Genomic DNA, 68,170 nt, shown 5'->3' with positions numbered 1-68,170 from the left:
ACAAATCCCAAAAACCTTACATATTTAATTTTACATATAAAAAACAAATTACTTTATCTATTTTCTACATACAAATCACTCAAAAATATTTAATCAACCTATTTACATTACATTCAATATTTTTTAACATCATACTTTAATATCACACTATAATTCCACACTTTAATATTTATTCTATATTATTTTTATTATTATTACTATAATAATCTACTAAATGTTTTTAACCATCACGATCACTGGTTGGATGGGACCTTTTTTGAAACTCCAATTTGATGTATTAAGATAAGTGAGTGGAGAGGGATGGCACAGGTTTGGCTACATAAAGGAAGATTGATCAAATAAGTAAATGTATTATGGATAATGAAAGCCAGCTGTGGCCAGCATGTCTCAGTGGTTGAGTGTTGACCTATGAACCAGGAGGTTCATGGTTCCATTGCCAGTCAGGGCACATGCCCAGGTTGTGGGCTTGATCCGTGGTGTGGAGCGTGCAGGAGGCAGCCAATCAATGATTCTCTCTCATCACTGATGTTTCTATTTCTCTCTCCCTCTCCCTTCCTCTCTGAAATCAATAAAAATATGTTAAAAAAAAAAAAAAGGAAATCAGGTTTCTCACTATCGAAGAAGGATTGTCACTGATTTTGAAAGAGAAAACCAGAACGAGCCCAGTGGACATAGAGATTGGAATGGAATGTACTGGGCAAATTCATGCTTTTCTATATAGATAGATGATGGCTAGGTAGGTAGATGTTTGTGTATGTACGTGACTGTATACACACACGTGTAAAGGGGTAGGGTCCCAGCAGCTATCCTGATGGGAGGGTGAAGATGACCACTGCCAGTAGTATGTGATGGTGGAGATGGGAGGCTCTTTCTGAATTCATTAACCTGATCTGCCACTTATAAGTGGGGTGACCCAGTTATTTAATCTTGACGAACCTCAGAATCCTCATCTGTGAAGCAGGGATGATAATAGCACCTACCTCAGGGATGGGGCACGTCTGGCCCACAGGCACTATGAGGCCTGCAAAATCATTTGGTCTGGGCCTGCCAAGGCATTAGGGGAGAGTTACTTAAATATTTGACCAAATATAGCAGGCTATTTTTTATTTATTTATGGGTTCTCTATTCTGTTCATTTTGATTTTTTAAATTTTTTTTATTGTTGAAAGTTTTACATATGTCTCCTTTCCCCCCTCCCCCGCCCCTGCATTGACCTCTCCCTGCCCGCCCCTGCCCGCCAGCACATGCCCCTACCCCACTATTGTCTGTGTCCATTGGTCCTGTTCATATGCATGAATTCAAGTCCTTTGGTTGATCTCTTACCCACCCTCCCCTCCCCCGCCTTCCCTCTGAGGTTTGACAGTCTATTCAATGCTTCTATGTCTCTGGATCTATTTGTGTTCATCAGTTTACATTGTTCATTATATTTCACAAATGAGTGAGATCATGTGATATTTATCTTTCTCCATATGACTTATTTCTCTTAGCATAATGCTCTCCAGTTCCATCCATGGTGTTGCAAATGGTAAGATTTCTTCTTTTTTACGGCAGCATAGTATTCCATTGTATAGATGTACCACAGTTTTTTAATCCATTCATCTGCTGATGGACACTTAGGCTGTTTCCAAATCTTAGCTATTGTAAATTGTGCTGCTGTGAACATAGGGTTGCATATATTCTGATTTCTTGGGATATATTCCTAGAAGTGGAATTACTGGGTCAGATGGGAGTTCCATTTTTAATTTTTTGAGGAAACTCCACACTGTTTTTCCACAGTGGCTGCACCAGTCTGCATTCTCACCAGCAGTGCATGAGGGTTCCTTTTCCTCCACATCCTGCCAGCACTTGTTGTTCGCTGATTTGTTGATAATAGCCATTATGACAATAGCAGGCTAATTTTTAAGTTGATACTTTTGTATGGCCCATGAATGATGTTATAAATATCCAAATGGCCCTTGGCAGGAAAAAGGCTCCCCACCCCTGACCTACTTCATGGGGTAATTGCGAGGATTACAGAAATAAATACAGATGAGACTCTGAGAATGATTCCAAGCACATGATGAACCAACAACTGTGCTGGCCAATGTTGTTAAGAGTCATACTTTTAGAACAGCTCTCTCTGAGCTGCAGAGGTCATGGAAGCAGCCTGATTTGCCACAGATCAATTGCAGAAGAGCTAATTTGTTGAATGACTCAGTCATTGGATTCCAAGAGATACTTTCTGAAGTTTCGTTTCTTCCCCACCTTGGTCATGGATGCTGCACTATGATGTGAAGAGGTGGGTTTTCTGTAAGCACACTTTACTATTTTTTTTCCTGGACTTACGACCTTTCTGATATCTGTCCTGTTACCTGCATTGTCCCTTTCTCTGGCCCACCCTGCTGTCCCCATTCTATGGACACATTGGTGTATTGGTGGACTATCCCTTAAACATATTTTACTGTTTTCTCTATTTTCGTGGACTTATGGCAGTAACAGAACATTCTAGGTCTTAATGTATTCTGGTTTTGTTGAATTGACTTTAGGTAAAGTGCCAAAAGCAGGCACTGGGCTTACAGCCAGCTGTGCGAGGTTTCAGTGGTCCCATGGTCCTGGCCACATTTGCTGAAAGCTTGACCTTCCCTATTTCAGTGACTTGCAAATAGTTCACATTGTGCACATGACCTTCCTGTTATGCCATAAGAAACTGGTACTGATTAATTAATTGGACTATTTACAGAATGTTATTACCTCTGCACTCTCCATCTTATTAAATTTGAGGGTGGTTGTACAAAGCGGAGATGATTTATTTGTTCAGATACTCATTCAAAACCTCCATGCCAGGTATAGAACTCTTAGGCCCCAGGAGTATAGAAGTGAATAAATCATGGTTTCTACCCAAGATGATTTCATAATTTAATTGTAGAGACCGAAACATAATTATTATACTATCATTACAGAAATAAATGTACAAACACCCTTTTTCTGGCCTACGGGGGAAGGAGACTAGATCTGTATTAGTCTGCGAGGGCTGCTGTAGCAAAGTACAATAGACTGGTGGCTTAAACAGCAGAAATTAATTTTCTCACAGATATGGAGGCTGGAAGTCCAGGATCAAAGTGTCAGCAGGGTTGGTTCCTACTGAGGCCTCTCTCCTTGGCTGCCAGATGGCCATGTTCTCCCTGTGTCTTCACATGGTCTTCCCCCTGTACCTGTCTGTCTGAATCTCCTTTTCTCATAAGGAAACTAGTCATATTAAATTGGGACTCACCCATATGCTCTCATTTAAAGTTAATTAGCACTTTAGAAGCCTGGTCTCCAATTACAGGCATGTTTCGAAGTGCTGGAGGTTAGAATTTCCACATATAAATTTTGGGGGTTGGGGGACACAATGCAGCCTATAACAGGATCTGAGGGGAGCCTCTGAGTCTGCACATGGATGGCACAGGAGGGCTAAGGGAAACACGCACTCTCATCAAGGTTGGGTGGAGGGTGGGCCAGAACCCACGATGCCAGTTAGAAAGCCCCAGGTTAGCAAGGGAAACTCTCAGGCCTGATAGAACCATGAATGCAACAGCAGACCCTTGAAGACCCTCTGCAGAGCCAGGCAAGGAAAATACATTGCCTGCAAGACCCAGTGGGGGAGGGTCTCGGGGAATCACCAGGTGGAGCCAGTAGGGTTCATCAGGTTAAAGCAGATTAAGATTGGACTGTGTGTAAAGAAGGCTCTGCGCAAGAACGCTGGCTCCTGTTGGGTGCATGGGGTGATGGTCTGAGGCCCACTTTCCCATTCCCACAGTTCATATCCCCAAATATCCCAATTTCATTCTGAGAGGAGCAGGGAAAGAGGGAGTTTGCAAGGCCAAACTTAGATAAGTTTATTACCCAAATGAAACCAGTAAGTTGTTTTATGGAAACAAAAAAAATTCTTCCACCCCAATTTTACCCCAGGTAGGGACTCATGGGGATGACAATCACATTTATGAAAAGTTCAAAAGCTACATTTTCTTTGAGCATCTGTGTGCATTCAAAAGTGCTATGTCTCTTATTTTTAACAGTTGGTACCGTAACAACTGATGAACAAAGATGAAATAAGGGTAGAAGATTCAAGATGGCAGCTGAGGTGAAAGTTACATTAACCTCTTCCCATGACCACATCAAAATTACAACCAACTTATAGAACAATAAACTGGATAACCATCTGGGGACTAGCTGAAAGATACAAAGAATCCATGCCTAGACCCATTGGAAGGCAGAGATGCCAGAAATGGGCTGGCCTCACACCCACATGCAGCAGTTGAGAATCTGGAGGGATATCTCAGCTGCAGAGGTCCCTCATGAGGAGCAAGAGGTCCCAGCTAGGTGCCAGACTCCCCAACCCCCAGTACCAGTGCTAGAAAAGGGAGCCCACCAAACATCTAACTGTGAAAACCAGCGGGGATTCGGTCCAACCGGGTGAGATGGTAGGTCGCAGAAAACTTAGGCACCTTCTTAAAGGGTTACACACAAAATCTCGCTCGAAGGCGCTCACCTTGGGCTCCGGCAGAGCGATGGCAGCTACGGAGAGTGCTGGGGTCAGACAGGAACAGACTGAGTTGTGTGGCTTTAGGGTGAGGGACGGTCTCTCATGCACCCAACAGGAGCCAGCGTTCTTGCGCAGAGCCTTCTTTACACACAGTCCAATCTTAATCTGCTTTAGCCTGATGAACTCTACTGGCTCCACCTGGTGACTCCCTGAGACCCTGCCCCACTGCAGAAGTCCACAGGTCCCATGAAGGTGGTGACTCTCCTTGGGGTACCCTGAGACTTTTGCTAAGTAGCCCCAAACCCAGGACTGGTGCTGAGTTCAATCCATATTACCCTGTTGAACACCACTCACCCCTATCTGGTGACTCACCGAGACCCTGCCTCCTACAACTCGCATACCACCCGAGGCGCTTTCAGTGGCTGAGCCTAATGGGCAGCCAGCAGGTTGTGGTGGGTCTCAGGTAGACTTGGGCCTTTTACTGACTTGTCCCCGGCCTGGCGTTCATGGCAGCCAGCTTTGGAGTGTAGCATGGCCCCTCCCACGTTCACCTAGGTGGGTGCAGCATAGGCAGCTACCAACCACGGATTGCTTTGTAGCTCCTAACAGGAAGCCAGGGCTGATCACAGGCAGTCCGACATTAACAAGCACCAGAGTCCATTTAAAAAAATTTCAGAAACAATACACTTGGTGGCTGATTTCAGACCACAACAGAGCATGGCCTGATTAGCTCCAAAAGTAGTAAACCCAAAGGGAGGTCTCATCGAGGATCAGACCCAGCTGGGGCAAATTCTGCCTCCTGGAATCAGCCTCCACACAGCAGCTTGTGATCAGGGCCAATCCTCACAGTCAGCCAGTCTGAGGGTCAATTCCACCCACAGATGTGCCAACAGCAATCAAGACTTAACTATAACAAAAGGGCTTACATAACCCACACAAGGAATAATCCTGGAGCACCCAGCTCAGGGAATCATGGAGACTGTGCCACTGAGCACCATTGCACATCTACAGCATAAGGCCACTCTGCCAAGACTGGGAACAAGCAGCTCTACCTAACACAGAGAAACAAACACAGAGAAGCAGCCAAAATGGGGAGAAAAAGACACATGACCCAAATGAAAGAACAAGAGAAATCTCCAGGAAAAATAACAAAATAAAACTGGGGCAAGCAATCCACCAAATACAGAGTCCAAAGCAATGGTTATAAGAATGTTGAAGGAACTTAGGGGAAGAGTAGGTAAACTCACTGAGAACTTAAAAATAAGAGAGTAAGCATAAAATCTCACAAAGAAACTATAAAAAAGAAGCAGTCAGAAATGAAGAATATAATATTTGAAATGATGAGTACACTAGAAGGAATCAAAAGCAGGTTAGATAAAGCAGAGGACCGAATCAGCAATTTGGAAGACAAGGTAGCACAAAACATTCATTCAGAACAGCAAATAGAAAAAAAATTAGAAATAGTTTAAGGCATCTGTGGGACAACATTAACCATAACAATATCCACCTCATAGGGGTATTGAAGGGAAAGAGAAAGAGCAAAGGACTGAGAAACTATTTGAAGAAATAATGACTGAAAACTTTTTAACTTGGAATTCCATCCCATCCCTACTTTAAAATAAAATAGTGGTCTCTCTGTTCCAGTCTCAGATCCCATTCCCTTGTCTCCCTTAGATCAGGCAGGAGGAGATTTCCATATCCTACATAGGCAGGGCTATGTCAGCAGGAAACAGTTTCTGAAAATAGATCATCCTCCCTCATCAACCCTAAAAGATTTTAGGGATAGAAGTCTTTGAGGAGGGAATATGGCAGGATAGAAAAAAACTAGGAAAATTACTGGGCAAGTAGAATGGGGAAATTGAGACAAGAAAATTAGGCAAAGCCCAACAGTTTGGGCAATTTACAGCCAACTTGTCAACCTCAAGATCTTATCTTCCCTAACCAAGGATACTGGAGAGCAAATGATTCACACCCTCCTCCCTAACCAGAAAATGCATAGCTTAAGTCACCCTGGCCTGGGAAAATAGAGAACAAAGACTAAATTAATGCCATGTGTGCCAGCTAAACAGATGAAGTTGGGGAACAAATAACAAAAACCTCATTAAAGCCAGCCAGACCTGAGATAAAAGCAGGACAGTAAACAGACCAAAGAATTATGAAGAAACTCCCCTATACACTCATCTTAATGCATCAGCGTATTAAAAATGCACAGATTCTCACCTGCAAAACACACACACACACACACACACACACACACACACACACACACACACAGTCTCAATGTGGCTTGCTCTGGAGCACACCCATGCCCCTTCTGGGCATGAACTTTTTATTTCTAAGGGTCCCCATGAGACTTACAACCAGGGGAGCAATGGGCAGCACCAACCGGACTCACCCCCTGATCCTGTCTCTAAAGCCTCCTTTTTCTCTGACTCCCCAGTGAGCCAGCAGACCCACCTTCGCTCACTTCTATCACTGTGACCTTCCCTCCCAGTGAGCTACCAGCAGCCCCGCCCTGGTTCACTTCTTTCCTATAACATTTCTAGACAGCCAAGTAGATCACCGCCGAGGCTCTCCCCTGTTGTTTCTTCTACTCTGATTTCTTCCTTTGTTTCGCTGTCCCCGGCATTAATAAACACACTCTCAAACCCACCGGGACTTGTGAAATCTTTCCAACACAAAATCAAGAACCCACACACTACAGGCTGAGGCAAGCCCACTCAGGGCCAGTCCTTGCACAAGTGATTTAAACTTTCTGTGCCTTTGTTTGCTCATTTGTAAGGTGAGTTGATTTAAATAAGAGTAGCTTCTGCATACAGCTATTTTGAGGAGTAAGGGGAGTGCTCAGAATGGTGTCTGGCATGAGGAGCGTGTGATGGCTCTTTCCTCCTCTACTTCTAGGTTCAAACATTTACTTCTGCTTTCCTTTGTCCCCATGGATTTATGGCTTTTAAGAAAACCCGTTCTTGCCTATTATGGGGCTTCTGGAGGCTTCAGAAGTCAATGCATGTGTTCAAGTTTCTGAGAGGAATCCTAAAGATGAGGCAATTGGGAGAGAATAAGACAGGAAAAGCAGCAAGTGCAAAAAAAAAAAAAAAAAAAAAAAGCCCGTGGGAAGGTGTTAGGTAGTAGGGGTTGCACATGGACCTGCAAAGACTCCAGGCAGTGTGAGTCTGAGGAGGGGCACTGGGAACACAACTGGCCTCTCACCTGGATGAGGCACTGCCAGTGCCCGATTTGACTGGGCACAGCCTGATTAGATGGGCAAAGGTTGCCCTCTGAAAGAACATCAGCCAGGAGCCTCTGGTTTAAATCTGGATCAGAGATGATGAGAATCTGATTAGAGTAAGGGTGTCAGACGTGAGACAGGGGAAGTTTGAAAGATGTTTAAACTCTGTTTAAAAATATTTTTTTATTGATTTCAGAGCGGAAGGAAGAGGAAGAGAGAGAGAGAAACATCAATAATGAGAAAGAATCATTGATTGGCTGCCTCCCGCACACCCCCTGCCAGAATCAAGCCTGTCCCTGGCCTGGCAGCCAGCTTTGGAATGTAGCATGGCCCCTCCCCTGCAGAAGGCTGTCTGCAGGCCAACACTCTATCCACTGAGCCACACTGGTTAGGGCAAGATTTTTAAATTCTTAAAAAATACTGATAATAGCCGAAACTGGTTTGGCTCAGTGGATAGAGCGTCAGCCTGCGGACTCAAGGGTCCCGGGTTCGATTCCGGTCAAGGGCATGTACCTTGGTTGCGGGCACATCCCCAATAGGGGGTGTGCAGGAGGCAGCTGATCGAAGTTTCTCTCTCATCAATATTTCTAACTCTCTATCCCTCTCTCTTCCTCTCTGTAAAAAATCAATAAAATATATTAAAAAATACTGATAATAATATCTTCCCCAATTTTATAATAATTTTCAAATAACAGTATGGAAATTTTGAACAAAATGATGAAATATTTAAAAACATATATAATTAATCTTTTTTATTGATTTCAGAGAGGGAGAGAGAAATAGAAACATTAATGATGAGAGAGAATCATTGGTTGGCTGCCTCCTACAAGCCCCCGACGAGGGATTGAGCCTGCAACCCATTTATGTGCCCTGACCAGGAATCAAACCATAATCTCCTGGTTCATAGGTTGTTGCTCTACCACTGAGCAACACTGGCCAGGCATATGATTAGAATTTCTGTCCTTGGTTTACCACCTATTTATCCATCCCTCTAGTCACCCATTAACTCATTTCATTTTTGGGTGCTTTTCAGGGTAAGTTGCGGAATGAGAACACGTCTCCCTGCAGCAGGTGTGTGATGACCTAAATGAATCTTGGTGTGTAAACAAAATTAACCTACTGAGTCAGCCTTTATTTTAAAATTTGATAGTTTGTTTCTCATTTTTTTGGGCATTACTATTCATTTTTTACATATTGCACTAGAATGTATAAGTGTTACTGTGATATTTGACAAATTTGTGCTGAAGTAGAATCTCCCTCTCCTCGCTCTCATTCTGAGCCTGCCTGGAAGTCCCACTGAACTTTATAAATTCCTAGTGTTGGTGAGAAGAGAAGGAGCTCTCCCTACTCCTTCTTATGGTTCCCATGGGTTTTGGGAACGGTTTAGAAACAAATTCTGCCCCACCTGAGGAGCAGGGTGAAAGGGATTTCAACCGAGGGGCTTCAAGATCCGACCTGGTTGGGAAAGGTGGGGTGTGGTGGGTCCCAGCTGGGCAGACTCCACCAGCCCTAATAAGAAACCCAGGAAGTTAGGGCTCTCGACATTTATGAGTTCAGTGGCTCCTCACACAGCAATTATTTAAAAAGGGCCACTTGCTTTATTTATTTTCTAAATTAAATTTATTGGGGTAAAATTGGTTATTAACATGGCATAATATTCAGGTGCACAAGATTATAATTGAACATCTGTGCACTCTGCTGCATGCTCTGCACCTGAAGTCTAGTTTCATTCCACTGCCAAATATTTGAACTCCTCTACCCTCACTCTTTCCCCTCTTTTAACCACCATACTATGAGTCTGGTTTGGACTGTTTTGATATCTTGTCACTTTTTGTTTTATATCTCACATGTGAGTAAAACTTTATGGTTTTTGTCCTTTTCCACGTAACTTGTTTCACTTAGCATAAGCCCTTCCAGGTCCATTCACATTGTCACAAATGACAATACTTTATCTTCTTTCTGGCTGAGTAGTAATCCATTGTATATATGTACCACTACTTACTTTTTTGATTTTCCGATAATGGATAGTTAGGTTGTTTCCATGTCTTGGCTTGGGAAGTAATACTGCAGTTACTAGGGGGCACATACATCTCTACAAGTAAGTGATTTTACATTTTGTGGGTAAATACCCAGAAAAGGAATTATTGGATCATATGCTTAATTTTTTGAGAAACCTCTATAAATCTTTTCATATATCTGTAGGATCATGTTTTTCTTGAAAAAGTATCTAGTCAGGTCCTCTGCCCATTATTTAAATCGAGTTGGCTTCTTCTTTATATTCTTAGCTGTAGGACTTCCGTTCAGCTAATATGTGTTAAGTAGCCTTCAAGGGTGATTATTCTATCATTTGTAATTTTGATATGGTTGTGGGTGGAGGAGCAGAGCATTTACCTAATTATTGACAGGAAGTCTGATTTATAGGCTTTATTTTGTTAATATGGCAAATCACATGTATTGATTTATGGATGTTGAACCATCCCTGTATCCCTGGAATGAATCCTACTTTATTTTGATGGTTGATATTTTAAATCTATTATTATATTTGATTTGCTAATTGTATTTTCTTTAGGATTTTTGCATCTCTGTTAATCAAAGATAAAGGCCTATAATTTCCTTTTTTAAAAAAAAAATATATTTGTATTGCCCTAGCTGGTTTGGCTCAGTGAATAGAGCATTGGCCTGCGGACCAAAGGGTCCCAGGTTAGATTCCGGTCAAGGACACCAACATGCCTGGTTGAGCATGTGCAGAGGCAACCAATCGATGTGTTTCTCTCACATCAATGTTTCTCTCTGTCTTTCCCTCTCTTTTCCACTCTCCATAAAAATCAATGGAAAAATATCCTCGGGTGAGCATTAACAACAACAAATATATATTATTGATTTCAGAGAGGATAGGAGAGGGAGAGAAAAATACAAATATAATGATAAGAATCATTGATCAGCTGCCTCCTGCACACCCCCCCTACTGGGGATCGAGCCCACAATCCAGGCATGTACATGTACCCTGACCAGAAATCAAACCATGACCTTCTGGTTCATAGGTCGACACTCAACCACTGAGCCACACCAGCCAGGTTGTAATTTCCTTTTTTTAAAATGTCCTTGCCTAGTTTTGGTATCAGGATAATGTTGCCCTTGTAAAATGAGTTAGGAAGTATTCCCTATTCAATTTTTTTGGAAGAGGTTGAGAAATATTGATATTAAATCTTCATTGAATGATTGGTAGAATCTACCAGTACTGTTTCAACTTCCTTACTAGTGATGGGCCTATTTAGGTTTTTCAATTCCTTATGATTAGTCTAGGAAGGTTGTAGTCTTCTAAGAATTTGTTCATTTCTTCTAAGTTATCCAATTTGGTGGTGGATAGCCTTTCATAGTATTCTTGCATAATCTTCATATTTCTGTGGTGTCCATTGTAACTTCTCCTTTTTCAATTCTGATTTTATTTGAGTCTTTTACCTTTTTTCCCCTTAGTCTAGCTGGAGGTTTGCCAATTTTGTTTACCTTTTCAAAGAACCAGCTCTTTGTTTCATTCATTTTTTTCTATTCTCTTTTTTATCTCTATTCCATTTATTTCCATTCTGATTTTTATTATTTTCTTCTTTCTACTGACTTTGGATTTCATTTATTCTTTTTTAAAATAGATGTTTAAGGTGTAATTTTAAATTGTTTATTTGAGGTTTTTTTTGTTTCTATAAGTAGGCCAGTAATGCTATAAAATTCCCTCTTAGTAATTTTTGCTGCATCCCCAAAATTTGATACATCACAATTTTATTTTCATTTGTCTCCTTGTATCTTTTGATGTTTATTTTATTTCTTCTTTGATCCAGTAGTTGTTCAACAGCAGATTGTTTAGTCTCTATATAATTGTCATTTTTCTAGCTTTCTTATTGTAGTTAATTGCTAATTTCATATCATTGTGCTTAGAAAATATGATTGGTATAATTTTGTTTTTCTTAAATTTATTGAGACTAGTGCTGGGTCCCAGCACATGGTCTACCCTTGAGAATGTTCCCTATGCACCTGAAAATAATTTGTATTCTGTCATTACTGGATAGGAAGTTTTATAAATATCTATTAAATCTATTTGATAGAATGTGTCACGTAAGGCCAATATTTATTGACTGGATGATGTACCATTGTTAAAAGAGGGGTATTCAAGTCCCCTATTATAACTGTGTGTTTTTTTTTTTTCAGCTTATCTCTTTAGGTCTGTATTAAATACCTTATATATTTTGGTGCTCCCTGATTGGGTGCATATCCTCCTACATAATAAAAGGGTAATATGCAAATTAATCATCACTCCGCTACGCCCATGATTGGGCCAGCAGGAGGCGCAGGGGTGGGACTCGGGGTGGCCCATCGCGCCGGCAGGAGGAGCGGGAAGCAGGGACTCGCGAGTGATCCCTAGCATGCCAGGCCGGTTTGGGCTGGGGGTCTCAGGCCACCAGGACCTCACCCCCAAGCCGAGCCTCTTGGGCTGGGGTCTCAGACCACCAGGGCCACGCCCCCAAGCCACAGGATCCCCTGGCCGTGAGGACAGCTTGGGCTGGGGTCTCAGACCTGCAGGGCCTGGCACCCAAGCCGCATGATCCCCTGGCCGAGGCGGCTGCCTGGGCTGGGGTCTCAGACCTGCAGGGCTGGGCACCCCCACTGCATGATCACCCAGCCAGCAGCAGCAGCCTGAAGCGGCAGGGCGGTGCACCCCCACCAAGCTGTCTTCAGGCCAGTGAAGGCAGCCTGGGCTGGAGCCACACACCCCCACCGGGCTATCCACAGCCAGGCTGAGATGGCAGCCTGGGCAGGGGTCTCAGCTTGGCTGGGCTGAGGCGGCAGCCTAGGCTGGGGTCTCAGCCTGGCCAGGGCCCCATCCCCTGCCAGCGGTGGCAGCCTGGGGTCTCAACCATTGAGTCACACCAGCCAGGCAGATATGGAGGAATCTTAAATGTTTCTTTTTTTTATAATATATATTTTATTGATTTTTTTACAGAGAGGAAGGGAAAGGGATAGAGAGCTAGAAACATCTATGAGAGAGAAACATCGATCAGCTGTCTCATGCACACTCCCTACTGGGTATGTGTCCCCAACCAAGGTACATGCCCTTGACCAGAATCGAACCTGGGACCGTTGATTCTATAGGCCAATGCTCCATCCATCCACTAAGCCAAACCAGTTAGGACTGTCCAATATGCTCAAGAAAAAACCCTATTTAATAAAGCGGGAATATGCAAGGGAGGGCATTTTGGGGTGACCAGGGTATCAGGGGCTGGCAGGGGAGTGGTTAGGGGGTGATCAGGCTGGCAGGCAGAGCGGTTAGGGGCAATCAGGAAGGCAGGCAGGCGAGTAGTTGGGAGCCAGCAGTCCTAGATTTTGAAAGGGATGTCCGACTGCCTGTTTAGTCGGACATCCCCCAAGGGGTCCCAGATTGGAGAGGGTGCAGGTTGGGCTGAGACACCCCCACCCCCACCGTGCACGAATTTCATGCACCAGGCCTCTAGTCTATATAATAAAAGCCTAAGTGACTGTTACAGCAGAATGACTGGTTGCTATGATGTGCACTGACCACCAGGGGGCAGATGCTCAACTCAGGAGTTACCCCTGGTGGTCAGTGCTCTCCCACAGGGGTAGTGCTGCTCAGTCAGAAGCTGGGCTCACGGCTGGTGAGCGCAGAGGCAGTGGTGGGAGCCTCTCTCGCCTCCATGGCAGCAGTAAGGAGCAGCGAGCAGGTGGGCAATAAGGGGTGAAGGATCCTGGACTGTGAGAGCCCGCTGGCCAGGCTGAAGGGAAAACTCCCCTCCCCCTGCACAAATTTCGTGCACTGGGCCTCTAGTATATTGATAAATGTTATGTCTTTTTGAGGAATTGTCCCCTTAATCACTATAAAATGTCCATCTTTGTCTCATTACCATTTTGTCTTAAAATATATTTTGTCTGATAAAAGTACTGATACACCTACTTTTCTCTGGATTCCATTATCTTGGAGTATTATCTTTCACTCCTTCTTTTTAAGCCTGTTTTTGTCTTTGTATCTCAGTTGAGTCTCCTGAAGGCAATATACTGTTGGGTCTTGTTTTTTAAAACCCATTACTCTATGCCAATAAGAGCCATTTTAATACAATTAATGAAATGGAAAAAGGTAAACAGCTCACACTCAGCAAACTCCCAACATTTTAATTATTTTTTCAACTAAAGCTTGAACTTTTATCTCCTCTTCTTGCTAGAAGAAAATACATTACTCAATTTAGGGTTACTCTATAACTCTTGTCCTCTCTCAGACACTAGTTGAACTGTTTATGAGTTCACATGGGTGAACATTTCTGGATGAACCTGCAGAGGGTCAGATATCCGGCTGAACACTGTCATATATTCTGTATAGTCATAGCTACCATGAGTTAGACGTACAGATCTAGGCCTCAAGCTGCTGCAGTTTACAAGTCTTTTCTGGTCAGGGCTCCTTTGGGAGGAAAAGACATAATTATTCATGCTCATTTTATAAATTGAGCAACTGAGGCTAAAGTGTTTAAATAACTTCTAGAGTGCATGCGTATCAGTCACATTCTGTGGATCCCTATTAGCTGACTATCTACACTACGGAGAAGATACATGTCCCTGGAGTTCATGGATCAGGGGCCAACCAAGCAGATTCCCACCACACCCTTTTCTTCTCCTCTATCTAGTATGTTCTCACAGGTTCTTACCCAATGTGTTGCACAAAGTTAAAATCCCAGAAAAATTATGACTTCAAAACCATTAGGGTGGCTATAAAGAAAAAAACAACTGTTGGTGAGAATGTGAAATGTTGAAACCCTTGTACATGGCTGGTGGGAGTGTAAATTGGTGAACAACAATTCAGTAGTTCCTCAAAAAGTTAAGTAGAGCCCTAGCCAGTTTGGCTCAGTGGATAGAGCATCAGCCTGTGGACTGAAGGGTCTTGTATTTGATTCCAGTCAGGGGCACATGCCCGGGTTGCAAGCTGGATCCCCAGTAGGAGGCATGTGGGAGGCAGCCGATCAATGATTCTCTCTCATCATTGATGTTTCTATCTCTCCCTTTCCCTCCCTCTCTGAAATAAATAAAAATATATTTTTTAAAAAGTTAAGTAGAAAATTACCATACAATTCAGTAATTCCACCCCTGGGTATATAGCTAAGAGAACTGAAAACAGTTTCTCAAAGAAATGCATGTACCTAGAGGGAGGAACCAAGATGGCGGCATAGTTAAACAACTAATCTGCTGCCTCACACAACAATTTCAAAAATACAACTAAAAGACAAAAACGTCTACCACCCAGAACCACAGGAAAGCTGGCTGAGTGGAAGATTTACAACTAAGAAGAGAAAGAAGCACAATCGCTGAAAAGCTGAGGTACGGAGGCACGCGAATCGGGCCGGCGGCGGGCGGCTGGGTGCGCGGCTTTTCTTCAACCCGCAGGGAGACAAGCTCCCGATCACTCTGAAATCCAGTTTCTGGGGACACTCGGGGGACCCAGGCACCTACGGGGAGAAGCTGGACTCTCGGCCATCGGGTCGGAAAGTGAGAGTGACTTTTTTGCAGAGGTGCGCCCAGCAATCATTGTTTACTGCGCTGGAACGCGGGGCGCAGGGACTTGGAAACATGGAAAGGCAGAGACGGCTGACAGCAGCCATCGCCGTTGGCCACGCCCCAGCCTAGTGACTCCCTGAGACCCCACCTAGCCCTGAGGCCCCGCCCCGTACATTCTACAAACCCGCCCCGGCTCCACACAGCGGCTTTTGCATATAAATGGCCTGTTCTGGAGCAGCTTAACCAACTGCAGCTCCAGTCAGACTGCTCCAAAACCGCCCAAGCAAAGGAGGAGAAAACTAGCCCTTGCTGTGGCTCCTGCTGGGGGACACACAGTACACAAGGGTACACCAAGAGTGTCCACCTCAAGTAACTGGGAGGCTGACCCGTTGAACCAATAGGACACCTAGTACACAAAACTACCCTACCAACTTAGGGAAGCAGAGAATATGAGAAGGCAAGGAAACAGATCACAAACCAAAGAAATGGAGGAGTACAAGCGACTGGACATAGAGTTCAAAACCACGGTTATAAGGTTTTTCAAGAATTTCATGGAAAAGGCCGATAAATTTAATGAGGACCAACTAGAAATTAAACATACACTGACTGAGATAAAAAATATTATACAGAGACCCAAAAGCAGACTAGAGGATTGCAAGAATCAACTCAAAGATTTGGAATACAAAGAGGCCAAGGACACTCCTCCAGAGAAGCATGAAGAGAAGAGAATTCAGAAAGTTGAAGATAGTGTAAGAAGCCTCTGGGACAACTTCAAGCGAACCAACATCAGAATTATGGGGGTACCAGAAGAAGAGAGAGAGCAAGATGCTGAAAACCTATTTGAAGAAATAATGAACGAAAACTTCCCCCACCTGATGAAAGAAATAGACTTACAAGTCCAGGAAGCACACAGAACCCCAAACAAAAGGAATCCAAAGAGGACCACACTAAGACACATCATAATTAAAATGCCAAGAGCAAAAGACAAAGAGAGAATCTTACAAGCAGCAAGAGAAAAACAGTTAGTTACCTACAAGGGAGCTCCCATACGATTATCAGCTAATTTCTCAACAGAAACCATGCAGGCCAGACGGGAGTGGCAAGAAATATTCAAAGTGATGAATAGCAGGAACCTACAACCAAGACTACTCTACCCAGCAAAATTATTATTCAGAATTGAAGGGCAGATAAAGAGCTTCACAGATAAGAAAAAGCTAAAGGAGTTCATCACCACCAAACCAGCATTATATGAAATGCTGAAAGGTATTCTTTAAAAAGAGGAAAAAGAAGAAGAAAGATAAAAAATTATGAACAACAAATACATATCTATCAACAAGTGAATCTAAAAGTCAAGTGAATTAAAAATCTGAGGAACAGAATAAACTGGTGAACTTAATAGAATCAGGCATAGAATGGGAGTGGATTGATAATTCTCAGGGGGAAAGGGATGTATGTGTGGGGAGTATGGGAAGAGACTGGACAAAAATCATACACCTATAGATAAGGACAGCGGGGGGGGGGGGAGGTAAGGGAAGAGGGGAGGGTAGGAACTGGGTGGTGGGGAGATATGTGGGGAAAAAGGAGAAACAATTGTAATCTGAACAATAAAGATTCATTAAATAAATAAATAAATAAATAAATAAATAAATAAATAAATAAATAAATAAAAGAAATGCATGTACCTACTTGGCACAAGAACAGACATATAGGCCAGTGGAATAGAATAGAGAATCCAGATATTGACCCAAACCACTATGCTCACTTAATATTTGACAAAGGAGGCATGAACATACAATGGAGTCAAGACAGTCTCTTCAATAAATGGTGTTGGGAAAATTGGACAGATACATGCAAAAAAATGAAACTAGATCACCAACTTACACCACACACAAAAATAAACTCAAAATGGATACAGGACTTAAACATAAGACAAGAAACCATAATAATACTAGAGGAATCCACAGGCAGCAAAATCTCAGACATATGCCAAAAGAACTTTTTCACTGACACTGCCCCTAGGACAATGGAAGCTAAAGAGAAAATAAACAAATGGGACTACATCAAAATAAAAAGCTTTTTCACAGCAAAAGAAACCATAAACAAAACAACAAGAAAGCCCACTGTATGGGAAAACATATTTGCAAATGTTATCACTGATAAAGGTTTAATCTCCATCACCTATAGGCAACTTATACAAGTTAATAAAAGGAAGATAAATGATCCAATATAAAAATGGGCAATGGACCTAAATCTTTTCGAAAGAAGACAGAAGGAAGGCCAAGAGACGCATGAAAACATGCTCAAAGTCACTAATTATCCAAGAGATGCAAATCAAAACGACAATGCGGTACCATCTCACACCTGTCAGAATGCCTATCATCAACAAATCAACAAATGACAAGTGTTGGCGAGGATGCGGAGAAAAAGGAACCCTCGTGCACTGCTGGTGGGAATGCAGACTGGTGCAGCCACTATGGAGAACAGTATGGAGTTTCCTCAAAAAACTAAAAATGGAACTCCCATTTGACCCAGTAATCCCACTCCTGGGAATATATCCTAAGAAACTAGAAACACCAATCAGAAAGGATATATGCACCCCTATGTTCATAGCAGCACAATTTAAAATAGCTACGATTTGGAAACAGCCTAGGTGCCCGTCAGCAGATGAGTGGATCAGAAAACTATGGTTCATCTACACAATGGAATACTATGCTGCCATAAAAAGAAGGAATTCTTAGCATTTGCAGCAACCTGGATGGAACTGGAGAACATTATGCTAAGCGAAATAAGCCAGTCAATGAAAGAAAAATACCACATGATCTCACTCACTTGTGGATAATAAAGAACATTATAAACTGATGAACAAAAAGATAGATACAGAGACAGTAAAGCATCGAACAGACTGTCAAATTACAGCGGGAAGGTTAGGGAGAGGTGGGGGAGATAAGAGATCAATCGAAGGACTTGTATGCATGCATATAAGCATAACCAATGGACGCAAAACACTGGGGGGAGAGGGCATGTATGGGAGTGGGGCGGGGGGAGGCAATGGTAAGATATGTACACACATAATAGCTTAATAAAATAATGGGGAAAAATAAAACATAAAATATATTAAAAAGTTTTAAAAATTAGGAAAATGCATTTTAGATTCTTAAAGAAATAAAATCCTATTGTGTTTGAGACATTAAAAAAAGAAAAGAAAAAGAAATGCATGTACCGACTAGTACATGTTCAAAGAAGCATTTTTCACAGTAGCTAAACGGTGAAAACAACATAACACAGGGGATTAATGGATAAGCAAACTGTGGTATATACATACAACACAATAGTATTTAGTCATAAAGGAAATGAAGTATTGATACATGCCACAACAAGAATGAGCCTTGAAAATTTTACCCTAAATGAAAGAAACCATATATAAAAGGCCACATATACATGATAACATTTATATAAAATATCTCGAAGGGGTAAATCCATAAAGCCAGTATGTATACTGGTAGTAGCCAGAGGTTTGGGAGAGCTGAAAGCAGGAAGACATTGCTCAGTGGACACAGGGTTTTATTTTTGGTGCAATGGAAATGTTTTGAAATTAGACAGAGGCAGTGGTTGTGCAACATTGTGAATGTACTAAAAGACCCTAAATTGTTTATTCTAAAATGACTAATTGTATGTTATATGGATTTTGCCTCACTCAATTTTTTTTAAAAAACCACCCAAATATGTACCCTACTAAGTACACTACAGATCACCATGGGGCCTGCCAAGCCCAGTGGCTATTCCCAGAGGACCTGCCCAGCCTTAAGCACCCTGCTGATTGGCTCATGGCTGAGCCTTGACCATGGAAGCAAAAGATTCCCAGTTTTGCCTGCAAACTAATTTCTTCCTTATTAACAGTAATAAAAGTTGGCATGATTCAGACACTGTTTATTTTGCAACCAAGAAATGGTAAACACTTGCCCAACAGGCATGGTTCAGTGGCTGAGTGCTGACCTATGAATCAGGAGGTCATGGTTCAATTCCCGATCAGGGTACATGCCCAGGTTGCAAGTTCGATCTCCAGCTGGGAGTGTGCAGGAGGCAGCCAATTAATGATTCTCTGTCATCATTGATGTTTCCATCTCTCTCTCCCTCTCCCTTCCTCTCTGAAATCAATAAAAATATAAAAAAAGAAATAATAAACACACTCAACAATGATAATAATGGTAGGCTAAGCCATTCTCACAGCCTTAGATGCCCTCTCTCTTCTTATGTTCAAACACTCCTCTGTCCATGGTAGTGCAAGCGGAGTGTCACCTCCTCTGGGAAACCCCCCACCCAGGTAGGTCCATATCCCACTTATCACTGCCTTTCCGAAGCTCCCCATGCCTTTATAGGTGTCTGCCTGCAATGGGGCACCCCTGGAAGCAGGGGTGATGTTCTTGTTCACACTATGTCCCCATGTACATCTTAGCACCTGACACACAAAGACCTAATTCAGACTGATAGGCAGGGCCCCATGGCCCTGTGGATAACCCTGTGACTGATTGGAATAGGGCATCTTGTGCTGGAGTTCAGGAGAGGGCTGAACTTGGCTGGGCAGGGCTCCTGGAAAAAGTCACATGGCTTGGCGGGCACCATGGTGACATGTCTCCTTGGGAACCGCTTGGAACTGCATGGAAAATGATGAGTGTTTGTTTATTTTCTGGGGAGACTGGTCAATACTTTAATCTGATTATCAAAGGAGCCCATGTTCTGACTAAAGGTCAAAACTCCAACTTGTGAACTTGGGCGATCTCCACTGAATGAATTGCTGGCCTTCCCCCTCCCTGCTTCTTTCCCTGGCTGCCCCTAAATCTGGTCAGTTCACACAGCTTCATAAGGAGAAAATGATTTATTTAATTTTTTGAGTAATTTTCATACTGTTCACCCTAGATTCCACAAGCAGGATTTCTGACAAAACAAAACAAAACAAAAAAACAAGTAAAGTTCTTCTCACTAAAAGCAAAAATATTTTAATTGATGGGATTTTATTTAAGAAATTACTATTTTTGAGGGAAAAGATGGCAGCAGGCCCAAACTAGAATTGAAACTAAATTATAGAGCAATCAACCTAAACAACCAACTAAAGACTAGATGAACAGAAGCCTGATAGCCAAGAATTTTCAAAAGCAATCCCATCCAGACTGGTTGGAAGAGCCAAGATGTGAACAGAGCTGGCCCTGTACCCATGTGCCGTGGGTGAGAATACTGAGGGATATGGGATCTCAACTCCTTGCCAGGGCCCCAGCCCAAAACAACAGAGCCAGGAAAAGAAGCCTACGTAACATCTGGCTGTGAAAATCAGCAGAGATTTTGTGTGCCAGGGAGAGATAGGGGTCTGCTGGAAACCCAGGTGCCCTATTAAAGGGCCAGTGCACAAAATCTCATTTGTAGACACCCACCCTACGCTCCAGCAAAAGAAGGTTGGGTAGGAGTGGACTAGAGTCCTATGAAGACAGACTGGGTTGCAAGGCTCTGAGGAGAGAGCTGAAGAGACAGCCACCAGGGTCCCTATGCTGAGTCTTTCTCTTGTGATGCCCACAAATGCCATCTTTTGTGAGTCAAGTACTCCCCTCCAAACTGCACTTGCCAGGAGGGATTGTACGAGCCCTACCCTCCCACCCCCCATTTCCTTGCCCAGCTGAGCTCTTGCCCTTCAGATGAGTCTGCTGCCGGAGGCTATGGTAGAGACTTTCCTGAAGGGACCTTGAGGATGATCTCAGGGAGAATCAAGGACCGAGTTGTGTGGCTCTGGGGTGGAGGACAATTCTTTCCTTCTTCCCCATGCCACGCTAGAACAGTGACACCAACTTTAGCACACCCTTCCTGGGCCAGAGTAGCTGCACCACAAGCACCCAGAGTGCCAGAGAAGCTGCACCCCACACACCACAGCCCAGACCTGCTGCACATGCACAGAAGTAGCGGCACCTCTGCACCCTCCCGGAGATCCACTAGCCCCCCCAGGGGAGGACCTTCAGCTTCTCCCGAACCCTGATGGCTTCATTTTGCTGAGATTGCACATTGTTGTCAGTGGGCTGTGGCTAGTCTGGTCCCTGGTGCAGAAGACTCTCCAGGAGGTCAGGGCAGACTCTAGGAAAAACTGAGTTGTGGGGCTCTTGGGTGGGGCCGTTTTCTCTTACATGCCAGACTGGTGCTATCATTTCTGTCCAGGGCTCTCCTTTCACACGGCCAAATATGTGTGTGGCCTGATGAGCACTCCTAGCTTCACGCTGATAAAAACCCGAGACCCCGCTCCACTGCAAAGGTTCACAGGCACCTGATGGGTAGCAGCTGACCTTGCGATACCCTAAGACTATTGCTGATTGGCCTCAAATCCAGCATTGAAACCAAGTTTGAATCTGTGTTAATCTGGGGAACACCACTCACACCTACCTGGTGACTCACCAAGATGCTCCCGCATGCAACTTGACTACCACTAGAGGCTCTTTCAGTGAATGAGCCTAACAGGCAGCTAACAGGTGAGGGTGGATCTTGGGGATCCTTGAGTCTTTTACTGACCTGCCCCAGGCTCAGAGCTGGTAGAAACCAGCCTTGGTATGCAACTGTACTCCTCCCCCACACACCCGGGCCCAGGAGAGGCAACCACAAGCTGTGGATCACTTTGTAGCTCCAAATAGGTAGCCCAAGGCGGTGACAGGAAGACCTGCCATTGACAAGCACTGGATCTCCTCCAATGTAGCCCCAGAATGAACACACCCAGTAGTTCAGACCACATTAAAGTACAACCCAATTAGCTCCGCAAGAAGCACACAAAAAGGGAGATCTTGGCATACAAAAGACCTTGTTGGGGCAAATTAAGCTTTGTGGAGTCAGTCCTTGTATAGCCGATCATATATTGATTGCACTTGGGGTCAATCCTTATAGCCAGTCAGAGGGGCAACCCCACCCATTGATGGGCCAACAGCAATAAAGACTCAACTATGACAGGAAGGCGCATATAACCCACACAAGGGAAATTTCTGGAGCACCTAGGTCAAGCAATCAGGGAGACTGCACCACTGAGCCCAACAAGACACCTACTACATAAGGCCACTATGTCAAGTCATAGTAGGGCTGCCTAATACAAAGAAACAAACAGAGAGAGGCAGCTAAACTGAAGAGAAAAAGAAAGATGCCCCAAATGAAAGATGGAGGTTCTCCCAGGGGTCATGGTTCTTGTACTGGGACCTCCCCTATTGCAGGAATGACTGGCAGACAGATCTGAGTTCCCATCATGGCAGCCCACACTGTTTGCTCCACCCTGCGGATTCCCTGAGACCCTACCCCAAGCAATTTACAACCCCACCCAAGCTGTGCATAGTGACTTTTGCATATGAATGGTCTGTCCGTTCTCAGGCTAAAAATCTGTCAAACTGCAGCTGGGTCAGGGAGCCCAAACCTATCAATAAAAGACCCAAGACCCAGCACCAGCATGGAACAGAGATAAATCTCAAAGGGAAAGGGGGTGGGTGGGAAGAGATTAAGCAAAGATCTCACCTATGACCCGGTTCCCGCCCCATCCCAGGCGTTCATCACCCTATGAGTCATAGGGTGATGAACGCCTGGGATGGGGCGGGAACCGGGTGGAGGGCAAAAGGGGTCATCTGTAATACTCTCAACAATAAAGATGAAAAAATTAAATTAAAAAAAAATTTTAATGGGCAGAAGACCTGAATAGACATTTCTTCAAAGAGGACATACAAATGGCCAAGACACATATGAAAAAAAATGCTCAGTCACTAATCATCAGAGAAATGCAAATTAAAACCACAATGGGATATCACCTCATGCCTGTCAGAATGGCTATCACAAAAAAATCAACAAACAAGTGCTGGTGAGGATGTGGAGAAAAGGGAACCCTAGTTCACTGCTGGTGGGAATGCAGATTGGTGCAGCTACTATGGAAAACAGTATGGAGTTTCCTCAAACAATTAAAAATGGAATTTCTATTTGACTCAGTGATCCCACTTCTGGGAATATATCCTAAAACAAAACAAAACAAAACAACCCCACACACAAAAAACACCAATCAGAAAGACTATATGCACCCCTATGTTCATAGCAGCATTATTTACAACACCAAGATTTGGAATGAGCTAGACATGAAGCATTCTTTTATAATTCTCGGATTGGTTTTATGTGACACTATATTCTCTTGGTTTCACATCTGTGGGAGTATCCTCTAAGATGGCCGCCAATGGCCACTGCCTCCTCTTAGTCACACACCTGTGTTATCCCATCTCCTTGGTATGGGCTGGATCACACGACTTGGTTCTAAAAGACAGTATATGGCAAAAGTTATGGTATGCCTCTTCTGAGATTAGGTTACAAAAAGTCTAATCTTTGTCTTTGACTTAAAAAGTTGGTCATTAATGCATCCTTTGGTTTGATTTATGACCAGAAGGGGGAATTGTGAATTAAAAAAGAGGTTTTATGGGAAGTAACCTCACAGGATGATCTGACCAAAAATTCCTAACCGGGCAGGTCATGCTCAGTACTCATGCCATAGAACTTTTTAGTAAGAGGTTTATCTTTTTCCTAAGCAAGCCATGTCCATTGTTTAAAATGCCTATATTTAGATCCCTCCTTCTAATGGATGAACTATCCTTTCAGATCCCCCCTTCTAAGATTTACCCACCTTCAAGAGAGCAAATAATTTTAACTATCCTATAATCCAATCCCTGCCTTGCTTTCTCTCACCTTCATGTAATCTTCCTTACATTCCCCCCTTAATTTCAAATGCACAACAAAGAAACTGCAAAACCGTTATTCATTGAAGCACTTGAGATCTTGCTCCCCAGCATATGCTGTCAGTTTGGCTCAAATAAACACATAAAAACTTTTTTTTTTTTTTTTTTTTTTTTTTTTTTTTACCATCTATGGCTTCCATCTTGGGCATCTGCTCTCACTCACTCATTTTGAAAGAAGCCAGTTACCTGCCCTATGAAGAAACCCAGATATGAAAGAACTGAGGGAGGCCTATGGTCAAGAGCCAATGATGACCTCAGGCCAGGAGCTTGTGAGGAACTAAAACCTGTGAATAACCACCTAGATGGATCTGAAAGTAAATCCTCCCCCACTCAAATCTTAGGATGGGATTGCAGCCGTGCCTGACAGGAGGACTGTCTCCTCATGAGAGAGCTTGAGCCAGAAGTTTCTAGCTAAGTCATACCTGGATTCCTAACCAAGAAACTGACAGAATTAATGTCGGTTGTTTTTGTTTTTGTTTTTTTAAATATGTTTTTATTGATTTCAGACAGAGGAAGGGTAAGGGAAAGAGAGTTAGAATCATCAATGCTCATGCATGCTCCCTGCTGGGGATGGAGCCTGCAACCTAGGCATGTACTCTGACTGGGAATCAAATCTTGACTTCCTGGTTCAGGGGCCGACGTTCAACAACTGAGCCATACCCGTCTGGCTATTTGCTGTTTTAAGCTGTTGCATGTTGGGATAATATGTTAGAGCGCATTAATAACTAATGTACCTATCCTGGCCTTTGGCTACTTGTTTGGTTTCAGCCACTACTGCAGGAAACACCCAAACAAGGAAAAGGTAGGGTTCAGCTGATAATTACTGACTACTTAATTCACTCCCCCAAACAAAAAGCCTTTATTATTCTTTTTGGAAACAAAACTTCTGTGGAAACTAATATGCGCTATTCTTTCTCTAAAATCAAACTTAACTGCCTTGATTTCATAACTAAGCCTAATATGACCACTCCCTGGCCCTATTCACCGTAGGGACTGGTCCAGCAGGTTGGAATATATCCCAAGACTCGTAGGCTAGTCATTCCTTAGGACTAAAATGTAGCCAGCACCGTGTCCTAAACAATGCGAATGGTCTTGCTCCTCAAGGGGAAACATCCCACAGAAGGAAACTTCTAACAAGAAGAGACTTACGTACTAAGAGATGTGCTCAAGTGTAAAAAACCGCATTATTGTGTTGGAAGCACACCCCACACAACCCATGCCTCGCATCTCCTCATTCGTGCACTTATGAGCTCATTACCTTCTTTCAGAACTCTGCTCTACATGCTTACAGTACACATATGACTAAGACCCAGATGTTATTTAAGTTAATACAGAGACAAATTAACAGATAATTTTAGTACAACAAAGTTAAAGCAATTGTGCAAGTCTGAGAAACATAATGTCCTCATCAACAGAGAATGGCTTATCTGCTTTCTTGATTTCCTTAGCAAATGGTCAAAGTTGAATCTCAAATAACATTCAAGGAAGCATTAGGCTCAGATATCAGTATAATAGGACAGGTTGTCAGGGACTGGGGGACGTGAGGAGCACCATTAGCCTGAGACTCCAGTCCTTTTATAATGTTAAAGCTCAAGTGGCACCTTTTCTGGGAAGCCCATCCTGACATCCACTGGCCGGGAGAATTGCCCAGAGGAGGCAGAGTTATTCTGAAATGATTTGTGCATTAGAGTCAAATTTCACAGGATACAATCTTGAGCGTGCAAAAAATGAAAGCAAGATTATGTGTCTATAACTCAATTCGCAGTAAGGTAAAACCTGATCTTGCCAATTTCCAGCAACAAGTTGGTATCTAAGTTTTGGTGGCTGGGCCTGTGGTTGGTGGAGATGTGGCAAAAACAAAAATGTGGAGGAGGTGGGCATGTTGATTGGGTTCAGTCGATTATGATTAGGTTCTATGCCTGCTGTGTTCAGTCCATGTTTCAAAACTGAATATAAGACTCAGGATCCTTGCCCTTGAGGATGGAGACTGTATGGTTTGTAGCCCATAACCTGGCATGATAACGCCACATAACATTCATGCACTTGGCCTTAAATCAATGCATAGATGAGTAAATGTATTCCTGCATTGCACTTTCCAGTGGGAGCTATGGAATTTAAAAGGTACCTCTAGGAGAAAACCTTAACCCAGAGATGACAAACTGTGATGGTAGAAATTTCAGACTTCATAACAAGCTTCCAAATAAATAAAAGGAAGAAGTAGGTGATATAGTTGGGACTTTCTGCATTTTACCAATGAGACATATACCAACTCAATCCAGTTTTATGCAACCCTGGAGAATTTCTGGCCAGAGGAACCTAAAGAATTGGTGACAGACGAGTATCACTTTCTGCAGAAAGGCTGAAAGTGAGAAAGGATGAAGAGAGGAGGAAGTACACAAACAGCTTAAATGTCTCCCGTTTCTTTGAGTTTTAAGAACATTTAAGGTTTCCTTTGGACACAATCCATGATTTCTCCAACCAAGCAGACACAGAACATGGGTCTGAGGGATGATAATGAGCTGGTAGAATTTCCAGACCCTCAGTATTTGGATTTCTTGCATCAGGAATGTGGCAGAAAGGCCACAGGACACTGATTTTCTGATTGACACTGACTGCAATTGCAGCCCTATCCCTACCAGCTCTTACAGCCCATTAGAAAATCCCCCACTAGTCAAAAACCAAGGAAGTCATCTTCTCTAACCCCCTTTGCCTCAGAGAAAAACGCATGTGTGTTTCTGCAGTCCTTGTGCAATGTGTGCTGCCCAGAGGGACATTTGCCGTGTCCATGGTGGCTAAAGTGTTCAGGATTCACTTGGCCATCCAGCTGCTGTTCTCCTCTTCACACCCATTGGTCTTGGACTTGCAGTCTTTCCAGAGGGAGGGAGCCTTTCTTTGGTCATGAATCTGTCTAACTCCCTGTCTACTGCAGGACCCTCTGAGGGGTGGGACAGGAAGCAAGATGAATTGATAAGCTTGGGGTAGCCTTCACCATCTTGACCATGTCCTGCCTCTCCTTCGGGGGCATGGATCAGCCTGAATGTGCAGCAATGATGACCGAGGCATAGCCAGGCCCTCTTGTTGTATTAACCATCTAGTAAGATGAGTGGTCACCAAAGAGTCACAAGGAAAGGACATGCAGGGGACCCAGCAATATTACTTCTACCAACTCAACTCTGCCAACATTTCTCAATACATACTATACATAAAGTGTTCTGCTAGGCACTAGGGACATAATGGTGAATAATACCCAGAATGTGCCCTTGAGAAGCTCTTATCTGGGAAGGGAACTTTGTACAGAGACTAATAGTGATGCCGGACAGTAGAGAGGTTGATACTGAACCCAGGTTCACCTGCCTGCCTCCTGAAAGCCAAGAATGAAGAGGCAAGGGCTGGTGCAAGGAAATTTGATTTATTCAAGAGTTGCCAGCCTGAGAAGACAATGGACGAATGTCGCAAAGACCACCTTAACATCTCAGAGCAGGCAGGGGTTTTTAAGAGCAGGAAAGGGGAAAGCAGAACAAAGGAAACCAATGGGAGACTAGGGCTGAGTTGTGGGCTCTCTGTTGAGGGAGTCAGCACAGTCTTCTCAATAACCATCTTGGAGCCAGTCAAGTGATGGTCTGGTTTTTGTTATCCTGATTTCAGGGTCCAAGGTGAGCAAGTCTGGAACTGAAATGCCTCAAGGCTTCCTTTCCTCCTAGAATCCTTTAAGCAAACAGGCTGTTTATGTAGCTACATGTGAATTTACAAGTCATAATTTACAGAAACAATGAGTTTTTTGTTTGTTTATTTGTCTTGTTGTTGTTAATCCTCACCTGGAGGATATATTTTTTTTCCCATTGATTTTTAGGGAGAATGGAAGGGAGTGGGAAAGACACAGAAAGAGAAACATCAATGTGAGAGACACATCCATTGGTTGCCTCTTGCACACACCCCAATTGGGGTTTGGGATCAAGCCTGCAACTGAGGTACGTGCCCTTGACCAGAATCCAACCCAGAATTGACCGGAGACCCTTATTCTGCGTGCTGATGCTCTAACCACTTAGCAAAACCGGCTTGTGCCAGAAACAATGTTAAAAGAATGGTGGGATATGTTACTAGGACAATAATAAAATTGTCTGCAAAGAATAGAAGCTTCCCAGAGAAGGAAGAGGTTGTATCTGTTCAGGGAGGTTGGTTAGGAAAGACTCCAATAGAAGGGGTTCTGTCTGAGCTGAATTTTGAAGGATGAGTAGGAGCCTTCTAGGTGCACAGAGACATTTCTTGGCAAAGGAAACTTCTTGGGTTAAGATCTGTAGACCTAGCTTGTTTAAAAGATTTCAAGTATTTTTTTTAGTGCAGGCAGCCATGGAGTCAAGGGCATTTGAAATATATAATGCCAGTGGCTTTACTTGAGTTTCTGTAACCTTTGGATTTACCAATAAAACGGAGTTGTTTATTGATTTCCCACAGAATATGAACTCAAGGGAGATTAAAGTGGGAGTGTCCATGGTGCTTTGCCAACTGTCAAAGTGGAGAGGTCATACCAGTTTGTGCACAGATGGCCCTATTGGCTGAAGCTCAAGCCCCACCTCCTCTCCCAGTATACATAAACATCCAGTCTCACTGAACATCCATGACTTGGGACGGGAAACTCTCAACACACAGACCTGCTAAGAAGAGCACACACAGATACAAAGAAAACTCAAGAGGAGAAACTCTTGGAAGGAAAGTGGCCATGGACCTGATTCCAAGCTTTTCGGTGGAAACCTGGGTTCTCCTGGCTACCAGCCTGGTGCTCCTCTACCTGTGAGTTACTGTCCAGGCTCATAGCCTCTGTAATCTTGGACTTGGGGATCTCATCAGACCTCCCTTCCCCTTATCTATTTTGGAGACCCAACAGTTAACAGAGGGGTAATTGCTTAAGTGTTGGGTGCACAAGCACCAAAGGAGGTATTACCGATCTTACCCCGATCTATTTGAAGGAGAGACATCTCATGTTCACCCAACTCCCAGCTTCTGTGATCTGGAGGGTTTGCTGACATTACTTGCTCCTGGGGGTGATTTTCTGATTGACTGACGGCTTGGGTAGGTCTAGGTAATTAACCCGAATTTAGCAGAGGCAGATTAAAAACAGCTGACTTTTGTGCAGGGGGTCCTTGCCCCTTTCCCAGCTCCAGGGACCCTGGAGGCAGGAGGGAGTGACCTAGGGTTTTGTCTCATGATCTTCACCTTTCCAGTTCTGTGTCTGCTGCTAGAGATGTGTGCAAGGAATGGCCCTTGTGTCACTAGGTTTGTACCTGCTTCTTTCCTCCCAGTGCCGGGCGTAATTGGCACCATGCACCAGAGTGCACCCCAGACTTCGGGGTCGGGGGTGGCCTGGCGATTATCCCACCTCCTCTTCACACTAGCTCTTTCCTCTATTCTGTCTCTCCCCTGACACTCTCCTCCTAAGACTTAGTTCCCATACTCTGTAAAAAGGCAGAACTGTTACCCCTAAGTGAGAAAGCCGTAGAGCAGAAGAAACTAAGTAGAAATCTTGAAACTGTATTCTTGTCTTTCACCTTTTTCTTCTAGACTTTGGGGAGGGTTGGCATCATTATAGAGATTTATTTTTCCCCAATATGAAATCTGCTAACTGCCTGCACAGGCATGCGCTCAAAAGCCAATGTGGATTTAAATATTTTCCCCATTAAGTTGCAGTGCAGGAGGATGAATCAAACCATCTAGCAGAGGAATTCCTTTCAAGCATGAGATTCCTGGCATCATGAAACAGGTTGGGGGGAGAGTCATTTTGGACATGTGGGTGTCCCATTTGCTCTCTTTCTCAATTTCACTTTCATTGAAAGTAGGAAATCATGATGACATGAATAGAGAAAATATATACTTTGTTTCAATTCTATGAAATAAGTATTATAAATAGTTTATTGTGGCAACATATTTACTGTCTGATGACATTTTAAAATTAATTGATAGTGTTTAATTGCACTCTATTTAATCCTAGATTATTTTAGTGAGATAACACTCTTTCTAGCATATTATCTCTGAAGGATAAAAAAAGGGCTGCAAAGGTGTGTAATTAACCTCATACTTCTAGAATAATATCAGGAATATGTGTCCATTGTACAAATATATACTTCTATAACATAGATTGTACATGTGTATTTAAATACACCTGCCCAGCCAGTTATTTTGTCACAGTGCAGGTGAGAGAGATAGTGAGCCAGTGATGACAAGAGAGGCATCCAGGTAGCAGTCTGGATGGGTTGGGAGAACATTTCTCCCAGATACTCCTGGTTCTGGTCTCGCAGGAGGTCATCAAGAGAGCAACAGTGTAGGCCTCTCATCTACTTGAAGCTTGGGAATAGGGGCACCATCAGTCATACTGTGTGGTCTGGGTCTGTCACTAGATACTGGCACCACTGACTAAACCACATTGTGGTCTTAGAAGACACTGGCACAGCAGCTGTACCATGAGGGAGTAGCTGTAGAGTAGACAATGCCCTCTGTTGGCAACACAATGTAAGTGCAATAAAAATGATTGGCTTTCATGTTAGCCCCTTTATTTGCACCAAAAGCAGCATTTCTCTACCAAAAAGAGGAAGCTGGAAAGAAAAGTTCATTTAGCCCACCTTCTGCCTTGATATGGAACCAGGGGAGTTTAGACACTAGACCAGATCACTAGGTGGGACCAATGTTGCTGACACATTCACTCAATTGCTTGGCCTCACTTGAGAGTTCATGTAACATGTTGAAAGTTCAGAAGCAGAAATGGGTTTAATTGATTTGTCATGTTAATTATTGCTGTGGGAGTTGTTACTACTTATCACCTACATGTTCATTCCCTACCTTGGCTGTTCCAGTTCTGAGACAGTGACTGTTCCAGCCCCAGGACCTAATCCATAGTCCCTGTAACCTGGTTTTCTCTTTCACTTACAGATATGGGACTTATACACACGGACTTTTTAAGAAGCTGGGAATTCCTGGGCCGACACCCCTACCTTTTGTGGGAACTGCCCTGGCCTATCGTAAGGTGAGTGCTGTTTGGGCTTCCTCTTTTGCTTCTTATGGTTCCAAATCGCAGCTGGGTTCCCTAGTAAAAGGGCCTTGCTCAGGAGGAAGTTTCCAGAAAGGGCATCATAGGCCTCGCCCTGCGCAGGGCCAGGTTTACCCCAGGCTCAGTGTCAGCTGTCAGGAGCCTCAGGGGTTGGCTCAGTGGGGCAGCAGAGCTCTCAGCTGATTCAGCACACGCCTTGTCCCAACTTGTGAGCATCGTGAGGAGCATTTTCTTTCTGGGAGGTGCAGATTCCCAGGAAGACATAATCATACTTAGGATTAGGAGAAAAGCATGAAGGATGCCTGGTCGTGCCCCAGGAAGTCGGATGTGCTAGAGTCAGACTTCCCTGTTCACAGGATACACTCAGGGTAGCCTTCTCTAGATTCCTCTTGGGTAGCTTTGAAACTTCAGTGTATTAAGGCAGCTCAAGTAGTCACCATCAGGTAATTTGCACATAAATACTTGAATTCTCTAAAGAACTGATAAATCCCTGCAATTATTTTCATGGTTCTAAGTTACCCTTTGCTCCCCATGATGTCTTTGGGGATTTGAGAGATGGAAGAAGAGCTGTCTGCTTTACTTCTCTGCCCTCAAAGGAGGCACCCTGTGGCTGAGTTTGAGAGGGAGTGGATATAACTGAGACAAGATGGTGTTTGTCCTTCGACTTCAGATATTTAACCTCTAAGTGAATTGTGTGGGTTGTTTTTTTTTGTTGTTGTTGTTTTAAACTAAACCAAAAGCAGAGTTATATGAAACTAGAGGCCAGGTGCATGAAAATTCATGCACTGGAGGGGGGGTCCCTCAGCTCAGCCTGCCCCCTCTCACAGTCTGGGAGCCCTCAGGGGTGGGAGTCGACTTGGCGATCAGGAGAAGGTGATGTCCCCATCATACCTCTGCTGCTGCCACTGCCAGTAGCACAAGCCTTGGCCAGCCCTGGCTACCTGAGCTTCAGGTGGCCCTGGGTGGCTGGGAAGCCACCATCTGAGGCTTGCCTGTGCCTTGGGCTGGCCCTGGGGGGCTAAGGGAACTGAGGGACTCTGGAGGCAGGCGAGAGAGCAGGGCTGAGGGGACTGAGCGCTGCCATCTTGTGGCTGTGAACACCTCCATCTTTGAGGGTGTGGCAGTCAATTAGCATATTCCCTCCTTATTGGCTGTGGGCATCGCCATCTTTGAGGGTGTGACAGTCAATTAGCATATTCCCTCCTTATTGGCTGTGGGCACCACCATCTTTGTGATGGCATGAGGGTCAATTAGCATATTCCCTCTTTATTAGAAAGGAGATGATTTGACGAAATTATTTTAAAATTAAATGAACTGAATGGCCCTAGCTGTTTGGCTTAGTGAATAGAGCATTGGCCTGTGGACTGAAGTGTCCCGGGTTCCATTCTGAACAAGGGCACAAGCCAGGGTTGTGGGCTTGATCCCCAGTAGGGAGCGTGCAGGAGGCAGCCAATCAATGATTCTCATCATTGATGTTTCTATCTCTCCCTCTCTCTTCCTCTCTGAAATCAATAAAAATATACTTTAAAAAATTAACTGAATGGAATGTCCTAGGTGACACATGGACTGTTAATTTTGGCAGAGCATTTGTGATTAATGCAGCCCTAATGCTTTACCCAGGGCCTGACCCTAAGACGGAAAGTTATGAGCTCATGCTTATTAGGCCAGCAGGTAGAGTCTTCTGTGCAGGCTGCTCTCTGCCTCAGATTTTCTTTCCTGAAAGAGAGAGGCTTGATTCTCAAATGCTCATTCTCCCAGGTGAGGTCTTAATGCCTTTATTAGTCTAAGAACTTTCCCTACTGAAAAGGCAATAATTTCCTATCTACCTTCCCCAGATCAACTCCTTATGGATATACCCCAAGACCCACATTTCTGGGGCCTTCCTTTGCATAATTAAAATATCAAATATCTGAAACTTAGCAACATGAAGATGTGTGTTTTTAATTACAGAAGTGAAAACACAGAGAAAGTGTTTTAATTTGCTCTGTCCTTCTGGAGTGGTGACATTTACCAATCTTTTCTGTGTTGAGGTAGAAAACTGGAAAGCGAGTCACTTGGTCATTCATTCACTCACTCACTCACTTCTCACTCAACAAAGATGCCTTAGACATCTAGACTAAACCTGCTAGACTAAAAGTGGTCACTGGTGTCTTAAACTTCCTAATTCTGCTAAGACTCATGAGATAAATGAAAAGGATGCTTGACCAGGAGGTCAAAGAGAGTGCAAGTCACTCTTATTCTCCCTCAGCTTCACTTCTGGAGTGTCTATGGAGGTAATAATTCTGGGGTTATGAGATTTTAGAGATAACACATTCACAACAAAAACCCTTTAAAAAGACAAGGAGTTACTAAGTATCATAGATAAGGGTAAGTCAAGTGTCAACACTACTTGGAGAAAATTCAAGTGTGATTTCCAATTCTGTGTTTCAAACATCTCCCTTTTCTCTCTGTTCTCCAAGACACATCTGAATAAGAGTTTGCTTCTATCTGCCTGTGTAAGACAGTAAGCCTAATTTCAAGGTATTTGAGTAATATTGGTCCCAGTTAGAAGTAGAGTTCAGTACAATTAGGTTAATAATCTAATTTTGTTTCTCCTTACAGGGTTTTGGGGCTTTTGACATGGACTGTTTCAAAAAGTATGGAAACATGTGGGGGTGAGTATTGAGGAAAATCCCTTTGGATTGACTTGTAGTTTTGATTGGGGGCCCCGTGGCATGCAGGACAATCTCAGCCCAGAGCCTCTTGGGATAAAGCCACCTACTGTAAAGCTTTTGGAGGCTTGTCCTACCAGGACCCCAGATGTCACCAGCTGTCCAGGTCTGCATTCTGAATCAAGATGGGGAGTTGCAGGTTATCATACTCCCAAGACTTTAATGGCCTAGGGACTCCTGGTGTCACTTCTGTCCAGTATCTCATTATTCCCCTCTTCTCTATTTTTCTTCCCTTAGGTCTCCTTTAATTGAATGAAATGCATTATTTCAGACCTTTCTTTTTTCAAAATTAAAAAAAATCCTAATATGTTTTTATTGATTTTAAAGGAGAAAGAGGGAGAGAGGGAGGGAGGGAGGAAAAGAGAGAGAGAAAGAGAGAGAGAGAGAGAGAGAGAGAGAGAGAGAGAGAGAGAGAAAGAGAGATTAGAGAGAAACATTGTCCTGACCAGGGATCAAACCCACAACCTTTTGTTGTAGAGGACAACACTCCAACCGAGTCACCAGGCCAACCAATGAGCCACCTGGCCAGGGCAGAGACCCTTCTAAACTATCCTCATAAATGTCTATCATAATCCCTTACCCATATGATTGACTATTAATTAAAACCCCAAAATTTTTCATTTTAAATTTGCATTTGTTATATCCTTTTGAAAAAGGGCCATGGGTCTTGGTAAACAGAATGGAAAACCATATCTGCTCAGCTTTGTTTTTACTTCCTCCATGCATATGGAGTTTGGGTTTTAAAAAATGTTTAAGCCAAGACTTCTCAATAGAGGTTTAGTTTATATAAGTATTGCTTTATCTACTCTATTCTACTGACTTTGAAAAGATGTAGGATTTTGCAAAGTGGTCTCGGCCAGCTGCAGTGGCTGTTCCCACTCGGATAATTTACTGGCCTTCATCTATTTACTAACCTAACTTTCTTTTTGATAATGAAATATTTGAAACATAAAAAAATTATAAAGACTGTTATGGGAAATTCCCACATAAACACTACCTGAATAAATGAATTCGGCAATGTAGCAGGATACAAAATTAACACCCAGAAATCTGTGGCCTTTTTATACACCAAAAATGAACTCACAGAAAGAGAAACTAAAAAAACAATCTCATTTACCATTACACCAAAAAAATTAAGATACCTAGGAATAAACTTAACTGAGGTAAAAGACCTGTACTCAGAAAACTACAGGACATTGAAAAAAAGATATAGAAGAAGACATAAACAAATGGAAGAACATACCATATTCATGGATTGGTAGAATCAACATCATTAAAATGTCCATACTACCCAAAGCAATCTACAGATTCAATGCAATCCCCATTAAAATACCAATGGTATATTTCAAAGACCTAGAACAAACTCTCCAAAAATTCATCTGAATAAAAAAAAGACCCCGAATAGCCACAGCAATCTTGAGAAAGAAGAAGGGATCACAATACCAGATATCAAGCTATATTGCAAAGCCACTGTTCTCAAAACTTCCTGGTACTGACACAAGAACAGACATATAGACCAATGGAACAGAACAAAGAACCCAAAAATTGACCCAACCCATTATGCTCAATTAATATTTGACAAAGGAGGCAAGAGCATACAATGGAGTCAAGACAGTCTCTTCAACAAATGGTGCTGGGAAATTTGGTCAGTTACATGCAAAAAAAAAAAAAAAAAACTAGGTCACTAATCTTCACCATACACAAAAACAAACTCAAAATGGCTAAAGGGCTTAAATGTAAGGTGGGAAACCAGAAAAATCTTAGAAGACTCCATAGGTAGCAAAATATCAGACATATGTCGTAGCAGTGTCTTTACCAATATAGCTCCTAGGGCAATGGAAACTAAGGAGAAAATAAACAAATAGGACTACATCAAAATAAAAAGCTCCTACACAGCAAAAGAAACCATCAACAAAACAACAAGAAAGCCCACTGCATGGGAGAACATATTTGCAATGTTATCTCCAATAAGGGTTTAATCTCCAAAATTTACAGAGAACTCATACAACTTAACAAAAGGAAGATAAACAATCAAATAAAAAAATGGGCAACGGACCGAAATAGATAACTTTTCGAAAGAAGACATACAGAAGGCCAAGAGACATATGGAAACGTACTCAAAGTCACTAATTATCTGAGAGATGCAATTCAAAACAACAATGAGGGGGGGATTAGAGATCAACCAAAGGACTTGTATGCATGCATATTAGCATAATATGGACATAGACACTGGGGCGGTGGAGACTTGTCCTCGGGGGTGGGAGTGGTGGTGGTGGGGCTCAATCAAGGAAAAAGGAAACATATGTAATACTTTAAAAACAATTAAAAAAAACCACCTGAATTTAAATTTTCTGTTATTTCTAACAATGGTCTCTAGGAATGTGGATTATGTAGCATCAGAATGAAAGTCTAGACTTCCAGGAGTGGCTCCAGCTGCAGAAACTGGCTTGTTCACTTTATTGTTTAAAATATATCTTCATTGATTTTAGGGAGGAAGGGAGAGGGAGAGAAAAATAGAAACATCATTGATCGACTGCCTCCTGCACGTATCCTACTGGGTATCGAGTCCGCAACCTGGGCATGTGTCCTGACCAGGAATTGAACTGTGACCTCATGATTCAGAGATTGACACTCAACCACTGAGTCACACCAACTGGGCTGTCTTGTTCATTTTAATCAGCTCTTTTTTCCCAACATAGGTTCTATGATGGTCGGCAGCCTGTGTTGGCGATCACGGATCCAGACATGATCAAAACAATCCTAGTAAAAGAATGTTATTCTGTCTTCACAAATCGGCGGGTAGGTATTCATTCCTTTTAAAACTAAATTGTTATTTATTTTTAATATTGAAAAAATGATAAACAGAAAGTTGTCAAAAATATATCCATGTAGGTCCCATGTCATGTACACTTAATTCTGCTTCTCCCAAAAGTAATGTCTTATATAACTATAGCACAATTCAGAACAGATATTTCACATTGGTACTATCCACAGAGCTTATTCAGATTTCAACAGTTTTATCTGCACTCATTTGTGTGTGTGCTGCTTATAAAATTTTATCATATATATAGATTTGTGTAACTACCACCACAATGAAGATAGAACTGTTCTATCATCATAAGTCTTCCTCTTATTACTCTTTTATAGTCACAGTGTGTAGCTTGTCTTTTCCTTTATGAGAGTCCTTAGCAGTGCAAACTTTTTTTTTTTTTAATTGATGAAGCCAATTTATCAATTTTTCCTTTTATGGGTTGGGCTTTTTGTGCCCAAGTCCAAAAACTCTTCTCATAGCCCTAGGCCCCAAAGATTTTCTTCTATTTCTCTAAATATTATATAGGTTTATGTTGTACATTTAAGTATATGATCCATCTTGTTCTAATTTTTGTGTGAGGTGTGAACTGTAGGTCGAGGTTATTTTTTTCCCCTATGGGTGTCTATTTGCTGTAACTCATCCATCACCTGCCCCCTCCAACCCCCCCCCCCCCCACACACACACACACACACAACTCCTCCTAAGGGAAGGATCCAGGAACCAGCTTATGCCCAGCTCGGGGGAGTGTCTGGCAGACTTGCCCTAGAAGTCGACTCTCTTGGGCTGCAGAGCGGGAAATGGCAGAGGGAAGGAAAGCAGGAAGAGGAGGCCAGCACAAAAATACAGGGCCTCCTCTCTTACTGGCCCTTGTATTGTTTTCCTAAACAACTATATCTGTGCATGTCTCATTATAGTTAGACCTAAAGCAGCCCCACCTGCACACCCACCTGGATCCCAGATCCTCGGCACATACCTCACAAGCTTGTGAGGCTCATTTACCTGTGAAACAAAGTTAATGTTTCTGGTGGAGGCTTGAACTGGCCAAAAAGATTGTTGTCCGAGCTTGGTGTCATGTACTAGCAGGCAGGAGGGACAGGTTCTGACCTGCCAAGTCCCCTAGCAATGTGTATCTTGAGAAGAAGTGGACTGTAGGACTTGTTGGAAACAAGGGCAGGTCCTATTTAGGAGTGGCTGGGTTGGAGCAGATTACAAGGGAGGTTGGGTTTGCTATCTCTCCACAGGTGCATGGTTTGGACCTTCAGGCAGCCACCCTGATACTGAGCACTCACTGAACAGCTGCAGGGAACTGGGCTGCTGCCACATACACCAGTGTTGGCTGCTGGAGTAGATCCCATGACAGGGTGGTAGCACAACTCGGGGCAGCTCTAGTGAGTGTGGAGGGTGGTAAGACAGGGCTCAGGATGCTAGAATCTGCAAGCGTGAAAACCTGTGGAACTAACAGCAGCAAAACCAGCAGGGTGTTCACAGTAGCTGTGCTGGCTACTGGTTTCCTCAGCAGCTGTTGAGGTCTGGTGGGGTCTTCTGCAGAGCAGGACATGGGAAATCATGATAGCTTCTGACAAATGACTGCACTAGCAGTTCTTACTCTTCTTCTTTGCTGTCACTAGATTTGTCATCTATGCCCGTGGAGTGGGCATAGTGAAACCAAAGCAGGCCATTTGTACAGTGCCCTGAAAGGTTAGAGAAAATTGGCACTTACCCTGTTGTTCCTTCCGCAGCAAGGGCAAGTCTCTCAGGCTGGCGAGTTCCCTCCTGGCCCCAATCAGTGCTGGCCTGGGGGATGACATGCAGGCAAAATGAAACTATTCTCCCTATCCATTTTGTTCAGTTATTCTCAGGGTTGTTGTGTTTTGTTTTTTTCTCAACTCTGTGGCTGAAGATGCTTGAGTGACCTACTGAACTCTCTTAGACCTATTTTTGTGTGTGGATAGCTGTCTCATTGTTCTTTGTGGGACAACAGAAGCTGGAGTCTCTGACGTTGCCATCTTAGTGATGTTACTTCAGGCTTTCATTAGTAAACTAGAGGCCCAGTGCATGATTAAATCATGCACGTGTAGGGTCCCCTACACGCTTTCGCTTTCGATCATGAGGGATCTGGGTGTCTGTCCGCTGGTGCACCAGGCCTTTCAGAAGCCTCCAGCGCGGCAGCGCAGCAGAGGCTTCTGAAAGGCCTGGTGCCAGAGTGGACAGGCACCCAGCTCCCTCGCTTTTGATGGTCCGCGGTGGGACGTGAGCTCGCTGCCCCAGAGGCCCCTTCTGTGCCGCAGCACAGCCATGGCGCAGACGCTGAGCTTGCGTTGCCAGCGGCCCAATCGGCTCCCCCGGCCCCCCCGAGTCCTGCCCCCCTGCACCTCCTGGCCAATCATGGGCATAGCAAAGGTACAGTCAATTTGCATATTTGTCTATTATTAGGTAGGATGTGATGCTAGCTGTAGATGTTCTTTTCAAGTTGAGAAACTTTCTCTTCCTAGTTGGCGAGTTTTTTGGTGTGTTTTTTTTTTATCATGAATGCATAATGGAGATATACATTTTAAAACAAAACATAGTGTTAAAATATGGAAGAAAGTCTCAAGGAGGGTGGTTTGATAGGTCAGTCCCAGCCTGAGAAATAGAATTATCTCTTCCTTTTCCTTCTTCTATCGCTGGTAGAAAAATATAAGGATTTCCATGTAATTTTATTATTTTTAATAATAACAAATAGATTCATAATTTTTTAAGTATTAACTACTTTTTTTAAAAAATCACCATATCAAGACATTCTTTTTTTCAGGTTGCTTATGTTGTATATATAAGTAAAAGACAACTGGTCTGAGGCAATATACAATTTGCCAAAGCTATCTGGCTATCAGTCAAGAATCCCTTTCTGTTCTGCACAGCCCTGTAGGATATACTAGGACTTATTCCTATTTATTCCCCTGAAAAAGCAGTTTCTCTAAAACATGGGCAATTTGCACTGAAAAATATGATTAGAATAAAGGCTGGAAACCATCAGGTGGCTGGATGTCTCCTGCACCTTCATGAGATGCTAGGCATTGGGGATAAGTATTTATTGAGTATCTAGCATACTAACCAGGGGTCCTCAAACTTTTTAAACAGGGGGCCAGTTCACTGTCCCTCAGACCATAGGAGGTCCGGACTATAGTTTTTTAAAAAAACTATGAACAAATTCCTATGCACACTGCACATATCTTATTTTGAAGTAAAAAAACAAAACGGCAAAAACACCCGGCGGGCCAGATAAATGTCCTCGGTGGGCCGCATGTGGCCCGCGGGCCGTAGTTTGAGGACGCCTGAAGTAGACAGTCACTAAATATTTGTTGAATAATTGATGCCCATTTAACAAATTTTCTTCAACTGCTGAGAACTCCAAACTTATTCAGGGCAAAATGTCTTTTGCTTTTAACTCTAGGCTTTTCCTGCAGTGGGATTTATGAAAAGTGCCATCTCTATATCTGAGGATGAAACTTGGAAGAGACTTCGAACATTGCTGTCTCCAACCTTCACCAGTGGAAAGCTCAAGGAGGTAAGAGTATAAGAGGATACTTAATTTGAAACTTAAATAATACATCTGGGGACAGGTAGAAAGTAAGATAGTTTCTTTCCAAGGGTAGCCTGCTGAATTTGAGCTTCCTAATAATGGCCTTTTATCTTTATGTCCTAGAAGTGACATTATAAGAATCATTATAAGATATCACTTACTACTCCATGCTTGAGAAAGCTAGGTCTTGAGTCTTCATATTTAACTTTGGATGGTGTTGTATTTTGTGTCTAGATGTTCCCCATCATTGGCCAGTATGCAGATGGGCTGGTGAGCAACCTGAGGAAGGAAGCAGAGAAAGGCAAGCCCATCACCTTGAAAGAGTAAGTAGGAGGCCGGCTGCTGGGATTCTGAGCTCTGCTCCAAGACCCCCCAGCCGCCTGCCAGAGCCGAATTCCCACTGAATTACTATAATGACCAGACAGAAGTGGGTGTGTGGTGTTAGAACTCCAATGGGCTACCCAAGAGGATGTGGCTCCTCCAAAAAGGCAGGGCAGCCAGGAGAGAAAGATCTTCTCCTGTGCACATGAACCAGGATTAATCTGTCTGCTTAGTTGTCACCTTGGATATTCTTGAAGACAAAAATACATAGTTTAGAGAGTAGAAACGTGATTGTACCAAAGTTTTCAGTGTAGAGAATGTGAAATACTGGCAGGGGAAGGCACTGGTATGTATTAGTGAGCAGTGGGTGGGGCTGGGAAGTTACAGTGTGGAACTTGGAACAACGTCATGATTTTGGCGAGGATACCAGCAAAATATGAAATATTAAACCTTACCACCACTTCTCCTGTCTTTAGTCTCAAATTAAAGACGGTCTTGTATAGACTATGGGTAAGGTGAACATGTCATTTATTGTCTAAAGTAAGATATGTTTAACTATGCAGGAACAACACCGGTCAAGTGGGACTGATCTGGGGAAACTGAGGACATATGATCACTTACCTATGGGATTCCACCAAATTGATTTTGGGGTGATTTTAAAAATTATTTCTTAAACCAGAAACATTCTTAGTTCTTACATTTTACAGAAATGAATGTGCCCTAAAGGCAACTTGAGATCACTGGACTTGAGGAGAGGGGGTCTTTCAGGAGCTTTAGCAGGAGTGCAGAGAAGGAGCGATGGCATTCCTGGCAACTCAGACCAGGATGCTGCTGTTCTGTAATGTGCTGAAGTAGAATCAGCTCTGAGTATAGACACTGTGGTGAGGCAAGACCCAGGTCAATGTCACCTTTCTTGACTCCACTAGGAGGAGTCATTACCTATCCTTTGTCCTGCTCAAGCACAGTATGGATACTATTGTCCAGACTCAAAACGCACTACTGTAATTTGTCTGATTTTGAGTCTCCATCCCACTGACTGATCTCCTATTGCTCATAGGTGGGTCAAACTTGCCTTGGTGTCCCCATATCCCAGCACAGGGCCAGCTTTATCACTGGCATCTGATAAACACCTCATGATTGACTGTGACAGGAGTATAGATTCTTTACATGATCCAGCAGATGGTTTTCACAGTTGTGTGGCTCTTTGTCTGGGTATATGAATTTACATGTTCTTCCTATTGTACGTGTTGGATAAGGATAGTAAGGAGGTGCTGATTTTAATTTTCTATGTCTTTATTTCTCTACTCAGCATCTTTGGGGCCTACAGCATGGATGTGATTACTGGCACATCATTTGGAGTGAACATCGATTCCCTCAACAACCCACAAGATCCCTTTGTGGAAAATATCAAGAAGCTCTTAAAATTTAATTTCCTTGATCCATTCATTTTCTGCCTAAGTACGTGGACTACTGTATTTTTTTCTTTCTCTTTCATTTCCTCCCTCCTTTCTCCACCTCTTTTCTCTCTCTCTCTCAGCTCATTTGAGATATTATTCACATACTATATAATTCATCCATTTAAATTGTATAATTCTATCATTTTTATAACCTAATGTCTGTCAACAGATAAATGGATAAAACATGTGGCATAGATAGATATATGATAGATGATAGATAGATAGATAGATAGATAGAATGGATTATTATTCAGCCATAAAAAGGAAGAAAATCTTGCCATTTGCAACAAGATGGATGAACTTTGAAGGCATTATGTTAAGTAAAATAAGTCAGACAGAGAAAGACAAATACTGTATGATCTCACTTATATGTGGAATCTAAAAAAATACCCAAACTCAGAGGAAACAAGAAATGATTTGTGGTTATCAGAGGCAGAGTTTGAGGCTGGGGGTTTTAGTTTAAGGTGCTCAAAAGATACAAACTCTCAGTTATAAGATAAACAAGAGTGTAGAATCTTAAAGTTTTAATTACACAGAAAGAAAAATATTTTTAACTATGTATGGTGATTTATGTTAACTAAACTTATTATGGTAATTATTCCACAATAAATGTATATCAAATCACTATGCTATATACCTTAAACTATGTCAATTATAACTCAATGAAATGTAAAGATCGTTTTTAGTACATTCAAAGATATGTGCAGCCATCATTATATTACCTAGAACAATAGAGGCCCAGTGCATGACATTAGTGCACTGGGGGGAGTCCCCCAGCCCAGCCTGTGCCCTCTCACAGTCCGGGACCCCTCAGGGGATGTCCGCCTGCTGCAGAGGTGGAAGAGGCTCCCGCCACTGCCGCTGCACTTGCCAGCTGTGAGCCTGGCTTCTGGCTGAGCGGTGCTCCCCCCTGTGGGAGGGCACTGACCACCAGGGGGCAGCTCCTGTGTTGAGTGTCTGCCCCCTGGTGGTCAGTGCACGTCATAGTGATGGGTCATTGTGCTGTTTGGTCAATTTGCATTTTAGGGTTTTATTATATAGGATTTTTGTCAACTTAGATATATGGCACTTTTTAACATTATCATTCTACTCCCCTTAGCTCAAAGCAACCTCTAATCTACTTTCTGTCTGTAAATTTGCCTATGCTGGACACTTCATTAAATAGAATCACATATGTGGCCTTTTGTTGCTGACTTTTAAAAATTTAGTATAGTGTCTTCAAGGTTGTAGTATGTATCAGTACTTTATATATTTATTATGACCCAATAATATTCTATTGTATGAACATTATGTCTATTCATTCATCAGTTAATGAGCATTTGGGTTGTTTCTACCTTTTGGCTATTGTGAATAATGCTGCTGTAAAAATTCTGTACACTTTTTTGTGATTACCTATTTCAATTTTGGGAGGTTTCATTTGGTTTTAATTCTTCCACTAAGGGGTGGAATTGCTAAATACTATATTAATCTGTGTTTACCTTATCCCTTGATAAACTGCTAAACTTTATTCTACAGTGATGACACCATTTTACATTCCCATCAGTAATGTATGAAGGTTTGAATTTCTCCACATCCTCACCAACACTTGGTTGATATTTTTCTATCTTTTTTCTTATGGCCATTCTAGTGGGTATGAAGTGATATCTCATTGTGGTTTTTATTTGCATTTCTCTAATGACTAATGATGTTGAGCAACTTTTGATAATTTGTTGGCCATCTTTGTATCTTCTTTACATAAATTTCTATTCAAATGCTTTGCCCATTTACATTTGAGTTGTCTTTTTGTTGTTGAGTTGTAAGAATTCTTTATATATTCTAGATAAAAATTCCTTAGTAGATATGTGAGTTTAGAATTTTTCTCCTATTCTGTAGGTGTCTTTTTTCTTGATAGAGTTCTTTAGAGCACAAAATTTTTCATTTTGATGATCTACAATTTATGTATTTTTTCTTTTATTGCCTGAGGTTTTGGTATCATGTATAAGATCCATTGTCACACACACAAACAAAAAAGATCCATTATGAAATATGTCATAAATAGTTAACACTTGGGCCAGGGATTGAACCTGCAATTGAGGTACATGCCCTTGACCAGGAATCAAACCCATTAGCCTTTGGTCCGAGGGCCAACGCACTAACTGCTGAGAAAAACTGGCCAGGTCATATCTGTTTCTTTTTGAGTCAGTTTCTATAGTTGTGTCTTTCTAGAAATTTGTCTATTTTATCTAAGTTATCTTATTTATTGGCATACAGTTGTTTATAATATCCCCTTATAGTTTTTTAATTTTTTAATGTCAGTAATAATCTCCCCTTTTTCATTTCTGATGCCAGAAATTTGAATCTATTTTTCCCTCCTTGGTCAATTTATCTAAATGTCTTCAAAGAATCAACTTTTGATTACATTAATCTTCTCTATTGTTTTTTATTCTTTACTAGAGGCCCGGTGCATGAAATTCGTGCACGGGGCGGGGGTGTCCCTCAGCCCAGCCTGCACCCTCTCCAATCTGGGATCCCCCTCACAATACAGGACTGTTGGCTCCCAACTGCTCGCCTGCCTGCCTGCCTTCCTGATTGCCCCTAACTGCTTTTGCCTGCCAGCCTGATCACCCCCTAACCACTCCCCTGCCAGCCTGATTGATGCCTAACTGCTCCCCTGCCAGCCTGTTTGCCCCTAACTGCCCTCCCCTGAAGGCCTGGTCACCCCTAACTGCCCTCCCCTGCAGGCCTGGGTCCCCCCCACCCCAACTGCCCTTCCCTGCAGGCCCGGTAGCCCCCAACTTCCCTCCTCTGCTGGCCTGGTCACCCCTAACTGCCCTCCCCTGCAGGCTTGATTGCCCCCAACTGCCCTCTCTTGCAGGCCTGGTCCCTCCCAACTGCCCTCCCCTGCTGGCCATATTGTGGTGGCCATCTTGTGTCCACATGGGGGCAGCCATCTTGTGTGTTGGAGTGATAGTTGATTTGCATATTATTCTTTTATTAAATAGGATTAGATAGGATAGAGGCCTGGTGCATGGGTGGGGGCCAGCTGGTTTGCCCTGAAGGGTGTCCCAGATCAGGGTGGGGGTTCCCTTGGGGCATGGGCGGCCTGGGTGAGGGGCCTGTGGTGGTTTGCAGGCTGGCCATACCCCCCGGCGACCCAAGTGGAGGCCCTGGGGTCTAGGATTTATTTATCTTCTATAATTGAAACTTTGTAGCCTTAAACGGAGGCCAAGGCAGGCCAGGGCTGCGGAAGCTTGGCTTCCTCCATTGCCTGGGAAACCCAAGCCTCCTGCACTCTCCGTGGCCACAGCCATCTTGGTTGGGTTAATTTGCATACTCGCTCCTAATTGGCTGGTGGGTGTGGCTTGTGGGCGTAGCAAAGGTGTGGTTAATTTGCATATTACTCTTTTATTAGATAGGATTGTATTAGTTTCTTATCTGTATCATTGCTTCCTTTTGGTTTTTTTTTGCTTTTTTTTTTACAGTGTGTTAAGGAGGAAAGTTTGATTATTGATTTGAGATCTCTGTTCTCTTTAAATGTAGTCATTTATAGCTATAAATTTCTCTCTGAGCGCTGCTTTTGCTACATCCATAAATTTTGGCATGCTTTCTCTTCATTTTTATTTATCTCAAAGTATTTCCTAATTGCCCTTTTGATTTCTTGTAGGACCCATGGATTATTTAGAAGGGTATTTTTAAATTTTCGCATAGTAATGAGTTTCCCAATTTTCTTTGTTATTAATTTCTAATTTCATTCCATTATGGTTGAAAGACTCTGTATTATTTCTATCCTAGCTACAAATTCATTTTTTAAAATATACTTTTGTTAATATTTATATTATTATACAATGCACATTTTTAATAAAAATTTCAGAATTGTTTTAAAAGACAAAGAAGAAACAAGACTCACCTATAATTAAACTCTCAGATGCAATAATTGTTGACATTTTAGTGTCTAGTGTTCCACTGTGTCCATGCTATTTCTTGAACAGTGTGATTAATTAAATAAATCAGACTCTGCTCTGATTTAGATAAAAGGCAAAGCTATTCAGGGATGAAATCCTGTTTCTTTAGTCATCCAAAAGATGGGGAGGGGCCACTGATCTCACTGCTATAATGATGGCGCGTATGTGTGGACTTGCCCTCGCTCAGCCATGGGCTTGGAAGTCTGAGCAAAGGGCATAGAGGGACTGGCTCCTGGCTGAGAAGCCTGGTGTCTTTCACTCTTCTCATCGGTGGAGAAAATTATAATTGCTCCCGGTACGTTTTTTATTTTCATTGTGCTTTCTTTTTTTCTTATAGCACTCTTTCCATTCCTTGGTCCAGTTTTTGAAGCATTTAATATTTTTATGTTTCCAAAAAGTGTGACTGATTTTTTCAAAAAATCTGTAAAAAGAATGAAAGAAAATCGCCTCCAAGATAAACAAAAGGTAAAATCTGGTGGTGGTTACATGAGTGTGTTTATGGGGAATGAAGAAGGTGGAGGTTAGAAAAGAAAAGATGAGTCAGAGACACTGTCTGAAATGTAATATAGTAATGGGCACAAAGGTCAGTATATCACTGCATGAATATTATTGAGATGAAAAGTTTTCCACTTGCCTTCAATAAATTATCAAAGTATAAAAATTACTGTTTAAAATTTGTTTTCCTGGTATAATTCCCCAGAGTTAAAATTGGCAAAGAATCACATCAATTCCAAGCCTCTTATTTTACACATCCTGCAGTGGAAGTTCCCATCAGGCCCCTGGTGGAGTGTACTCTCTGTTAAACTGGAGCCTGTTCAGAGACTGGAGAGAGCAGTAGTCTTCTCTGGGCATTGAGGTTGCAAGCTGGCTAACCCAGCCTTGCCTTCATGGGCCTGGAGGCCAGCACAAGAATGTCTGCAGGCCATGGGGATAAAGCTGGGTATCCCAGAATTGCACTGAACCTTGTGGAGAGTTCTGGGACGGTGGCACTTGAAGCTGCTCACAGAAAAACTACCAACGAATTCTTCAAATATCAGGAGATTCACCTATGTAGCCTTTCATTAAGAATTAAGGCTGGAGAAAGAAGTATTGAAGTCAGGGACATTTTTGTGAGCATGTAGACATGACAGGAGATGGAGCAGGTAATTCTTTGGCCAGGAAGCTATGTTCAAAAGTAAGAGAAGCTGAAGATCAGAGAGAGTGAGAACCAAAAAGCAGTTAGGCATGATGGCTGGGTCTTTCTCAGGGAAACATCCTGCTCTCCAAGATTTGTAGATGGATGTTTTTATTCACTGATAACTCAAGCAACACTAGGCACACTTTTGGATTTAAAGGGGCCATCTTATTAGGAAAGAAATTTAGTATTGCACTCTTTTGTTGTTGTTAATCCTCACCTGAGGATATTTTTTCATTGGTTTTTAGGGAGAGGGAAAGACAGAGGAACATCGATGTGAGAAAAACACATCGATTGGTTGCCTCTTGCACAAGCCCGGACCAGGGCCTGGGCCGGGGAGGAGCCTGCAACCAAGTTATGTGCCCTTGGCCAGAATCAAGCTCAGGACCCTTTGATCCACAGGCCTGACATTCTATCTACTGAGCCAAACCAGCTAGGGCTAGTATTGCACTCTTGATTTATTTCTAACATTGAAATTTTTCCTTCTGCTTCCAGCACCGAGTGGATTTACTTCAGCTGATGATTAACTCTCAGAATTCCAAAGAAACAGACTCCCATAAAGGTAAACAAGACGTGCTTCAGAGGGCCAGTGATGGGAAGGCTCAGAGGTAGTTGATGACCTTAATTTGGAACACTTGGTTAAAATTGTGTTCACTAGAGTAATCTACTGTAAAGTTTTATTTTTCATTTGTAATTAATAAGTAACGTGTTAATTTGAGACTAAGTAAATATTCTGTTCCTCTTCAAACTTTCACCTACTAGTTTTATCATCCATTGATGGTTTTTGACTGATCATTATTACTATGATAGTTGCAAAAATATGACTTTCTAATTCCATCATTTCTTCTACATTTATGAATTGACTAGAGGCCTGGTGCCCAAATTCATGCATGGGTAGGGTCCCTAGGCCTGGCCGGCGATCAGGGCTGATCGGGGCCTTCCTTCTCTGGCTGCCAGCCAGGGCCTTCCTTAGTTCCATGCCTCCCCCTGGTGGTCAGCGCATGTGATAGCGAGCGGTTGAACTCCTGGTCGGTCGAATTCTCGAGGGGACAATTTGCATTTTAGCCTTTTATTATATAGGATATTTCATTGTAAAATTTTCTGTTCTCATTTATTATTTATTTATGTCAATATGATCTTATATATTATAAATTTACTCTCTTACATCTTTTTTTTTGTGTGTGTGATCAAATTCTTTTAGGTTTGTTCACTGAAGTCCCTTTAAGTGGGATCTGGGTTTCTTCTTTCATTTTAATATTTTTTTTCCCAACAGACTTTTTTAGGGTAGTTTTAGGTTCACATCAAAATTCCACAGAAGGTACAGAGATTTCCAATATCCCACCTCCCTCTATCTGTACACAGATTCCTCGACTATCAAAATCCCTCACAGGTGTGGATCATGTTACAATTAGTGAACCTATAATAACACATGATTACCACACAAAGTTTATAGTTTACACAAGGGTTCACTCTTGGAATTGTACATTCTAAGGTTTTGACAAATGTATAATGGCATATACTAGTATACAGAGTGTCCAGTATCATTTTTACCTATCATTCTTAAAAAATATGTTCTTATTGATTTCAGAGACAGGAAGGGAAAGGGAGAAATAGAAACATCAATGATGAGAATCATCTATTGGCTGCTTCTTGCACACCCCCTACTGGGGATCAAGGCCACAACCAAGGCATGTGCCCTGACCAGGAACTGAACCATGACCTCCTGGTTCATAGGTCAATGCTTAACCACTGAGCCACACCAGCTGGGCTTTACCTATCATTGTTTTTGTGTGCACTTCCTTGCTTCCTGGCATGAGAATATTCTAGGTTTCTCTTTATTTCCCTTCATCAGGTCTTGAATCAGTCATTTTTTCAAGGAGCTTTGGTCACTTTAGTAACAAGTGATATTTAGAAACCAATATCTACAATCTGGGAATGTTCATTCCTACTAGGGCTATTTTTCTCCTAGATCTCCTTAGTGGACAAACCTAATAATATCAAATATATTTACACAGGTCTGATAAATATAAATATTTCTATACTAGAAGCCTGGTGCATGAAATGCGTGCATGGATGGGGTCCCTGGGCCAGGCCAGTGATCAGGGCCTATTGGGGCTGTCTTGCCCAGTCCCGATTGGGGCCTGCTGGCTGCCAGATGGAACCTGTTAGATGTGGGGAGGGACTGCAGGAGGTTGGCTGGCCGTGGGAGGTTGGCTGTGGGAGTGCACTGACCACCAGGGGGCAGCTCCTGAATTGAGCATCTGCCCCCTGGTGGTCAGTACATGTCATAGCACCTGGTTGACCAGTCATTCGGTCATTATGGTTGCTTAGGCTTTTATATATATAGATATAGATAGATAGATAGATAGATAGATAGATAGATAGATATATACTCATAACTAGACTAAGGATCCCCCCTCTCAAAAATCTGATTAATAACTTATTTCCTTAATATAAATAATCCCATTATAGTTAACTTTAAATTACCAATAGTCTGACAACCATCTCACAAAATGTCTGAATATTTAACATTTGGTTCTAGAGAGCAGGGATGAGATGACGCTAATATACCATTATAAATACATGGATATCTATGTTTAGATTCCTCCCTTCCTTTCTTCTTTCCTCCCCTTTCTTTCTCTTTCTTTCCTTTCTTTTCTTTCTTTCATTATCTGTTTATCCATCTATCTATCTATCTACAATGGTCCAATACAACCTTCTGTGATGAAGGAAATATTATATATATACAAGGTGTCCAAAAAAATGTATACAAACTTTAACAGCAGTTAGGGGACAGCCAGACTGGCAGGGGGCAGTTAGAGGGCAACCAGGCTGGCAGGGGGGCAGTTAAGAGGTGGCCAGGCCAGCAGGGGAGCAGTTAGGGGGCGATCAGGCTGGCAAGCAGAGGCAGTTAGGAACGATCAGGAAGGCAGGTAGAGTGGTTAGGAGCCAGCAGTCCTGGATTGCAAGAGGGATTCCTGCTGCTGGTTTAGGCCCCATCCCTCAGGGATCCAGCCTATACTGGCAGTCGGACATCCCCCGAGGGGTCCCAGATTGGAAAGGGTTAATAGAAAAACATGCAAATTGACCGCACCTCCACTACACCCACAACCAATCAGAGCGAATAAGATGGTGGTTAATTTGCATATGCAGGCGCTGAGTGGCCTGGGTCCAGGAAACATCCTCCGGACCCAGGCCACTCCTAGCCTGTAGGCCCGTGCTTAGGTCCTGAGCGGCAGGGGTCCCAGAATGCCCCCTGGCCACTCAGAGCCTATGGGTGTAGGCGCCAAGCAACCTGGCGGGCGGGAACATCCCCGTGTCGCTATAGCAACGTGGGGATGTTCCGCCCCGCCCCCAGCGGCTTGCAAAGGCTCCTGCACAAAGCGGCAGTTTGGGGCCATGCCCCTAGCCAGGCGCCCAGGACTGGGGGCTGCCGCTGGCCTCTGGGGTGTGCCGAGACCCTGGTGGCCACTGCTGTGTGCTGCCTGGGGTCCCTGCAAGCCCCGAACCTGAGGCCCATGGTCAGGCTGGTTGCTGGCCTCCCCAAGCTGCTTGCAAAGGCTCCTGCACAAAGCGTTGGTTTGGGGCCACGCCCCCAGCCAGGCGCCCAGAACTGGGGGCTGCTGCTGGCCTCCTGGGTATGCCGAGACCCTGGCGGCCACCGCTGCGTGCTGCCCAGGGTCCCTGCAAGCCTCGAGCCTGGGGCCCATGGTGGGGCTGGCTGCTGGCCTTGGGGCGTTTGGAGACGGGTATGTTCCCACCCCGCCCCAGAGGCTTTCCAAGCTCCAGCACCAAGTGGCAGATTGTGTCCATGCCCCCAGCCTAGCGCCCTCCACAGGGGGATGGCTGCTGGCCTCTGGGGTGTGCGGAGACCCCGGCAGCCACCACCGGGTGGCAGGGACACGCCCCTAGCCCAGTGGACACAACCCAGGGGCTGCATGAGCTGCAGAGGATACACCTTTTTAAAAATTTTTATTGATTTTTTTTTTTTTTTTTTTTTTTACAGAGAAGAGGGGAGAGGGATAGAGAGTTGGAAATATCAATGAGAGAGAAACATCCATTAGCTGCCTCCTGCACACTCCCCACTGGGGATATGCCTCCAACCAAGGTACATGCCCTTAACAGGAATCAAACCTGGGACCCTTCAGTCTGCAGGCCCACACTGAGCCAAACCATTTTGAGAGTAAATACCTTTTCTGACAACTCATTGGCTAAGCTCCCTGTAGGCCACCAATTGCAGTGTTCTTGGTAATTTGGGTTATAAGAATCCAAGAAGGTAATCTAGGGTTTTTCCACCACACTCTTGAAGGAAAAAATGAAGGTCCCTTGAGGGGTCCCAGATTGGAGAGACTGCAGGCTGGGCTGAGGGACAACACCCCCCGCTACCCCCCTCCCCGCCGTGCATGAATTTCGTGCACCAGGCCTCTAATATATATATATATATATATATATATATATATATATATATATATATATTCATTATTCAATACAGTAACTACTAGACACATGTGACTATTGAGCATTTGTGTAGTGGCCAGTGCAACTGAAAACAATCTTAAACTGTATTTCATTTTAATTAATTAATTAAGATCTAAAGTTAAATCATCATTTGTGGCTTGTGACTACCATATTGGACAACACAGCTCTAAACTTTGAATATTATGTGGTATATGCTAACTGAGGGAAAGAACTTGATAGCTGAATTTATCCTCCAAAAGCATCACAAAAATCCTCATTGAAAAATCAGAACTCTGTCGAGTTATCATACATTATTGACTGCATTTATTGACTTCAGAGAGGAAGGGAGAGGGAGAGAGAGATAGAAACATCAATGATGAGAGAAAATCATGGATCAGCTGCCTCCTGCACACCCCCCACTGGGAATTGAGCCGACAACCCAGGCATGTGTCCTTGACCGAAATCAAACCTGGGACCCTTTGGTCCTCAGGCTAACGCTCTTTCCACTGAGCCAAACCAGCTAGAACTTGACTGTATTTCTTAGGTTGTCCTTTACATCCACATGACAATTTGTAACTAACAATTTGTACCTCTTAGTCCCTTTACCTTTTTCATCCAGTCCCCCTATCCCACTCCCTCTAGCAACCATCAGTCTTTTATTTGTATCTATGAGTCTGTTTCTATTCTGTTCATTTATTTGGTCTTTAGATACCACCTATAAGTAAAATCATATGGTAACTGTCTTTCTCTGTCTGACTTATGTCACTTAACATAATACCCTCTAGTCCATTCATACTGTTGCAAATGATAAGATTTTATTATTTTTTAATGGCTAAGTAATAATCCATTTGACAGGCACTTGGGTTGCTTCCAAATCTTGGCTATCGTAAATGATATTACAATGAACATAGGGGTGCATGTAGTCTTTCAAATTAGTGTTTTGGGATTCTTTGGATAAATTCCCAGAAGTGGAATTTCTGGGTCATAAGGCAGTTCCATTTTTAATTTTTTGAGGACCCTCCATACTGCTTTCCACAGTGGTTGCACAAATCTGCATTCCCACCAATAGTGAAAGAGATTTCCTTTTCTCCACATCCTTGCCACCACTTGTTTGTTGATTTATTGATGTTAGCCATTCTGACAGGTGTGAGGTGATATCTCATTGTGATTTTAATTTACATTTCTCTGACAATTAGTGATGTTGAGCATCTTTTCATATGTCTATTGGTCATCTGAATGTCCTCTTTGGAGAAGTGTCTATGCAGATCCTCTGCCCACTTTTTAATTGGATTACTGGGGGGATGGGGTTGGTTTGAGTTGTATAAATTCTTTATAGATTTGGAGTATTAACCCCTCATGGAATGCATCATCTGTGAATATTGTCTCCCATTCAGTAGGCTGTCTTTTTGTTTTGTTGATGGTTTCCTTTGCTGTGTGAACTTTTTAGTTTGATGGAGTCCCATTTATTTATAGTTTCCCTTGCCCAAACAGATATGTCAGGGGGAAAAAATTGCTAAGAAAAATGTCAGAGATTTTACTGCCTTTGTTTTCTTCTAGGGTTTATATGGTTCAAGTCTTACATTTAAGTCTTTAATTCATTTTGAGTTTATTCTTGTATACGGTGTAAAAAGATAGTCTAGGCCCTGACTAGTATGGCTCAGTTGGCTGGCGCATCCTCCTGAACACTGAGAGGTTGTGGGTTCAATCCCAAATAGGGCTCATGTCTGGGCAGCAGGTTTGGTCCCCAGTCGCAGCCCCCTCTTAGGGCACATACAGAAGCAGGGAGAACGGATGGATGTTCTCTCTCTCTCTCTCTCTCTCTCTCTCTCTCTCTCTCTCTCTCTCTCTCTCTTTCTCTCTGAATAAGCATGTCCTTGGATGAGGATTTTAAAAAAGATGGTCTAGTTTCTTTCTATTTCTTTGGCTCATATCTATCCAATTTTCCAAACATTTATTGACCAGACTATTTTACTTCCTTGTATATTCTTGTCTCCTTTGTCATATATTAATTGACCATATACAGTAGGTCTGGGTCCCTTATTCTGTGCCATTGATCTATATCTGTTTTTATGCCAATACTATGCTGTTTGATTACTATAGTCCTGTAGTATAGCTTGATATTAAGTAGTGTGACACCTCCAACTTTGTTCTTTCCCAAGATTGTTTGGCTATTTGAGGTCTTTTGTGATTTCATATAAATTTTGGGTTTTTTTGTTCTAGTTCTGCAAATCATCACATCTCTTGACAGTTGATACTGTGATTCGGTAGTTTTCATATGGGATTTAATATTCTGCATTTCTAATAACTTTCCAGATACTGCTGATGATGCTGGTCTATGGACAATACTTAGAGTAACCATATTTTATGTGTAGCCCAGTATCATTCTCTTAAGTTTCTGCAAACATTTTTGAATGAAAGATCCTTTCATTTCCCCTGCATAAGCCTTAGTGCAAAGTCTCTTAAAAATTATCCAGCGCCCTGGCCAGTTTGGCTCAGTGGATAGAGCCTCAGCCTGTAGATTCAGGGGCGGGAAGGCGGGGGCGGTCCCAGGTTTGATTCCAGTCAAGGGCGTGTGCTTGGGTTGCAGGCTCCATCCCCAGTGGGGGACATGCAGGAAGCAGTGGATTGGTGATTCTCTCATCATTAATGTTTCTATCTCTCCCTCTCCCTTCCTCTCTGAAATCAATAAAAATACATATTTTTTAAAAGATATTTTAAAAAATATATTCCATGTATATTTTATCTAGAATAATTTAAATTTTTCCTGGGGAGAAATCTATCCCATATTACTTGTAGCTAAACTACTTTTGGGATTCTCCAAGGGACATACTGATAACACTGTGCATGTAACACAAAACGCTATGTCTTAAAATTGCACAGCTATGTTGTGGACAGAGTGATATAACCAGAAGCAGATGGTGAAGAATAGAATAGACCTTGGTGGGGGAAAAACAGATTAAGATATTTTTGCGTTTTTCTGGCTCTATTACATAAACATCAGAGTGCAAAACACTTCCAATTTAAGCTGAATTGTTTTTTCAATTTTTCCTATAAGGGTTTGGGAGTTTCATTTGGATTTCTCATAATCTAAATTGTGATGTTGTACATTGACCTGCTTTATAAAATATCTTTCTTCTCCTTTTAGCTCTGACTGATCTGGAGCTTGTTGCCCAGTCTATTATCTTTCTTTTTGCCGGCTATGAGACCACTAGCAGTTCTCTTTCTTTCCTTATGTATTTGCTGGCCACTCACCCCGATGTGCAGCAGAAATTGCACAAGGAGATTGATGCAACATTGCCCAATAAGGTGAGTGGGTGGTACTTGGAGAACGAGGGAGAACGTAAAGCCTTATCAAGAATGCCTCCTCACCACTTCCTAGGAGAATTTATACAAAGAATGTAAGCATCAATTATTTCACTTGTGCTATTTAGGAAGGATGTAAAAAGACAAAAACAAACAAAAATATAGGTAATTTTTGTTATTAGAGATATATAAAATCTTTGAAAAAAAGTGTTGGTCCTGTTGTATCAGTTATAACTGTTATCATAATAATGTCAAATGAAAAAAAATTTAAAACCTCAGTGGCAATTAACAATAGGAATTTATTGCTCAAGTGTCTAGATCAGGGGGTCCTCAAACTTTTTAAACAGGGGGCCAGTTCACTGTCCCTCAGACCGTTGGAGGGCTGGACTATAGTTTAAAAAAAACTATGAACAAATTCCTATGCACACTGCACATATCTTATTTTGAAGTAAAAAAACAAAACGGCAAAAACACCCGCATGTGGCCCGCGGGCCATAGTTTGAGGACGCCTGGTCTAGATAATCATCTCTGTTGATATTGATTGGACTTGCTTTAGTCTGGCTCTTGGCTGATCTAGGCTGGCCTTGGCTAAGCGGCTAGGTGAATCAGGTCCACACATACTTCACACATCTCCCATACTCCAGACAACTAGCCTGGGTATGTTCTTCTCAGGCAATGGCAGAGGGAAAGACCAATAAACCCAATCATATGGGTGCCTTTCAGAACTCTGCTTGAATCACACTTAGCCAACATTCCATTGACTTAAAGCATGCATCATGGTCAACCCAGCATCATAATAAGAGGGCACAAAGTTAGATGACTAAGGGCATGGACACAGGAAGGTGTGGAAAACTGGCACTATTCCTGGAATCTACCACCTTGGGTAAACTGCAATCTAGGAGAAGCCTGGTATACAGAAAAGAACATAGTGTAGGAAATAGAAGACATGAGTTTGAGTCCAGACTGTGGTTTTGGATAGGTCTTAGGTCCTTCAAATACAAAATAAAGATACATTTTAGGGTCCAACTAAATTAAAGATTACTTTTCTTCTCTGGGTAAGCCTATATTAGAGATCATGTTGTTGCAATAAGATGGAAAGGTCACTAACAAACAGACTAGCTAAAGCATTATGTCCCCCCCTCTTATTAAGAGTTACAATGACAACAACAACACTAACAGCTAATGTATACTTCTCACTATATTTGTCTGTTCTAAATTCCTTATATTTATAAATGAATTGAATTTTTAAAAAAGTATGTATTAAAAATAGAAACAGACTCATATATACTGTAGAGAACAGACTATCAGAGGGGAAGGGGGCTTAGGAGGCTAGGTGAAAAAGATGAAGAGGTTAAACAAAAAAACACTAATTGACACAGCCCTAGCCACTTAGGCTCAGTGGATAGAGCTTCTACCCTCAGACTAAAGGGTTCTGGGTTTGATTCCTATCAAGGGCACGTAACTTGGTTGCAGGCTGGATCCATGGCCATGATGTGGAAGCAACCAATCCATGTGTCTCTCTCACATTGATGTTTCTCTCTGTGTGTCTTTCCCCCTCCCTTCCACTCTTTCTAAAAATCAATGGAAAAATATCCTCGGGTGAGGACTAACAAAAAATAAGAAACTCATAGACACAGACAACAGCATGATGATTACCAGAGAAGAATAGGCTGTGGGCAGAAGTAGAAGAAAATATGGGGGAGGGCGGGATAAATGGTGATGGAAGGAGAGTTGACTTGGGGTGGTGATCACACAATACAATATACAGATGGAGTATTATAGTATTGTAAACTGAAACCTATATAATTTTATTAACCAATGTCACCCCAATAAATTCAATTTTCTATGTATTTAAGAATTATTAACCCTTTGCACTCGCTTGCTTTTTTCTCAATTCCTTTATTCTAATGCTAACCGTGTCGAGTCACACTCGACATCCAAGTGCAAAAGGTTAAACAGACAATAATGTTACTTTATTTTTTGAATATTATTGTGTCTATCTCACATTTTATTTTTTGTTTAAATTTCTTTATTGATTAAGGTATCACCTATTTGTCCTCATCCCCCCATTCCCATCCGAAACCGCTCCCCACGCATGCCCCCATCCCCCTGTTGTCCTTGACCACTGGTTAGGCTCATATGTATGCACACAAGTCTTTTGGTTGATCTCTCCCCTTTATCCCCACCCTTCCCTACCCTCCCTCTGAGGTCCACCAGTCTGATCCATGCCTCCTTGTCTCTGGGTCTGTTCTTGTCCATCAGTCTATGTTGTTCATCATTTCCCCTAGATGAGTGAGATCATGTGCTACTAGAAATACACTTATAAGAACCGAAAATGACACAAGCAATGATTATGCTGAGAGGCAAATGAATCAGTCTGTAGTGAGTTTCTTTCTGGGCCAACAGTTCTTTTGAGACCCAATTTCAATGTCAAACAATTCCTTATGTGTACATGTCAGCAATGATATTTCAGTTCTGGATGGTGGACAAATGGTGGTTATGCAGGTCCGACCCTCTCCGGTTTGGTCCTGGGTTAGAAGAACTATTTGAAGAATAAATTCAATTTTAAAAAATGATACTTTATTCAGAATAGTCTAAATTTGCCACAACTACAGATTAGCCCTCTATTCTCAGTGGATTTACATAGCAAAGGATTTTTTCCAACTCACATTAACATGTCCAACATGGATTGTTAATGAAGGATGGGAGTGGGACTTTGTGCTCCACAGTTACTCGGAAATATAAGCTAAAAAGGACCCACTTTCTTGTAGCTGCACTTTCTGGAGCACAAGGCCTTCGTGTTGGTTGGGGAATAACGAACTAGAGTGTTGCTCAGTGGATTTTCAAATGTTTTGGCTCTGAACTGACATATGTCACCTCAGCTCACAGCCCATTCTCAAAGCTGGTTTCCCCTAGCTTTAAGTGGGCTGGGAGATGTGGAGACCACATGGATATTGGGTGAGCGGTGATGTCCCTATGAAGTGCCAACTCTAAATATCTCCATGTAACATCAGAAAACCGAGGTACCGAGAGGTGAAATAATTTTCATACACTAGTCATATAGCTAGTGGTGAAGAAGCCGCTAGCCAAACCCTTAAGTATGACACCAAGAGGTGACCACATACTGTATTGCCCACACTGTTTTCAGATACCTGACAAAACTGGAACTCTGTGGTATGAAGAGACTGGCCTCTGGGGCTGGAGAGGCTTGTATGAGATCTTCACAGCTTACAGTCAAACCCTGAAGCAACAACTAGGAGACTGTTCCAGCAAGGCAGCCTGAGGCTGAGTGGGGTTCCACCTCTTTATAACTTTTGCTAGAATGAAGTTGTGTGCTCTGCTAGCTAGCATCCAGTCACACCCTTCTTTTGCTATACTTACAGAGTTTTGTTATTTATTGAGCTTCTATTTATATGGTGTTTCCAAATTTTATATATATATAATCTAAAGGCTTAGTAAGCAGAATTTTTCAACTGAAAACTTTGTCAAGTTGGAATTTTGCTCTTTTACACATTATCTTTCCTTGGTACAGAAGTGTGCCTCTATTTTGAAAACAAATAGTGACCTTAGCATATTTCAGTTAAGAATATGGGTCATAGTCTATTACTCACATGAGTTAAAAAAAATCACTACATGGTAATGTGAGGAATTTTGGGTCCTGTTTAAGGAGTTGTCCACAACGTCCCCCATAGTCATAACTACTCCACACATCCCAATGGGCCATTAAGCATGTGAAAGGACATGACAGATATTAAAATGTCTATAAATCCTAAGGTCCTTTACCCAAATAAGTTATTCTTTGGAGCGCCTAACATTTATATAGAACTACATAGACTGAGTTAAAAGTTGATCTCAAATCTCAGTTTATCAAAATCTGTTTCTTTTTTCCCAGGCAACTCCCACCTATGATGCCCTGGCACAGATGGAGTATCTTGACATGGTGATGAATGAATCCCTCAGATTATTCCCAATTGCTGGTAGACTTGAGAGGGTCTGTAAGAAGGATGTGGAAATCAATGGGGTATTCATTCCCAAAGGGACGGTGGTGATGGTGCCAACCTTTGTTCTTCACCTAGACCCAACATATTGGTCAGAACCTGAGGAGTTCCGTCCTGAAAGGTACTGGACCCCTGAGAAAGGGAACCCACCCTAATCCAGGCTGGTTGGACATATTCTGATGTCTTTTAGTATAGATGATTAATGTGTGGTTGTACAATCATTTATATGTACATTTTTTTATTTTTACAAGTTTGCTTTTTCTTATTACAAGAGTAATCATTGTTTGTTGACAAAATTTTACAAACTCTAGACTAGATAAAAGAAAATTGTATCTGTCCATAGTCCTAATACCTTAAGATAGGCCTCATTAGTAATGCAATGTATGTCATTATTGACATTTTTCTAAGCATATATAGATTTTTTTAACTAAAATAGTAATATATTTTTTATTTTGAACTGTTTACTTTATTTACCAGTAATCTATAAATAGTGTCCTATTATATATAACCATCATATATAGGTATGCATACATATAAATATTTATGCATATGTGACTATATGCTTATGCCATGCATTACTTAATCATTATCTGACTTTAGGAATGCAGGCTTTTTTACTTCTTTAAATTTTTCTGTTTTTCTCATTAACTCTCTGAATTTACCACCAACGTTCCCACATTCTGTGTTTTTTTTTCCACATTGGTGGCCACACCTTTATCATTATTGGGAGAGTGCATTATGAGAACCTGAGAGGTCCTCATCCCTGATGATTTAAGCAGCCCCTTGAGGACAGAGGTGAACACAAGTTACTGGTCTGTCTTTGGCTACAGTCCTGTGTCAGCTTCCTCCAACTCTCAGTATTTGGCAACTTCCAAAGAAAAGTCACCTGCTCTCCAGACGCCTGAGACACTCCCCTAAGATGGTCTTTAGCATGTTCTTCTGGAAATTCAGAGCCAAGGCCTAGCTTTGGGCATAGCTTGAATTCTAGAAAGAGCTGATGTTTCCCATTTATTGTATTGATGAGAAAAATTGGAATTAACTATTGAGGGCACTAGCTGGGATCTAGGCTTTCATTAGCCTTACTGTAAGATCCCTAATGGCAGGGACCTTCTCTCATTTGCCATGGTGTTCTTAGTTCTAGCTTTTTGTCTACACATAGTATTTGGTGAAAGAAGAAGTTAGACGTGACCAAATCCTCTGTTTTCTGGACCAAGGGGCCTCTGTGTTTCCTCCAAGCTCAACTGTTTTCCCTCCCCCCGGCACCATACCCTGTAGCTTCATAAACATGAAACCAGAGACCACTGACTGTACTGCCCTTTTGATCATTAAGTCATCCACAGAGAGTAACTGCTTACCATGTCAGGAAGTGGGCAAGGCAGTGAGAAATCCAAATGTTAAAAAAATGCCTATTATGGAGAATTTGACATTTACACAAATATACAAAATCATTTTCTATAGATACGAGTCTACTTTTAATTCATCTATGTGTGCCTATCACATGTTTATAGCCATCAAACTATGTCTGTTGCCCCATTCACACACCATTACTACCACCCTCCTAATTCCCATATTATTTTAAGGCATACCATCTCTAAATATTCCAATGTTCAAGAACCTTTTAAAAATACATAACCACAATGCCATGATCATTTTCCAAAATCCACATTTTCCCTTAATATAATCAAACATTGAGGAATCAAATTTGAATAAAACATAAGTCTAACCTTCAAGGAATTTATAGTCTAGTGGAACACACAGACAAGGAAATCACAGATTATACTAGAGTACAGGAGCATCATATGCCCATATAAGGCATCTGACTTAAGCTATTCAATGGGAGAGGGACAGAAGAGGTGAGAGGAAGGGAAGAGAGGAAAAGGGGCGGGGGGAAGGAAAGGGAAGGAAAAAAATAACAATTCAACCAATGAGAGATATGATTCCTATTGCCTTCCTCCATGAGCATGTGACTAACATGAGTTTAATGGAGGCAGGGACCTACTTTTTCTTCAATTAGTCTCATTTCCTACTTGCCTTTCAGAGTGTGAGCATCTCAATATCCCGAATGTAATTTAGTGTTTAAAGATAAATGTTCTTTTAAACAGCATTCATATCATCTCTTCAATGATACTGTTAGCTCATATAGGGTATGGGGAATGGAAAGGATCTGTAGCTTACCATTCTTACAGCAAAATAACTATAGCAGGATGTCACTGACTAGCCCAGGGAGTATTCTGTATACTACTTGTAGAGGAGCCTAAGAACCCCAAACATGTAGCTCTTGTGGTGTTTATGTTTCATTAATTATTTGCATCTACTGTCATATAACCAGGTTTAGTAAGGAGAACAAAGACAGCATAAATCCTTACATATACACACCCTTTGGAAGTGGACCCCGAAACTGCATTGGAATGAGGTTCGCTATCATGAACATGAAAATTGCTATCGTCAGAGTTCTGCAGAACTTCTCCTTCAAACCTTGCAAAGAAACACAGGTCAGATACTTAACACGTTACCGCTCTGCGTGAATAATGCTTGATTGAGAGTTTTTCTTAAACTGAGGTACAGATGCATGAGTGTGCTCATTCATTGTTTAATACTTTGTTCGGTTGGTCAGAGAATCTGTCTGGAGTCACATATAACCTTTAAGGTCCTGGTAGCCTAGAGTGCTAAGCCTGTGTTTTTATAACTATTCAACTATAAAGGCCATCTAGAGTCAATGTAGTTAGTGTGACATGATGATGTAGAGTCCTTTGAGAAAAGTTTAAATTTGGTTTCAAGTCCACTGGAAGGAAGGGAAAGTGCTGTGCACAGTCCTGAAGTACAATGATAACTGGGTCATGACTTTTGAACACTGGTCTTTTCCACCAGAACTTACAGAAGCTCTTGTGAGAGCGTTCTCAACCCCTGGCTATACAATGAAATCAGCAGGGATCTTTAAAAAATCCTATGCCTAGGTCATCTCAGATTCTAAAACAATCCATCCTGTGTGGCTTTAAAAGCACCCCCTTTGGTTCTCATGTGCAGCCAGCGTTGATTAAAGCATTTTCTGCCTGACGTAAGAACTCCTACAGTCCATGGCCATCTTGGCTACTTGAAACCTACTTCTGGGAGCCAGGCTGCAATCAAGTTGGGTTCTTTACATCCTAATATGAACTCTATGATGTTTTTCTCACGTTCTTCCCCATTCTGCTCTCATCTTTCATGCCCTAGTTCACTCCCAAAGCCCTTCCAGGAGGCTTCCCATCTAGTCCAGAGCCCATTTTTCCTCTGCCATGTTATTGCTACTACAGGCTGGTATCATCACTATCCTACCTAACCGAAAACTTTATAATTAAACCATCCAGTTTGGTACTCTATGTTTTCTTTGTATCTAAGAATATCCTAAAGTCCAGCACCTCATTTTATTCCTTTCATAAATTCCTAATGGTGCCTTGCGGTCATTCAGGAAATGCTTAAAAAGTATTTTGCAGTTGATTTGGAGATCATGAATCCACATTTTAAATGATTTAATTAGAAAATTTTAACAAATAGCATTTGTAATGTACATTTTCTATGTGTGTTGGTCTGTGTACAGGGGAAATATATACATGCTATTTGAAATTATAAAATAGGAAGGTTTTACACTAATAGAAGATCTGGAATCTCTCTGAAGAACATAATAGTTGTCATTGAGTCATAGCAAGCAAGGCCCTATAATAAGGCTTATTTCTAGGACTTGTATATTTATTATGCAGATCCTTTCCTTAAGCAGGCTTTCTCAGAGAAGAGGAGGAGGATAGAGATGGTTTCCATCTTATTTGTGGCTTTAGGCAGCTGTGTAGCAGTCCTGTAAGTACATACAAAGGAGGTTTTAGCCCTGAGAGGAGTGGGCCTCTGGCACACCTGGGGTGGTGTAGACACTCCCTGAAAGCTCCCAGTCATCTCTGGCTTGTGCTTTTCACCCTCCATGACAATTTTCTTGCTCTTCAGTGAACTGAGATCTAAAGGGTACTGTGTTGGTGGCTCCCCAACACTGAGGGAGTGACTGGGTGGGAATAGAGCTAAAAAAAATTAGTCAAAACACTATTTAGGTCAAAACGCCATTCAGAAGTTCACTATTTACACTGGGAACCAGGAGATGTTAGAAAATAGGCACAACGCTTGACAAATACCTTTTCCCATCATGAAACTAGAAGGCTTCCACTGGGAGAAGTGACTGGACTCTTTAGAAGTGATGGATAATTCAAATAATTAAAATGTATAATATGTACTCAGGTTACCTTGTAAGTTCCAATATGCACAAAATGAATTCTGTATGGCTTTTCTAAATAGTTTTTCATAATGCCTAAGAATCTGGTTTAAATTTCAAAAAAATTATACATTTGCTTAAAATTCAAACCAAAAAATAAGCACAAACTAATATGATTTTGTCTCTGTTCCTGGTACAGAATAGATGCTGTAATTGATATTTTCTTGAATGAATGTATTGATGAATGCTTTCACTGACCAGTCTCGAGATAGCTTACTGAATAAGTATAAAGAAACAAAGATATATTATGCTAAGAGTAATTTCTATATATTATAAAGCATTATTGTCCTCAATGTATCTTATCTGCTTTGCTTTTGGTGCTGACAGTGCTTCATTAACTGGTCCTCATCTGCTGTTTAACATTTGCAGATTCCTGTGGAACTAGATTTTCAAGGAATTATTCAACCAAAAAAACCCATTGTTTTAAAGGCTGAGTTGAGAGATGGAACTGTAAGTGGAGCCTGACTTTCCCTAAGCACTTACACTTTGTTCTTCAAAGAAGTTGTATCCCCCTACGCCGGAGATCTCAGTGTAATTTGTGAATAAAAAAACAGAAATGAAGATGGGCTTACCCTACTGCACTTGATGGATGACTAGGGAGTCTGTACATTCACTTATCTTCTCAGTGTCTATACAGAGTATTACATATTGTGTAATATAAGAGAGGTGACTAAATAAGCAGACCCAGCTTATTGAGTTCTTATAATACTATCTCCATCTACTCCCACTTAATACCATCTACTTATTTAGTACTAATCATGAATACAAATTTATAATTTTATCAATAAACTTTAATGGAAACAAGAATCATTGTGGATATGGCAATAGTGACATTTATATCATGTTTTATTTTGAATATCCTATATTGTATATTATATTGAGCAACTCAATAAACATTTCTTCATAATAATATTATCTGATGCTTTCATGCACAGCCAGTGACTAAATGTTTTTAACCATCACAATCACTGGTTGAGTGGGACCTTTTCAGAATTCCAATTTGATATATTAAGATAGGTGAGAATAAATCCACTGTGATTTCCCCATTATTTAGAAAGTACATTCATAATGTAATTCCACCTTTTTTGGAGCACATATTTTTTATAAGGCTCAGCTGAGGCACTTATTATTTTATTATTAGTTTTGATTTAATGTTTCATCTCATCTGCCTTGATAACTCTGGAAAACAGGATACATGTTGTCTTATATTCTTTGTATGTCATCCTCAAGTCCCAACCCTCTTAACACAATGAACATGGAATAAAAGATAGTTGATTGGTCAATTGATTGGGTAGAAAGGCTACAAGCGTTCGTCAGTTTCAGAAGTGCACAGGGTTCTTCCTTTTCCTTCTCTATCTCTCTCCTGCCACTTACTTCCCCTCACTTTACTTCCTTCTTTTCCCTTTCCTGCCATCCCCCCCGCCCCGCCCCCTTCCCTTTCCTTTTTTTCCTTTCTGGATAATGGGTCCTAAAGCCAAAAGGTTCAGCACAGCATTGTGGGCAGACACACATTGCAGGGGCAGGGGCAGGGGCAGAGAAGGGAGTCTCAGTGGCTCTAACAAGGAGGCTGAGTAGGGTGGAAGGGTATTCACATGTAGGGAATCTTGGTATGGGTGTGGGAACCCAAACAAAGTGGGAAATGTGTCCATGCAGAGAGGTACCCTGGTGAAAGCATCCAGAACCTAAACAGGGTGTGGAGAATCTGAGTAGGATGAAAAGAGTATCCTTTAGTGCAAAGGGATGCAGCAAATATTCATTATATCAAGGCGGAATGATCAAACAAATAAACATATTAAAGATAATGAAATCCACATTTCTCACTGTCAGAGAAGAGAGTCACTGATTCAGAAGGAGAGAAAAACAGAATTAACCCTGTGGACTCAGGGTGTGCTTTTCTATATAGATTAGAGGCCCAGTGCACGAATTCATGCACCAGTGGGGTCCCTTGGCCTGGCCTGTGGAATCGGGCCAAAACCAGCTCTCTGACGTCCCTTGAGGGGGTTCCAGATTGCAAGAGGGTGCAGGCTAGGCCGAGGGACCCCACTGGTGCACAATCAGGGCCAGGGAGGGACGCAGAGGGTTGGCCAGTTGGGGAGGGACCGTGGGAAGGCTCCAGGGCATGTCCGCCTGTCTCGCTCAGTCCCGATCGGCCGGACCCAAGTAGCAAGCTAACCTACCGGTCAGAGCGTCTGCCCCCTGGTGATCAGTGCACGTCATAGCAAGTGGTTGAGTGGCCTTAGCATATCATTAGCATACTAGAGGCCCGGTGCACAAAATTGGTGCACAGGGCGGGGGAGTGTCCCTCAGCCTAGCCTGCACCCTCTCCAATCTGGGAATCCTTGACGGATGTCTGACTGCCCGTTTAGGCCTGATCTTGGGTGAACATCCCTCTCACAATCCCTCTCACAATCCAGGACTGCTAACTCCCAATCGCTCACTTGCCTGCCTGCCTGATCACCCCCTAACCACTCCCTTGTCAGCCTGATCGACGCCTAACTGCTCTGCTGCTGGCCCGATTGCCCCTAACTTCCCTCCTCTGCCAGCCTGGTCACCCCTAACTGCCCTCCCTTGCAGGCCTGATTGCCCCCAACTGCCTTCCCTTGCAGGCCTGGTCCCTCCCAACTGCCCTCCCCTACTGGCCTGATCGCCCCCAACTGCCCTCCCCTACAGGCCTGATCCCCCGCAACTGCCCTCCCCTGCAGGCCTGGGACCCCCAACTGCTCTCCCCTGCAGGCCTGATCACCCACAATTGCCCTCCCCTGCTGGCCATCTTATGGCAGCCATCTTGTGTCCACATGGGTGCAGCCATCTTTGACCACATGGGGGCAGCCATCTTGTGTGTGGTCAATTTGCATATTACTCTTTTATTAGATAGGATTATGCTTTAATTGGTTGAATGGACACTTAGCATATTAAGCTTTTATTATATAGGATAGATAATAGATAAATAGCTATGAAGATAAATAGATACAAAGAGATAGATAGATGATTGATAGATAGATAGATAATTTATGTGTATGTTATGTATAGAAAACACACATTCTCTACTTCTCTCCATGGGCAGAGTTTAAAAACTTTATAGCAATGAACACACCTTGTGCCCTGATCTTGGCTTATAAATACCATTTTCCACCTCAAGGGACCCAGGCTCCTTAGAGAAATGGCTGACTTGGGGCCAGGTTTGAGAAAGTCCAAGATGATCCTGGAATATCTTGTTGAGCTATAAAGCAAGAAAATGCTAGACACTGAGGGGGACATGCCAAAAGGACATAGATGCCAGACTGATGGACTTTCAATGACCAAGCCAGGGACAATTTGAGCACAATCATAAATATTGATGGTAAGAATAAATAAAGTAGGAAAGATGAGTACATACAGGCATAAATAAATGGATAAATTGCAACTGGATGAGGATAGTTTCAAATATCACAGCTCAAAATACCCATTAATTACAAAGTGGAAAGTGTAGTTTCACAGTGGAACACACTGGTAGACATTCCCTTAATCAAGTGATCAGAGTGAGCATCATCAAGAATGAGATGAATTGATCATGCATCACCTGATATGACACAGTGAGAAGAACTCAGTATCACCTCTGTAATAGATTTCATACAGCTCCCCCCATTTTATGGATATAAGTATGTTTTAGTCATAGTCTGTATGTTTTCTCAATGAACTTAAGCTTTCCCTTGTAGACAAGCTATTGCCTCTTCTGTGGCTAAAGTTCTATTAGAAAAGATTATCTCTGCCTGGGGATCTCCTCTCAAACTCTATAGTGATTGAGGATCACATTTTTTGCATATAAGATTTTTTTTTTTTTGTCAATCTTCACCAAAGAATATTTGTTCCGTTGATTTTTAGAGAGAGTGGAAGGGGGAAAGAGAGAGCAAGAGAGAAACATCAATTGGTTGCCTCCTGCACAGGGATCAAATGTGCAACACAGGTACATGCCCTTGACTGCGAATCGAACCCCTGACTCTTTGGTGCACAGGCTGACTCTCTAACCACTGAACCATGTCAGCCAGGGCACACATTTGACGAGTCAGGTATTTCAACAAGTCTCTGCTATTTGCCTAATCTTACAACATTTTCATTGTGCTTACCATCCTCAGGTTTAGTCAAATGTACTAATGGCATTATTAAGGTTAAGTTGGCAAAATTTGTAGAGTCCTCCAAATACCTTGGCCGTAAGCATTGCTGTTGGTCCTTTTAAATCCCCCTTTGGAGCTCATAAAATTTCACCTTTTAAGATAATTATGCCCCATTCATTTGGCTCCTACTTCTTTCTATCAGAGTTACTAAAGGGAGAGAAACTTCAATATTGTAAAAGCTTAATTGCTTCTATTGAAAATAACCAACTTTGGAGTGACTTCAGAGGAATAACTGGAGATAGGTGCTCCTGGTCTCTCCCATTGAAGTTTCAACAATTTTAAGAGCTACACTTCAACAAAGGATTCCCTGCTCAATGCACAAATACATCTGAGAGACCTGAGCATTGAAACATCTGAAGGTAGGCAAATGGGAGCAAACTGGGGATTTGGGAAGGAAGAAGAGCTGAGAGGATGCCAGAGATGCAGCTTGGCTCTCACAGAGTGGAGCTCACTGCAGAGGGGATGAATACAGAAACAACTATCCTAAACAAAATACTAGCAAATCGAATACAATGATACATTTAAAATAATACATCACAATCAAGTGGAGTTTATTCCAGGGGCAGAAGGATGGTTCAAATATACAAATCAGTCAATGTAATATACCACATTGATAAAACAAAGGATAAAAATCATGTGATCTTATTACTAGATGCAGAAACACCCACTTATGATTAAAATACTAAATAATGTGGGAATAGAAGGAAATTACCTCAACATAATAAAGGCTATCCTATATAATAAAAGGGTAATATGCAAATAGACAAACAGCAGAACAACTGAACAACCAATCAAAGCATAATATGCTAATGATATGCTAAGGTTCTCAACCACTCGCTATGATGTGCACTGACCACCAGGGGGCAGTCAACTGGTCAACCAGTCGCTATGACGTGCACAGGGGGCAGATGCTCCA

The 68,170-nt window shown here is 42.3% G+C and overlaps 1 protein-coding gene across 1 annotated transcript; it reads left to right on the top strand.

Annotated features, from left to right (window-relative positions):
- The first annotated feature begins 28,678 nt into the window (after nt 1–28,678).
- LOC103286224 (cytochrome P450 3A12-like) lies at nt 28,679–64,356 on the top strand. The gene is made up of 13 exons (XM_054714916.1): nt 28,679–28,833; nt 30,964–31,057; nt 33,683–33,735; nt 36,492–36,591; nt 40,035–40,148; nt 40,398–40,486; nt 41,794–41,942; nt 46,220–46,347; nt 47,552–47,618; nt 54,660–54,820; nt 58,710–58,936; nt 61,145–61,307; nt 63,473–64,356. Exons 1-13 carry the CDS (start codon nt 28,763–28,765, stop codon nt 63,566–63,568), a joined length of 1,512 nt encoding a protein of 503 aa, XP_054570891.1. The 5' UTR covers nt 28,679–28,762; the 3' UTR covers nt 63,569–64,356.
- The last annotated feature ends 3,814 nt before the right edge of the window (nt 64,357–68,170 follow it).

This window comes from Eptesicus fuscus, chromosome 4 (genome assembly GCF_027574615.1).
Source record: "Eptesicus fuscus isolate TK198812 chromosome 4, DD_ASM_mEF_20220401, whole genome shotgun sequence".
Taxonomy (NCBI): domain Eukaryota; kingdom Metazoa; phylum Chordata; class Mammalia; order Chiroptera; family Vespertilionidae; genus Eptesicus; species Eptesicus fuscus.
Note: the sequence above shows the minus strand (reverse complement) of the source record. Positions and strands in the feature narration are given on the sequence as shown.

What these genes read in the sequence shown, in the direction of transcription:
- LOC103286224 (XM_054714916.1), top strand. Translation starts at nt 28,763, where the DNA reads ATGGACCTGATTCCAAGCTTTTCGGTGGAAACCTGGGTTCTCCTGGCT. An exon ending in AAGCCCATCACCTTGAAAGA is followed by an intron (nt 40,487 to 41,793) that starts GTAAGTAGGAGG and finishes TTCTCTACTCAG; the next exon opens with CATCTTTGGGGCCTACAGCA. An exon ending in ATGCAACATTGCCCAATAAG is followed by an intron (nt 54,821 to 58,709) that starts GTGAGTGGGTGG and finishes CTTTTTTCCCAG; the next exon opens with GCAACTCCCACCTATGATGC.